We start from the raw sequence: 72,089 nt of genomic DNA on the forward strand, positions 1-72,089 counted from the left end.
CACCTGTAAATACTGAGGAACTTGATTTCTAAATTGTTACTGGAGTATACATTGGCATTGTCTTGGTTTGATTAACAGCTTGTAAAGGAGTTATTGAATTAGGTGTAGACTGCACCTGGACCATCACTGGTTTCTGAATATTCTGTGGTGCAACCGGGACAGTAATACTTGGTGCAGAACAAACAATAGGAACTGTATTATATATTATAGGCTGAGCTACAGTTTGAATCACAGGAGTCTGAGCTACTGTAATAGTAGGAACATTAGTTGAGACATGAACTTGCCTCTGTGTTACCACAATTGGAGGTGCATTTGAACGAGCACTAACACCTTGATTTGTCTCTTCTGCATATGGAGGAGTCAGTGATTTTTTAGCATCATTTGACTGCAACTCAGTTTCTTCAGGATTCTTTTTCATTGTCTTTAATCTGACGCTGTCCCTTTTTTCTTGTAAAATTGCAAGAAACATTCTAATACCTTGTAAGGTTTCTGTTCTTCATAACTTCTGCTCATTATCCCATTTGGCTTCCAACAACATTTTCTCAGCTTTTCGCATTAGTCTCTCAAATTTTAATTGTTCTTCTTGTCTGGCTACTAGCTCCCAAATGGCTAAGCCTTCAAATTGAGCAGGTCTCAAAGAGGACTTTAATTCATAAGGCACTGTTATCAAATTTTCTAAAATATTCATATTAAAACTTCCATAAGCAGGAAAAGCTAAGAACCCTTCCTTCTCCATTATTTTGCACTGTTGTTTTAACCAAATGCATGCTGGTGGACCTTTCTCTTCAATTACTATGCATGCAGGAGCACCTTCTGGCGGGGCAATATCTCCTATTCTAACTGGAATTAAAACATCTCCTCTCATAACACTCTTCAATGCTTTAAAAGAATAATTTTTACCTATAATAGGGCTTAAACTACAAATTCAATCCAAAACAGAAAGTATTTCGATCCCAAAATCCTTTTCGATTGCTACTCTCAACCAATAGTGTTCACGGTTGTCTGCCAATCTGTGCTCAGCTCCTTTCACCTACTTACCAATCCGAGCGCAAACCCAGTGATGACACACTCGCTCACACAGCGGCTGACAAAGCCTTGCGGCTCGTCCTTCAAAACTCAACCAACACAACTAAATGCAAAATATTGCCAGCACAAAAATTCAACCTGTCTGCTTAATACTGGTAGGACTCAATCACTTTCAAAGCTGTGCGGGTTACACTTCTGACTGTTGCTTTCTCTCATGTGCAGGTAAAATTTGACCTGCAAATTTCACTCTTGCGCAATACCAGATCCTCCTTGTGCACTCAGGAATCACCTAGTACCTTTCAAAATATCACTCACTTAACACGCATACTAGGAATCTATACAACTACACTTTGTGTTATCAACGGCATGCGCCCCAATAGATCAACACCAACTCTGAAGACAAGTAAACAACAACAAACAAGTGGCTCATACACTTGTTTAATACTCTGGAGTCTTAGGCCTCACAGGACACTTCATCAACAACCATGTTGGCAATTTCTGAGCACAAAGCGCAACACTCACTTTGAGTACAACAACGCCTGACACATTTTACTCATCTACCTTTCAACGAAATTTCTACCTATAATAAGGAAAACGCAACCCTATTTAAAAGTCAAACAACACTGGGAACATACCAACCTCATTTAAACAAGCATTGACAAAACCAATAACTAAATTTTATGCCTTATTCCTCTCCTATTGAAACAATCCCGGAATGATCCCTCTCCTATTGAGATTAAATTAGAAAGATCCCTCTCCTATTGAGACAAAACCATCTTCTGCTACCAGATTCTGTGGGCCTATGACCTCCTAAATTAGGCTTAGGTGACACATAAGTTGGCACTGACATCTACTACCCTTAGAGTTTCACTCAAATCGTTTGATTCAGACAGGACTAATAAGATCATCAAATCAAACAATAAGAACCAATAGCAATAAACAACAACAATATGCAATCAGTCCTCAATCTACACACACCATGACCTATGTGACCATGAATCACTAAACCAATTTAGTAAAGTTTCAACATTTATTGCCCTTATACTAACAATGCTAAAGTCATGTCGATAATACGCAAAACCAGATGATAGCGTTACAGAAACAGCACAGGCTGTCCAAAATGTCTGAAGAATCTTAGTCTGACAAGGGCAATCACTATTAGACACAAGAATTAGACAACAGAATTATTTGAGAAATAGCAACATATTTCATTAGTTGTGCAATTGAATCAATCATAATCAAGTAATAAACATTCAACTAAAATTTTGGGTTGGACATCCCTATCTTTACTTCTAATTCAAAAAACATGTGTGGGGCTGGGCTTTGGCACATGCAAAATTAAAAAAGGCAAAAATTAACTTGGAAAACATATGAACTACGGTGCTAATAAAAATGTGGTTGGATTTCTAAGGGAAAACTGCAAAGAAAACAAACGCACATTGATTATACTTCTCCTAAAAGAGATAGCAGTTAGCAGAATCTTCGTCAACAGAGCACAGGAACAGCAGGTCTTCAGTGATCAGCATTAGGAACATGAAAAGGGCAACAGTTCAGTAGAGTTGGGTCTACGGTAGCTGAACAGTTAGAATCATAAACATATAAGTCTGATAACTGAAATATAACTGAATTAGACAGAACTTAACTGCACTACATAAGTCTAATCTAAAACTGAACATAACTGAACTACATAATCTGAAATTTAGCTGAATTAATGTCCCAAAAATTACTATTGGACAAGACTATGAGGTGTGACAATGAGCAACCAATTGAATTGCATTCTTTCTCCCATTTCAACTTTATCTATATTTCCTCGAGATAGGTCCATGTTGATATTCTTCTCTGGACTGCAGTTTCCGCCAGATGTTAACATTGTTGAAAACAGCCGCAGAACATGACATTTTAACGAATATTATTTCCTACCAGAAACTAAGACCCATTGTTAAAACTTTCAATAGTTATCACAAGGAAGTACAGAATGAACAGAGTAAACAAGGCAGCAGGTTTCCACTGTGAGCTTTCAATGAGATAGTCAGTTAATAGATAAAGTTTGAGAAAGAATTCCAATGAAGTCAGCATAACATCTCAACACTATACTGTGGAAAATACAAAAGCTTAGGCCTTTTGACTAATGCTAATACATGAAGAATAAAACAAAAAATATCATGCACCTCAAAACGTACTTCGTAGATTATTTAATCAGTCAATAATATTTCAAGTCATTAGTTTTTTCGCAAATAATAATGATCTTTTGCCAGTACAAATGTTTGTTATTTATTATTTCACATAAAACTTGACGTGGTGGACACCACCATCTCAGTCACATTTCAAACGTGCACATTTTACATTTCTAGCACAGGTTTTTCTAATTAGGCCCATTAGTACGTCATTTATACGATCTGTTTACTCATATTTTATTAATAATGTTTGCTCTCTAACAGAAGTAATTTTGTTTACAGTTTTTTTTTATTTCTTTTAAGCTCTTTTGTTAGTTTTTTTGTATATAGCTCAACAAGCTGCTATCTGATTTATGGCTACTCTACATTGTATATCTTTTAGATGAAAGACCTTGGAAGGTATCCACTTTTTAGTAGTTCATTCTAAAAGTATATTGGTAAAGCACTTTTTCAATACAGACTGTCATTGCAACTGCCATAGTTCAACATTGTTTTTTCTAAAAAGTCACAATCTGTTCAAAATTTGAAATAATTGATGACTGCTCATCAGTATTGGCTGTTGAATATGCGGAGATCAGGTTTGAACAACGGAGATGATACTTTTATGATTGGTGTCTAAGAGAGACCGATATGGGTGCCTCAGGCTGCATTTGGTTGACATTTCTTGCCCAAATTTCAACATTTCTTTTCTTTACTATTACAGTTGGATAGTCACAGCAACAAGGCAATCATGTTCTGTTTTTACCAATTGATTCAGCGATGTCTAATGTTTTGTTATGTTCAGAAGATTTATTAAAGGAGAACATGCAAAGATATGAAAGTACGTAAAATAAATGTGCACATATCACTCACAAAACTATACTGAAGTACAGAGTAGTGCCATATTCTGGGAAACTAAAATTTTACACAACTTCAAAGTGTAAGAAAACAAGCAATTGTATCCAACCAGTAAATGAATCCCACATCTGATTTATTTTTGTGTTATTGATGATATTTTCTGTCTATTGACATTGATCTCCATATATTGTCAAGAAGCATCAGTTTTCCAACCCAGTTGAGTGGGTGAATTGAAGATGTGATGATTTGTCAATTTTTGACGACCGCCAGCCAGGTTTGGGATGGATTTTCTCCATGTTATTATATATTGTCCCACCCATGAATGCTATGATTGCAGAGAATCTTTGGTTGAAAGAGAAAGCCCTTCATTTGACTGCAGGGCTATTATGTTTTTGCGAAGGAGAAATTCTTGCATCTTAAGTGTTTTATTGACCAATTGCACATCAGAGTTTTTTTAATCCTGGTATTGTGTAATTTTTCATTACTTTGGTTTTTGCTATAGCATTGACTGTCTCAGGTTTTGGAAGAGCGTACTGGATCATTTTCCTGACCAACTTTGTGCTTTAAAGTATAAGGCCTTCATATGTGTCTAGAACTAGCATTATTTAGCGTTTAATATCTTATTCTGAGCTGCAAAATAACTCTGGAATCGCAGTTTATGGATTTGAGACAAACTGGAATTATACCAGAGTATGTTGGAATTTTGTCCTTTTTTAAAACTTGTACATATTTAATAGCAGGAGTTGAAGGATTATAAAATATGGTAGTTCTAGTATTATAAATAGTACTAATGATCAGTGAGGGCAGTGATGCCTCATGTCCTGAAAACTGACATGCCTTCATTCACAAACATACTTGTTTTGATCGCTGTAAAGAAGACCTTTACTATAGTCATGATGTACACCCCATTACAAACTCATTCCAGTACTCTTATTGTTTGGCCGGTGGAGGTTTTCCAAGACCACGTGGCCGCTCTTGTGACCTAGGTGTTGTGTGGAAATTGTAAATAGTAATTTAATTTGAGTGTTTATTCTCGCTATGTTTAGAAACAGCAATACATCAGAAAACTAGCAATACATATGAGCAGTTATACAGCCCAGTTTAATTAATTGCTTCTTGCCTTTTATGCTGCTCCCCACTAACCTCACACTCTTGTTTCGAGCCTACGCTCAGTGTTCCCAGTTAGAATGAATTTAGTTGAGAGGGATGGAGGGACACAGAAACTGAGTTATTATTTTGGCTCATACCTGCAAAACCACTGGAATTCTCCAGGTATGAGTTGCAACACACAGTTATTCGTGCCACCTGCCAAATTTTCTTTTGGTAGTCAGTGAGTCTTTTTTTCCTAGCACCTCTTTGAAATTGATGTTTTGTGTGTTCTACATGACAGGCAAAAAGAATTATGGCATAGGTTGCATCCAATGCATACCCTAACTTTGACAGTCGCCAAATTTCAGTGGATTGCATGTTTGAGCCAAAACAGTACATTTGGTTTAAAAAAAAAATGTTTTTGTGTGTCTTTATGACTCCCTTAATTTTGACTACCCCACCCATTGTGTAAGACCTTCGGTCTAAGGCCAGGCCATGTGCCTAACCCTCTGTGGGTGCCAACTGCTGCTATACATAGAAGATGTTCCACTGAGTGTGGCCAAGCTCAGGATCTCTTTGGTTGTTTACCGTGGATCCTGAAGCAGCATCATGCCCAGATACCACAAACCCATGCCTCTCCTTTTGTGATCTGCGATTCTGAAACCGTGACTGCCTAATTTGGAATTGGGAGAAGCGACTGAGGAGGAAGAACCAAAGCCAGTAGAGCCTGTCGCCAAAGTTGAAACACTGCCAACACAGGAGAAAACCTCTCAAACAAATGAAAAAAGAGGAAAAAGAAAATTCTTTCCAATGCATTACTCTGACTCACACTGTACCTCTATCAATCTATCCTCTATTTCAGTCTCCAACTCATCCCAAACTTTCCCAAACCTCATTCTACTATTGTGAACTCTAAAATAACCCTTCCTAGACTCTTCCTCCCTCTACCCCTCCTGGCTAAGCCCAAACCTCAGTTTACTACTTTGATCTCCCAAACAACCCTCCCCAATTCCCCCATGTGTATCTCCCCTTTGCCTCATTCCAAACCTCATTTTACTACTATGATCTCCCTAATCCTTTTCTACAGACTCCTCCCTCCTCCATCCCTCCTTTACTCATCCCAAACATCATCTTACTACTATGACCTCCCAATTAACACCTCTGAATTCTTCCCTCTTCTATCCCTCCATCATTCTATTCTATCCAACTAACAGACTCACATGTCCACCCCTCATATTATCTCATATTTCTCTATACTAATACTACACTTTTATTTCCCTTTACTAATCCACCCCATATCCGTTTAGGTTGCGGAGTAGTGTGCTACTCGCCTGAAAAGCACTACAACTCCTCATCAAGGGTAGTAAGTGCTATAGCACAACAATTACAATTACAGTAACTCGGATGGAGTTTGCACTGCTGTTGAGCACTGTTCACGCTGTGAGTCTCATGGCTGCCATGGAGCACAAAGGTGAGAGACAAAAACAAAATAGTTTGCCCAATTGTGCAATAATCCATGTAACAGAGCGGTAACAAAACCGCCCAAGGTGGGAGAAATGTAAAGCATTTACCAATGAATTTTTGAAAGGTAACCCCAGGAACGAGTGCAAGTGATAGGCATGAGATGGGTGTGATTAAAAGCCCACAGAATACTTACAACAGGTCAAAATGTGCTTGCACACTCGATCTAAAAATCTATTTGCTTACTCCCCATACTACTTATCAAACTAAGTCCCTCATTATGAACTTGGTGGCAAACACCACCGACCACTGTGCTGATGGCCAACAAAAGACCGCCAGTGGCGGCGGATGGCAAACCGCTGTATAATGATGTAAAAATGGAAATTGCCAAAAAATTGTTAACCTCCACCGACCGCCAGGGCCAACCATGTCGGAAACGCAGGACACACCACCCTGCCACCGCAAGGCAGTCAAACCCCCCGCCCACCAAATAATGATGCACAAATCAGGGTGGCACCCGACCATTGGCAGTACTGACCGCCGCGGTCAGCAATGGGAACCGCCAACAACAAATGCACACATTGGCCGATTTGAAAAGCACACACCTGACACACATCCACACCACTATAAAATACACACATCCACACCACACAATCCTCTCCCACGCCAATAGCACAACACAAATTGACACCCCAATACGCAAACCCTGTACAAACCATCACACAAGTCACACACACAAAATCACCACTAAAACACAAACACTGCACACCCACCATCACAAACCACACTCCCAACCACACAACAGCATGGTCACCAACTCACCTACAACACACCACCCACAACACACACCATGGCACCCCCGCTTCACCGACAGGGAGCTAAGGACCATGGTGGATGAAATACTCAGGGTCAAGCCACAGCTGTTCGGGGCACAGGTGCAGCAGACGCCCTTGGCCAGTAAGATGGAGCTATGGCAGAGAATAGTCAACAAGGTCAACGCAGTAGGAACCCATCCACACACAAGGGATGACATCAGGAAGAGATGGAACGACCTGCAAGGGAAGGTGCACTCCATGGCATCACAACACAACATCGCGGTACAGAAGACCAGTGGTGGTGCCCCACCTCCTCCGCTCGAATACACTGACTGGGAGGAGAAGGTCTTGGCTATCCTGCACCTGTAGGGCCTCACTGGACTCCCTGGAGGACTGGACTCGGGTAAGTCAACTACAATACCCTGACAATCACCACACCTGGAATGCATGTATTACCCCATCCCTCTCACTACCACCATGTCCCCATCCCCTACCCAGCCCACAACACCCAGACACTCCTATCCATGTTTCCAGCATGCCCACAACCCCCCATACAAATCACTATCCAGCCCCCTGTGCACAGTCAACAACCTATGCATGTAATGTCAGGAGCACTACAACACCTACAATGCATCACCACCCCCTCACTAAATGCATCAAAAAGAACCCAAAGGGACCCTGCATGCTACTACATGGGAATGTAACCACCACTTACTGCTGAACACTGCTGCAAGGGAGAAGAAAGTGCAGGACACCCACTTCTCTCTCTCACAGGTACCACAGCCCATGCCCCCCAGATGGAGATGTTAAGGAGTGCCAGTCCTCAACCTGAAGATGAAGGCACCACTCAGGAGAGTGCAGAGGGATGTCTGGACACAGAGGAAATCCCTGGCCCATCCCACAGTCCTGGACAGTCACCTTCCAGAAGCTTCACCCAGGACACCACTGACATACCTACCACTCAGCCACCATCATCATCTCTAGCCAAACGCCCCCACACCAGTGTTTCCAGGCCACGGACTGTTTGCCCACATGTACAGAGGCCCGAGTCTCCACCCACCACCAGGCAGAATGATGAAGGGCCCATTGCAAGTGGGACTGCCAGGCCTGTGGAGGGGACACAGGAACATGGGCTAGGGCCAGTTGGAGGGTATCAGTGGCCCAGGGGGATTACTGAAGGAAGAATGCTGCTGCCCGGGAGGTCATTACTGAGGTCCTGGGAGCAAACCAGCATTCCAAGGTCAGGATGGGCCAAATCCTGGCCACGTTGGAGCAGAATTAGAGGCTGCAGGGTGCACACCACCAGGAGCAATTGAAACAGCTCAATGCTACCATGGCCTCCATTGCAGGGGTGCTGCAGCACCAGACCAACATCCAGCCTGAGTCCTCCACCCATCTGCAGGCCCCTTACACTAGTCAGGACACTGCCCTGCCATCAACATCTGCAGCAGCTATTGAAATGGTGGCACTGCCAGAGGACTCATAGAACACCAGCACCCCTTCCCCTGCAGCCCAGGTACCCCCTCGCAAACGTGGCCTCAGACCCAGACATCCCAGTCAAACACCAGCCAACACCAAACCCATTTCACCTTCTTCCAATGGCCCCATGGACTTTTCCCCTATGCTACCAACAGCTGTGGAAATGTACTTGAGTATATTGTTCACCATGTGCCCACTCCCTTCTACTGTCCCATCATTCATGTATGTTTTATCTTCAAATATATACAATTGTACACACCAAAAATCTGTCCTCATTTAATGTCAGCAAGCTAATGTTAATGTGTATGTATAAGCCAGTTTCCATCATAATGTTGTTTTAATTGCAGGAGGGGGTCTAACAGATGTTTGAAGTATGTCACACTGTACATTCCATTGCTGTAACACTCATCTGTTTCTTCAGTCATAGAGTTGCAACATCACTGGTGTAAGGGACACCACAGCACTTAGTACATAAGTCACCGTGAAACAATGCAGGAAACCTATTTGCAGAATAGGAAATGTACTTCAGTGTCACTGGAAGTATAGCCTGGATTCTGGAGGTGATGTCTTCCCCCTCTTCGTCTTCATCACTCTCATCAATCCTCTGAGGTGGCAGGGGTGGTTGGACAGCATCCTTTTCTTCTAAAAGTGGGATAGCCTTCCTCACAGCTAAGTTGTGTAGCATGCAGAAGGCCACCACTATCTGACACACCTTGTCAGGGCCATAGCACAGGGAACCTCCAGAGAGATGAAGGCAACAAAATCTTGCCTTCATGAGTCCTATGGTCCGCTCTATCACCCTCCTAGTGCGACCATGTGCTTCATTATAATGGATTTCATCATCTGTCCCTGGATTTCTCACAGGTGTCAGGAGCCATTGCATGTTTGGGTAGCCAGAATCCCCTGGAAAAGTGGGTGAAAGAGGGTTAATACACACATTTACTACTTGCATGCAGCCTGCCTGTCATGTTTGTCATTAGTACAGTGTCATACACACTCACCTATGAGCCAAGCTCTGTCCCCCTGTAGCTGTCCCATCATGTGTGGCACACTGCTGTTCTCAGGACATAGGAATCATGGAGAGATCCTGGGAAACTTGCATTGACATGAGAAATGTACTGATCAGCAGAACACACCAATTGAACATTCATGGATTGAAAGTGTTTACGATTTCTGAACACCTGTTCATTTACTATTGAGGGTATGAGAGCTATGTGGGTACAATCAATGGCACCTATCATATGGGGGATATTTACAAAAGCATAGAATCCTGATTTGATGGTGGTGAGATCAGCCCTTTGGGGTAACTGGACATAACTTTGCAGGTGTTGCATGAATGCATTCAAACATTTGGGCGGATGTGGCTGAAAATTGGCTGAGAAACATCGGCTGCTATGCCCACTGTCACTTGGAATGAGCCTGTGGCAAAAAAATGTAGCACAGATAGTACCTGCACAGATGTAGGTATGCCATGGGGATTCCTATTCGCTGGCATCAGAACAGGGTCCATTTGTGCACAGAGTTCCAGGATTGTGAACCCTGGCCAGACAATGAAGGCGTGGTGGATGCAAAATGGCAGCCTCCTGCCCTACAGGTAGTGTAGTGTAGGAAGTGACCTCATTCCGCTGGCATTAGTCGTCATAGCGGTAGGCAGTGTTCACCGCCGTGCACCTGATCATTGGATAACATTGTTGTCAATGGGGAAGCAGGGCCAATCATGATCACCGCCGGCGGTGATGGTGCACACTGCTGCTGTATATACCACCATTTTGCCATGCCTTTGCCACTTGACTCCTGTACCTTGAGTAGGAAAGAACTCCACTGCGTGTGCTGCTGTGTCCTGACTCTGGTTCCTGAGATGGCATGTGCTACAGGGGATCGGGCCCTGGCCTTCATCACAAAGGAGCTGGGGAAGCTGGTGAATGGGGTCCTACCCCTGTATGCAAAGCTGTATGGGGGACCAGAGGAACAGATGAGTTACTATTTGTATTCCTTGAATGTGTATAAATGTGACGGATGCTTGTAGGTGTTTTTGTTGGCTATGTGAATGTTTACTCGTTGTGTATCTGGCAGTTTTGGGCTTGGCTATTGTCTATATGTATGTATTCATGGGATATGACAGGAAGTACTGGCATGGCGTTTGTGTATGGGGCACCTACACTGACATCTGTTTCTTTACTCTGTGTGTCCCATGCAGGTTAGCGCCCATCAGAAGAAAGGATTATAGCAAGCCATAGCCAAGGAAGTTTGAGCCCTGGGGGTCTACAACTGGCGGGGCACCCACAGCAGGAAGCAGTGGGAGGACCTGAGGTGCTGGGCCAGGAAGACTGGAGAGGCCCAGCTGGGGAGGACCTCCAAACGAGGGAGGGGTGCACATCGGACCCTAACCCCCCTAATGGCCCGCATTCTGGTGGTGGCCTATCCGGATTTGGATGGGCACTTGAAGGCAGCAATGCAGCCACAAGGTGGTGAGTACCAACACTGTTGTGATGCTACTATGATGAGTAAAGTTAGTTGCTATGGGGTGCATGCATTGTGGTGCCAGGCCCATAGACAGGTGTGTCCCTGCAGTCCTGCCCCCCTCTACGTCTGTGGGATAGTGTCCTTAGATAGATATGGCTGGGAATGTAGGCCTGTGAGGGGGTCCCCTGTTTGGGCTATTGGTTTAAAGTGGCCTCTATGATTTGCAGATGTGTTGTTCTGGCATTGTCTCTCATTGTTTCCCATTCCAACTGTAGCAGATTAGAGGGCCAGGATGGTAATGCTGTGTACTGTGGGATCATGCCTTCCAGTCAGGGGCACATTCATATTATTTATTGTGTCTGCTGAGGGTTGGTGCCTGAGATGAGTGGGAGTGTATGTTTTTCCAACATGAGTATTTTTCCTAGAATTTACATACTTCTTTCTTCTTCTGTTCCCCCGTGCTCTTGTGTCCCTGGCGATGGAGCTGAGGCACTGGTGAGTGGGGATGCTGCAGCCCCCCTGGTTCCAGGAGGCAGAATCCACCGATGCCAAGGGGACCAATGGGTTGGAGGGCGAGGGGAGTACCACGGGGAGGCGACTACCACTGAAGGTAGTGACTCTGACACCTCCTCCGATGGCAGCTCCCTGGTGGTGGTGGACCCTACTGGGCCCACCTATTCTTAGCCATCTTCCGCCACCCCCATATCATCAACACCCTCCCAGTATCTCCCCACCGAGGTGCCTGCTCACCCAGGAGAGTGGGCGTCTCATTCGCCCCAGACAACTCTTCCCCTGCCCCAGTCAGCCCTGCTGCCCTCAATGAGGAGGCTATTGACCTCCTGAAAACCATCTCTGTAGGGCAGACAACCATTGTGAATGCCATCCAGGGGCTGGCATCCCAGATGCAGCAATGCAATGCATTCCTGGAAGGCATTCATGGTGCCATGTCTGGCATACAGAGATCTTTACAGGCTCTGGCCTCCTCTTTGATGGCAGGCAGGGTCCCTGGTCTTTCCATCCCCCCTCCCACCACCTCTACCCCTTCCAGCACCCCACTCCCTTCATCTATCCCAAGCACACATCCAGCCAGCCATTCACCCAAATCAACACACATGAACCACCCAGAGAAACAAAAGCACCACACGTCCCACCACATGCAGGCACACACCCAACATACCAAAGCAGACACACCAACATCCACCTCCCCCACTGTGTCCACCCACCCTCCTTCCAAAACACACAAGTGCTCACACTCATCCACACCACATGCATCCACTACATATAAGCATACTACATAGGCACCTGCATCCACGTCCAACACACCTACACCTCGTACCACCACTCCCTCTACCTCCACTCCAAAACCTGTCTCAAAAACCCCTCCTGCTGACCCTAGAAAGCTTTTCCTCTCCCGTATTGACCTATTTGAACCCAATGACCCTGTCTTATCCCTAAACATTCCCTTGGCCTCACCAAGTCTACTCCTTCCTCTTCTAAGTCCTCCCCAGTCCACCCTTCCCATTCCAGTGCCCCTTTCCCGGGGAGGAAGAAAGCCCATGTTGCCCCTGGTCCCTCTGCCACCCCCGGTCCAGACCCACTCCTCCTCCTTCCAAGGGCAAGCCCAAACCCTCTCCACCTCCAAAACCTATGCCCAAGACCCCCCTTCCAAACCTGAGTCCCCACCCCCTGCCTCTGATGCCTTAGGTGCCTGGCTGGCTCATTAATGCCCCTTGATGTCTCAGTGGAGGATTCTTCCATCATAGGAGTGAAGTGTGGCCTATATTTGCCCTTCCTGGACTTCTATATGGACTGGCCTATGGCCTTGTTTGAACATTTATTTTTAGTCATGTTCAATTACATTTTAGTGCCCAGCAGACCTGTTGGTGCAATATTGACCTGTTGTGCAGTGTTTCACTGTGGGGGTGTAGGGTGCTCATGTGTGTGCATTGATGCAGGTATTTGTTGGCTTGTGTCTGGTAAGTACATATTGTTAGGGTATGTATGGCTTGGGGTGTTGGGAGGGGTTGGGTGTGTGTTGCGGTATGGGTGGGGTGGGTGTGTGATAGTGTAATTGTGCCCTTTCCTCCCATGTGTGCTAGGCTGCGGTACTTACCATTGTCGTCTTCATCGGCGGTCATGATCCTGGAGGAATAGGGCAAGGAAAAGCACTGGCATTATTTCCAACTCTTTCTCCATCTCAGCGTGGGCGTGTTCTGTGGGCCTCCAGTGAGTGTTTGCCTTTATAGGGGTCGGTTCCGCCAGGCTTTGCGTTGCGGTGGTTCCCGCCCCGGAACTGATGGCTGTGTGATGGTTCATAATATGGTGGCCGTGTAGGGCCTTTCCGCCGGCCTGAAGATGGCCTCCACCGTCATCGTTGGCGCTCCCAAAATGGCGGTGAGTCGATGGGCCGCTGGCTGTTTCTCATGTGCTTCATTATGTGGTAGTCTGGACTGTCAGCATGTTGGCGGTAGTTACTGCGACCGCCAGTGGTGCGGTCTTTACCACCAGGTTCAAAATTACTACCTAAGCCCTGTATTGCTCATATCTCAGGGAGGATTAACATAAACTGTGAACCGCATAAAGACATGTAAAGGGGGTGGGAGCCCATTCCCAATATGAGTGTTCAAATCACAGTGCATGGGTGTTCCTCGTTACCTCTAAAGGGATAGTGATCCTCATCAGGCAGCGCTCAGGTATAATCCTGTGGTAGAGATGGCAGGGGTGAGCCATGTAAACCGGCCTCACTTTCAATATGTGATCACTCACATGGCTGTACTGGACGACATGGGCTTATAAAGCTTAACAAGAGTCAAAAACGGACGCCATATTCGGTGGCGCAGGCAGGATCTACTATGCAGGAAATATAAATGGAACAGCAAGGGGACAATTCTTGTACATGATTCTAAAAGAAACAAGAAGGAATTATTAAAGAAGAAAAAACAAATAAATTAATCACTACATATGGGAGGAAGGATTAAAAACAATGAGGATCCTTCAACATATCACAGAATAAACTCTAACAGCAGACGAGAACCATGGTCAAACTAAACACTACTAAAAGAGAGGGAGACCATGTATGGTTATGATAATCACTTCTGAACAGACAGATTTTGTAAAACATAAGTCAAAGTCAGCTATCAAATACACTTAGGGTGTCATGGGGAGCTTGCTGATAACCTCCGCTAAGACAGCTATGACTGGCGACTAAAGTGCATCCAAACTAGAGGAGACCAAAACACAACTCTAAAAAATACCTCAAAACATAAAATACGAGACTTCACTTGTAGATGAGAAAACCTATATGATGAAGGAATTAAAAGTCTCTTCAATGTCTCTTAGGGGTCTGTCATAGTTGCTCAAAGACAGAACTGTAGAACCAGAGAAACCTCTCAATCTCAGAACATTCTTAAGATCACCTCACTCATGGGGACAAGTGCACAGAAACTCGAAAAGTAACTCAAAAAGTGAAAAAGTAAAACATATCAAAGGCAAGACCCATTTACACGAGGATCAAGGTAAATATCCAAAGTGTCTGTCATGGTATGAAGAAAAACGGCAAGAAAGAGGAACCACAGGAATGCAAGGATTCAGAACATTCCAAAGATCATGCCTGCATCTGCCAACATTGAAAAGAAGAGAGAGAGAGAAGGGAGGAAGGAAAGCCTCTCAACATTAGTGTGCAAATAGAGGAAGAAAATAAAGTGGGGCACGGGGAGCTTAGCTCGTGGAATTTTTCTATGGAATCATATTGTTAAGTCTTTGCTTGTGGGTCCCCAAAGTGAAAATCAAACATTATTCCCTCTACTTGCATAGTTCAAGTTGACCCTTACCTCTCACTGGTTTTATTCTTTCCAGGATAATCCAAGCAAGGTCTCTTTCCGTGTGACCCATTTGTGTCCAATGCGCAACTAAAAGTGCTCCAATTCTTTTGTAGTGGATCACTGACTTGTGTTCGCTGTACCCTTAATCTGAACTCACTGCTAATTTCTTCTACATAGTCTAGCTGACATGGACATTGAAGCAGGTATTTTACATTGTATGATCTACAGTTAGACATGTTAGATAGAGTGATTTTCCTTCACTCCCATTAGATGAAGTTGTCCACCACCGCTACTTCAGAGGCATGGCATGGTCTGTATTTATGATTACCTTTAATCAGATTAACCCGGTGCTTGCAAATTGTCTTCTTTAGCTTAGCTTGCATTCTGCCCCGTTGCAATTGGATATCTCGACTGGCTGCATGTTGCCTCCTTGGCTTAGGAGACCCTGCCTCAATCCTTACTGAATTTGCAACTTTTCCCTTCCCCTCCATCATGAGTAAAACAGAGCCAAAACAACCCAAGATATTGTTTAAGCCATGTAAAGATGTGACCCACAAGATGGTGGACAAGAGGGAGTTGCTGGGGACTGGCAGATAAATACCACCCTTCAGCATATTGTCTCTAAAATCGATAACTGGACAACTCGAATGGATAAACTGGAATCTCATCTTGTGAAGCAAGAAACGTGGACCACCAACATGGATCACTGTGTTTCCAGCTAAGAAGTGGATCAAACTACTTTAACCTTCAATTTTCATAAACTGTGCACAGAACTCCTCAGTGTCACAGTTAAGAATGAAGACCTTCAGGCCCATTCTCAGTGCAATAATCTGAAACTGGTAGTATCCAATGTGCCAACACTGGAAGGATGGAGCCTTTTGTTGAGAAATTGCTCTGTCACCTGTTTGATACTAACTCTTTTTCCAGGTGCTTCTTGGTGGAGTAGACTCGCCACTCTCTGGGCCTTCATACGGTGCCTGGTGCCCCCTTTGCCCTATTATTTCCAGGATTTTGAATTATCAGGAACACAACACTGTGCTGCATTTGGTACTAGAAAGGGCGGCCATCCTATATCAGGGTTCTAAGATGTCTGTGTTCCCTGATTTTACTTTGCAGGTGCAGAGGCTCGACATGCACTTCAGGAAGTGAAAGCACTTTTGTACAAACACAACGGCCCTTACGCTATGCTTCTTGCCTTTGCTACAAATTGAATGGCAATGTGACTGTCTTTACATTTCTGTCTTAGTCTCTATGTGTTGTCAGGGGCTTCCTTGAAGGGTGTTTTCAAAGTTGTCATAGTATGCAGTCTTCCATTCATTGCAGCGACACTAGCCTCTCAGATGCTATGAGTCTTGACACTTGTCAGTTTTGAACACCCTCATTCCTCTACTTTTCATCGCTGGAGGGCTGTCATTTACTGGCCACCAGGATGTGTGATTTTAGATGACTTGGACAGCCGTATGTTTGCTGCTGCCGTGCCTGGGTTGATGGCTAAATACAACCAGTGCGCTTTGGATCCTAGTGTCTTTGAAGCCCATGCCTCCTGGGCCTCGCTGTTAAGTGCTCACTGTTATATTATGATGATTAGCCCTCTCATTCTGTTATGTGGGTGGTTGACTGTATTGAACTAACCCACAGTGCACTGCACATTTCTGTGTGTGTCTCTATTCTGAGTTGTGGTTTCAATTGGATTTTTTGTTACTGGTATTGTTCTTGCTGAAAGGGGATTCACTGATGTGGGTGGTAGTCGGTGTAGGGGGTTATTCTATTTTCTAAGCTGTTTACTGTATTAGCTGCTGTAACCTCAATGACCATGAGATCATCCTGTATTTGACTGCCTTTAGTTAACCTGCAATGGTCAAACCACTGTGGGTCACTTGTCTTCCTTTTGCCTACACCTTTGACACCATATCTCAACATGCGCATATCTCCTCCATGATCTCTGACCTCAATTTATTTTCCTGGACTTAATGACCTGCAGAAAAAATGGAATATACTGTCCTACCTGACCCGTCATAATATTCACATTGCTCTACTGCAGGAGAGCCATCAACTGACATGCAGTTCGCTAATGATGTGCCTCTTACAGATTATTTGCCCCATATTCAGTTTATGCAAGAGGGGTAGCTATATTGATTAAGAAAGGCCTGATGGCCTGCCTATTGGATGAAGTTACCGACTCCCAGGGGAAGTTTGCTATCCTGCAGTTAATACAGGGCAAACATCTCACCATCATCAGTACCTATGGGCCAAACATAGATGATGCAGATTTCTTTCAGACTATCTGGAAACACTGCCTTATACTCTCACCTAGTAGTGTGCTCTGGGGGTGGTGATCTTAACCTTGTCTTAGAACTTGATGACCTTGTCTTAGATCTTGATGTTGATAAGTCTAATCCAGCTTCCCATATGCACTGTACCTCTGCTACTGCCTTGTCAGTTCTCATGACTACTAGCGATCTAATAGATTTGTGGAGGGCCTGACATCCCGGCAGTAAGGAGGGTAAACACATATCTAGTGTTCTTGAATCCTGGGCTAGGCTTGATGACTGATTGGGAACCTCTTATGTCTACAGGTAGACCACACGTGTGGAACACCTGCCATGGATTCTTTCTGATCATTTGTCTGTTCCACTCACTCTTTCCCTCGGAGATCCACTGTGACATTGTAATGATTTTTTATGACAAACTGTGTCTCAGTGGACACGGTGAGCAAAGTTTGGGAAACCTTTTTACGGTGTATATTCAGGGCATATGCAGGTCCTAGCAATTCTTGATTCAGAAAACATTCAAACATTGCTGGATTTAATGGACCAGCGGCTTAGGCAACTGGAGCGTGACAATGAAGTGGCATGCTGCCCACATTTGGTAGCTGAGCTCAGTTCTCTTTTAAACAAATATTATCAATTGTCCGACAGAGAAAGCAAGCAGATATATCACTACTCCAGGGCACATGCAGACTTAGCTCATCTCATCTGTTAAATTGACTTTGGTGTCCCCAGGCCGTTACTCCTTTGACCGGAGAAGACAGTTATTTGATCTATGACGCTGAGGATATGTTGGCAAAATTTGTGGATTATTACACACATTTGTATACTCCTCGGCATATGATGTAGAGGACTATACTACTTATGTTAACCGCTGAACCCTGGCTTGGCTTGAAGGACCCTGCATGCCTTCCTAGTGGAACAGCTGATCCTGGATGAGCTCACTACTGTAATTAGTGGGCTGCCCACCAATAAGTCCCCTGGGAGTGATGGTCTTCCCTGCAAATTTTAGAAGACGTATTCAGTGCTTCTTGGACCTTGTTTGTTACAAGTCTATGAAGAGGCATTGCAAGTTGACACCTTGCCCCCATCCTTACAGGAATCCATCCTGATCATACTCCTGAATCCTAATAAACTCCCAGGAATCCTTCTGCCTTCTCTTCCTTGTCAAAATTTACCAAAATGCTGGCTAACTGATTGATCTTGTTGCTCCCTGATTTTGTCTTGCCGGATCAGGCTGGCTTTATCTCAAACCACTCCATTTCTCACAATGTCTGGATGCTTTTTGCTCTATTGCGCCAAGTGATACCTTTCTTGAGGCCATTAAAGCTTTTGACTCTCTAGAGTGGTCTGTCTTGTTCAGGAGGTCTTTGTAGGCTCTGGACACCTGATCCTTTTTTGCGTTTCATCTGGTCTTGTGGTCCTCCCTCTTTGGTATATTACAGGAGAGGTTGGCTGGCCAACAAGTGATGCACTGAGGTATAGCTGAGATGAGTGATTTTTTTCCTCTAACAGGCAGTTTTGTGAATACCCCACTGCTTGACTCATTATACCGCTGTTTAGAGGAATCTATCCAGACTTTCCAGCGGCATCCTCAGAATATAATACCTTTACACTTCTTCTAATGGCGCCTTCCCCAAGACACCTGCTCTATCGTTGTTATGCTTCCACATAATCTGAACTGCAGCTGGGCTCTCAGCCTGCCAGACTTTGTTGGGAGTTGGACATGGGCAAATCTTTCACTGGCAAGGAGTGGGTGGGCATATGGGGTCTGACTCAGTCCCTTTCTCCCAACGGCAAACTACAAGTTATACACTTCTGTTAGATACATCAAATGTACTACTCCCCTTCCAAAGTCTATAAATATAAACTTTGTTCCCATGATGAATGTGTTAGCCCTGGGGTAGGGGCAGACATTCTGCATTTAGCCTGGCTGTGGCCTCCCGTTGTGGCCTACTGGTCTTCTGTCTTCTCCACTCTCTCCGACTGAATGGCACTTTTATACCTTCTGATGGAATTGCCTGAAAATAAAAAAAAGCTTATTGCCTTGGCATTGCTTATTGCTAAACACCAAGTGGCCTGCATGTGGGGATGCAGATAGGTACCTTCTCTTCGAGATTAGTTGGCAGATTTGGTCCGTTGTCAAGAGCAACTGGTTGTATACTACTCCCTTGTTGTCCCCTTCTAGTCGGCTGTTAGACCTGGCATCCTTAGGGTGGTCTTACCCCATACTTTCTGTCACACACCTCCTGTTTTTCACTGTATCTTTTTGTTAGCCTCATGACTCTGAGCACTTTATCACTGCTAACCAGTGCTAAAGTGCATGTCCTTCTCCCCTAAACATGGTATCATTGGTGTATCTACAATTGGCATATTTAATTTACTTGTCAGACCCTTGTAAAGGGGTATACCGTATAACTAGGTCCTGTGAATGAAATGCTGCTAGTGGGCCTTCAACACTGATTGTACCACCACTCAAGTAGCCTTGTAAGCTTGTTTCAGGTCTGCCACTGAAAGTCTGTGTGTGCAGTTTCACTGCCAATTCGGTTTGGCCTTCAAATACTCTTGCCAAGCCTTAAATTCCCCTTTTCTTACATATAAGTCACCCCTAAGGTAGGCCCTAGGTAGCCCATAGAGTAGGGTGCCATGTAATTAAGAGCAGGACATGCACTCTAAAGTCTTACGTGCTCTGGTGATAAAAAACTCCCAAAGATGTTTTTCATTTGTGAGGCCTGCTCTTCTGATAGGCCAGTATTGGGAATTCCTTAATATACTTTCAGGCTGTAATTCCTGATCAGAAAGGAGTAGCTGTATCATGTTTCATATCATTGATTTTCTGGCAAAGTCAGATTTATTATTACTATTTTAGAGATGCCACTTTTAGAAAGTGGGCATTTCTCATCCCTCACTGCTCTGTGTGCCTGACAGCCTGTCTCCATTACACGCCTGGGCTGGGCTGGGTGACAGCTACCATTGTGCATTCCCCCAGACACCCACAACACAGGACACTCAACTGCATCTCCATTCATCTTCATACTAATGGGTCTTCATGGGCAGGGAAGATGGGAAGGGTTCACAGTTACACTTCAAAAGGTAGTGGCTTGAGCCCCACACAAAGGGCTGATTACCCCCCACAGATAGTCTGGAGCCAGGTCTGGGCTGAAGGGGGGATGTGCACTTTAGATAGATCATTTGATGCCATTTCCCACATGGGCTGAAAGGGGGATGTGTGCACTTCAGAGAGATCATTTGATGCCACCCCCCTCATCAAAGGCACTTTTTGGTATAAGTACCGGGTCTCTATCCCCCTGAAAGTAGTACACCACAGGACATGAAAAGGGTAAAGACTGCAGTGCTGTAAGGATTGCCATTCCGCCAGGATTGACTGTTCCCATGAGCTGCTTCCCTGCTTTGCTGTGCTTCCCTGCTGATCTCTCCGCTGCCAAGGACCAAGGACTAAACCCAGAGTGACTCCAAGGGCTTGCCCCCAGTTCTCCTTGAGATTTCAGGGTCATCAAAGACCTTGTGTAGTCATCTCAGCCCATCGCAATGTTTGAAGCATGCCTGTTACCTGCTGCCATGTCGGAGAAGAGAGCACAGTGCTTCACTTCAGCCCCTGCACCGTTCAGAGCGTGCCTGTTACCTGCTGGCACATCGGAGGTGAGAGCATGGTGCTTCATCCCAGCCCCCCACACCGTTCGGTGAACGTAAACATTCCCTGTTTTGTGTTGCTCATGATTAATGGAGGAGCAACACCTCTGGACTTGTGAGTACTAAAGGAGTAGCCCTGACCCAGTCATCTGGTGGTGCACACTCCCATAACTGTGAGCATTCGAGGAGCAGTGCTGCGGGAATCCCTGATTGGTATGTGTGTGGCCCAGCCCTCCCTTCCGGATTACCTGAGACTCCGGTAACTGTCCACCTCACCTTTGAGCTGTACAGCAGCACAACTCGCCTTACATGAATGTGGGGCACATATGCAAAGCCTGCTGACAGTCCCAGTCGCTGCGATTATTCACCAAAGGTACTGCGGCGAAGGGACGCACTGAGTCCTGTGTCAAACTTTTAACATTGTATCACTTTCAAGGAATTACCATTAAGACTCTAAAAGGAACCCATTGAAATTAAACACTGCTTTGACATTTACCCCTTTAAAAATCATGTCTTGTGATCTACTGATTGGAGTTTTATTGTATTGGTTATAATGTATCACATAAATAATCCCTATTTTCCTAAACCTGTGTGAAGTAATTTTGTGGTGTCTTCATTGTATTACGTGTGTGTGTGTTGCACAAATACTTTATACATTGCCTCTTATAATAAGTCTGCCTTCCCTGCGCCTGCCCCTACCTACCAGAAGGTGAGCAAAGGTGAGCTCTAGTGTGTAACTAGCTTGCCCTGACTTGACTAGGGCATTCTGCCTGGCTTAGGTGCATACCCTAGCCAACCAGAAGCTCACATTTCTAACACTGGCCCAAAAGTATCTGAGGCCCCTTCAAACTTTTAACCCACACATCCATTTAACTTCATGAATGTGCAAATCTCTTTATTATGTTTCTTGTTCAGGTCTGTAGCCCTTTTTCCCTTATTTTCTTCATTCCACTTCTTATTATTGTTTTTTGTTTATGGTATTGTTCATATGAATTCCCTTTCCTGTCTTTTTGTGTGTGATGGACCAGCCATCCTTGTTTCAGTCAACTGTGTGATGCAGTTTATTCCCTTCCAAATCATTTATGATTCCATAGTGGGACTTTAACTTGCTCTTGATGTTCCTTGTATGTACTCCCTTTGAGCAGATGTACAGTGGCTAATTGTGTCTTCTGACCTTAAATACTGGCTTCCTTGTTGAGATCATTTCACCTCATCGCATGAGTATACTGAAGGCCTTTTTGCTGAAAGTCATCACTCCTTTCCATGTTGGGCAAACAATCACTCTCCCAGTGTTCTTTGCTCTGCTGCAATTTTTGAAAGAGAATGAGAGGCCCCATCCTGTGGACCCCAAAAGAGGTTTAAGATTTTACATTGATTGTACTAAGGATCACTTGAGAACGATCAGCTTTTTGTGGGGCAAAAAAAAGGAAAGACTGTGCAGAAAAGGACTCTCTTGAGGTGGTTAAAATAGTCTATGTATTGGCCAAAAGGCAACCTCTGAAAGGTCTGAGAGGTGATTCCACCAAGCCTAAGGCTGGCACCACTGTGTTGGCATGAGGAGTGTTTGTCCTTGACATCGTTCAGAATGTGGTATGTGTGCTGATGTATAGATTCACAGAGCACTACTGACTTAACAGCTAGGTCTGATGAGAAGCTCATTTCACCTGTTCGGTCCTGCAAGATTTTCTGGTCTAAGCCCACTTTGCAGACCTCTTCCACAGACCCTCCATCTTTGGGAGGTTATGGTCTGTGTCTGTTTTAAAGGTGGGAAATCATTGATTATGCTCTTTCTGGTGGATACTTTGTCTAGCCTCAGATTCCTCACTGGCCTCCCACCTCCCTGGATACTTTGTCTAGCCTCAGATTTGTCACTGGCCTCCCACCTCCCTGGTCCATGGAGTAGTCTCTTTTTGCCAACTTAAAAGCTTCCAAGTTAGAGATCTGCACACTGATACTGTAAATTGTTTTACGTTCTGCATCCAATGGCTTGGAAAGAGTGAAGCAAGAAACTGACATTGGCCACAGGGATGGCGCATATGTGTGGCTTTGTTCCATCCTTTCTGGGGCTGAACAAAGCCCTCATGGGGGGGGGGTCACAAAACACTGTAGGAAGCTGTCTCTGTACATAGTGGACCAAAAAAGAGGTGCACTGTGCAAAGAGTCTAGGCAAACCCCAAAGGAACTACAGACAAGTGACAACCCAAATGGTCTCTTTTGTGGCAGTGTTGGTGAGCAGTTAAGTTTACCAGAGGGTAGTGCTAAGGCATAGGCAGTAAGTGAGACACTCACTCAATAAAGAAATCTGACACCAATTTATGAAAATGACACATTCTTTTATATAAATTTAGATACCAAGATCACCGGAATCAGGTGAGAACTTTTCAAGTTATAGATTTTTAGAATTCACTAAGGTTGACAGTGCATTTTTCTAAAGTTACTTACAGGATTAATCTGCTGGACTTAAGGTGAGTACAGGGCAGGGTCCAAGGCAACGCCAACAGGTCACCTGAGGCGGCACTGGGCAGCCGGGTCCAGTAATGCAGTTTAGCATCGCGTGCCCAGTGTAAGTCAATGGGGATTGGTCCAGTCACAAAGATGCTGCAGGGGTGGGCTGAGAGTCCAGTCTGGGTGGACCACCAAGGGGGTTCAAGTCTTGTGATGGTTGGGGACATAAGGACACCAGTGGTCCTGTTCTCCTTGGTCTGGGGCATCTGGGTGCAGAGGTGTCTTGAACCATCGATTTCCGTCACCTGTGGTGGTTGTGGTAGAGGGGGTCCACAGAAAGAGGCTGGGGATCCAGTCTCACTGAGCCAGAAAGTGAGCTTTGGGCACTTCAAGGTAGACTTTGTCTCTGGAGGGCCTGAGAACCACGTTGACACCATTGGTCTACTTCAGCTTGGCCTAGGAGACTTGGGTGCACTGGTGCAGGCTGGCCTCAGGTTTTGGCAGCCCTGGGTCCTCACAGTTCATGTTTGGTTGTCTTCAGATGCAGCTCCTCTGCTCCAAGGGAGTTCTTCTTGGTTATTTGCAAAGTACTGGCAGCTCTGACAGCTTCTTGGAGACTGTCCAGCGGCAGGAGAGGTCAGTTGCTCCTTGAGGGCCAGGTGCAGCAGGCAAGCTGGCAGCGTTAGCGCAAACTTAGTTGTGGTCCTCGGTTTTTGGGTCAGTAGGCTTCTTTTTCCACTCCTTCTTTTGTGTCCAGTGAAGATCTGATTTTCTGGTATCAGGGCGTCCCCTAAATGCTACATTTAGGGTGTGTTAAAGGGATTGAGAATTAGTAGGCAATGGGCTCCTTACCTCTGGGATCCCTTCGCCCCCTAGATGACCACTTCCTAATTTCACCACACACAAGATGGTGGAATTCCTAAGGCTGTGTTCACTTCTGGCTGGTCACCCTAGGGTTGTGTCCAGCCTGCAAACGCAACACGCCTCCTGCATAGCTAATTTTCCCAACTGTCTAGGTGCCAGATGGGACCTGGGGAAGGAGGGGGCGGCATCTCTTTTCTAAGGGGAGCTGGATCTGCAAACCAAAGGTTGTGTGCCATGTTGTGTTTTCACTTTTTGTAGCACCTTGTCAAGCAGCGTGCAATGGCAGTCTGCATGACATTAGAGCTGGGTCCCTTGCAGAGGCACAAGTTATTTGGCGGCTCTTAGTACCTCTGACCTGGTACCAGGCATACCACTTAGTAGGAGCTTACAGAGGAGCTAAAGGTCTGGCCACTTGTGGATCAAGTGATCAGGGGTCTTGTTTTTGGGAAAAGAACACTGGCACTGGGGACTTGGTTAGCAGGAACCCAGTGCACTTCAGTCAAAGTTGCATCAAAAACCAGGCAGAAGGCGAGGGGGCTACTGCACCCAAAACCCAGCTTCCTACAGACACCACCTAGTTCTGTGCTGGAGTAATGCTGTTAAACATTTCAGGATCTAGTCTGGTGAATGGGGAATATTCTAAAGGTGAGAAATCTGTGGTTAGATAGAGTATTAATTAAAAAGAGCATTTTTCTTTCTGCTACCCAACCCATGCTAACCTCAACTACAAAAACCTTGTTGCAAACTTTTTTGTTCATTCCCAACTGAGTTCCTGTAAAAGGGTACAATATTAAACTTTACAACAAAGCAAGGGGCAATTGGACTTTCCTTTTTTGAAAGACCATGAAAGTGGGGTGATGAACTGAAACAGTCATGGAAGGGAATCCTTATGAACCTACCAAATTAAATATGTACATCTAATAAAAGCATCTGTACCAAAAACAAAGAGGCCTTTTGTGAACTATGCACCCTTTCTTGCGTGTCCTAGCCTGTGAGTTTGGAGAACTCTCCTGCTTGAAATACTTGAGAGTACAGAGGCTTGTGGATAAGGGTATAGACAGGCGAGGCTTGACTTCCGAGTGGTCATTATGGCTCCTGGACTCACCTTGCCCATCCTTTGGAACAGTTGCTCTACTCTGGGTATATAGGGCCGAAGGTATGGGATTGAGGGGAGTTCATTATTCACCACTTAATGGCCTTTGAGTTGTAAACATGGTTTTGTTAATTTTCTCAGTTGTTGTGACCAATTTTAAAATTAATAACCAAAGTCTATCAATATATTTCACATCTCAGAGCTGAATGCTTGTTGGCTAGAATTTATGTGACCGTGGACTGAGGGCAACTCATCTATGCTTCTACTGGCCCCTTAGAAGAAAAACCTGTGCTTGAGTGGTATTGCTGTTTGATTGAACCTATGGATAATTTTTAAATTGTTCTACTATGGGTATTGGTTGGAACACCTGTCTAGTGCACTAGCTCCTTGGGGAGATTCAGGGACATTGCAGTGAGCAGAAAACAATTACAAACACCAATATGTGAACGAACAAAAACAGGAAGTAGAGATAAATCAAAAGCCTACCTGCATATTGAATAGAAAGGCAAACGTTATGAAGCTAATAAGGGAAGAGGTATAAGTATTGGAGAAAGTGGAGTTTTAAGAAGTAGGGGCCAGATGTACGAAAGGATTCTACCCATTCTGTGTCTATGGGAAAAAGCTTTCGTACATATGGCCCAAGGTGAGCTAAGAGTTGCTTCACATCAGTCTAGGAATTGGCAGAAGAGATGGATCTTTAGCTGCTCACTGAAGATGATGATGGAAGGCTGGATTCTAATGGTGGGTGGAAAAGAGCTCCAAACTGAAGTCACAGCCATGGTAGAGGGGTGTTTCTGGGTGCAGGACATTTTGAAATTCCGATCCTCAATGCTCAAATGATGGTTAACTGACACAAATTTTCCATCGGAGTCCCTAGGATTTGTGGACGCTTCATAGATGTTTGGACATGATTGGTAGTGCCAAAATATGGTTCATTTTTATAAATGAAGTGGGCTGTTAGACACAATTACTTTAATACGTTACGGTGCTCTTCAGTCATATTTTATGTTTTTAAATAGTGCCACATTGTTTTTCTTCACTATAGGTACAAGGATTCCTTAGGTGAGTAATGCGCAGCTAGTTGGGAAGTGGTTATCTATGCTGTTCTCTAAGTTGGATTGGCAGAACTGCTGTATAGTGGAGGGGTTTGCAGTTGATCTGTTAGTTTATCTATATCATGTATACCTGGCCCATACCTGGAGAAACACATCCTGGTACTTCCCAGTATCAAAGTTCAAACAAAGACAAAAGAGAAAAGACACCAGGATAAGTTTATAAAGATCTATGGTCTGCTTTATTTTGCCATATGACCAAGTCAGTGATATATTTTTAAGCTCAAAATATTACCCTGCAGTAAGTACTGTGATTGACAGTCATCTTGCTGTAGCTTCATGGCACGAAAAGGGGTCTGCAGAAGCATTCAGGAGAAGGACCAAGCTAGATACTCAGTAACTTCTTCAGGATCTCAAGCCCACTCTATCTTTGTAAAAATAAGTCTTAGAGGAACCTTTTTTTTTAAACTGTGTTCTCTTTCCGACATAGAGAATATTGTGTTATCAATTGTTTCCCAATGCATTTTGAGACTATTGTTTTGCATCTGTTCTAGAAGTGATATGTGTTATCTGAATTTTAAAATCTTTGCCTCATGCTTTATACACTGACTCTACATGTGAGTCCTATGGAAGAAGTGATACACTTCAAACGGAAGTTCAAGATATGAGTTTACAGCTTCAGTATGTTTGTGTTAGACCTGGTATCCTTGGCATGGTTTCCCCCGAACATTTTGCCTTCAAACCTCCTGTTTTGGTGATTTCATTTTTGATGGCCATAAGACTCTGCACACTTTACCATTGCTAACCAGTGTTAAAGTGCTTGCGCTAATTCCCTAAAACCATTGCTAACCAGTGATAAAGTGCTGTGCTCATTCCCTAAAACCTAGTAGAATTGCTTAATACCCAATTGGCAAATTAAATGTATTTGTAAGTCCCTAGTAAAGTGGCACTACCTGTGCCCATGGCCGGTAATTCAATGCTACTAGTGGGCCTGCAACACTGACTGTGCTACCCAATTAAGTAGCCCTTTAAACATGTCTCAGGTGTGCCATTGTAGCCTGTTTGTGCAGTTCTAAACTGTCATCTTGAACTGGCAAGCTAAACCTCTTGCCAGGCCCAAACCTTCCTTTTTTTATAAATATGTCACCCCTAAGCAAGGCCCTGCACAGCCCAGAGGGCAAAGTGCAGTGAATTTAAAAAGTTGGACATGTATGTTTAAGATGTACATGTCTTGGCGGTGAAAAACTCTTAAATTCGTTTTTCACTACTGCAAGACCTACCTCACCCATAGAAAAACATTGGAGTTACCTTTTACATTTACTAAGCTGTACCATTCAAATGGAAATAGGTGATGAGATCCTGTTTGGTGTCTTTGGAACTGTAATGAAAAATCCTCTCTTATGCTGATGTTAGATTTGTGATTAAAATTTTGAAAATTTCACTTTTAGAAAGTTAGCATTTTCCTGCCTTAGATATTTAGTGCCTGCAGTCTGTCACTGGGTCAAATAACTGGGTGTAATTGGCAGTTGGGCTTTGTGTATTCCTCCTAGTCATGGACAGCCACACTCAATTGAGAGCTTAGGGGTGCCTAAATGGGCTATCACTGGCAGGCTGGGATGTGGAGCTGGGCACAGCCTTACCTACACTTGAATAGGCTATGTCCTGTCTCCACACAAAGGACTGCATACATCCTGTAGTTACTCTGGAGACAGGGTAGGGGAGGCAGGAAACCTATGCACTTCAAAAGAAAACCTGTAGAAGCTTTCCCCACGTCAAAGGAGGCTCCACATATAAATATTGGACCTCAGAAACTAACTATTCATTACACTTCTGGGCCTGTGGACACTCTGCCAGGAAGAAGGACTGCTGTGCTTCTGAAAAAACTGCCTTGCTGCTGAACGGCTGCCCTGCTGGACTACTGCCTTTCTGGATTGCTGCCTTGCTGATTTGCTGCCCTACTGCCCCAGTCAGAGAGGAGGACTTGCACCTGAACCCAGGACTCCCAGAGTGAATCCAAGGGCTAGTCTACTGGCCTCCTGTTCAGAGCCATAGTGACATAACAGGCTCCCAATCACCTGAACCAGCACCCAGATCTAGCTGGATTAAGCCCCTGGCCCCCAAAAAGGTGCCGCTCTGGTCCTGTACCCTTGATATGTCCGGAGGCACACCACTTGCAGAGAGCTCCACCACAAACCCCAGCCTGGCTGTCTGAAAAGAAAAAAGGATCTTTGCGCTATAGTGATGCCTGCCCACGATGCCCAGCCTCCAATGCTTCTCTGCTTCTCACTGCCCCCTCTACCTCGAGCGGGACCAGGGAGGTCAGTTTTCAGCAGAATTAACCTGGTCCCTGTATCTGACATAGAGTCCATCACGGTTGGCCTGTACCCGTGACTTTCTCCCAGTGTTGCACAGCCAGATAGCCGCGAGTGGCGCTTTGTGCTTTTTTATACTATTTTTCACTCAAATCTTTAAAATTGCATATCTATGATTCTAAAGATTAGATTTTTGTAATTTAGGTCTTGGCGTATTCATTAAAGTTTTCTCTATATTTCTGAATTGATGTGGGATTTTTCTTGTGTTACGTTTCTACTTTATTACTGTTTGTGTGCTGCATAAATACTTTACACATTCCCTCTCGGTTAAGCCTGATTGCCCTGCCCCAAGATGCTAGAGGGTTGAGCACAGGTTAATTTAGGGTTTGCTTGTGCCTCATCCTGACAAGGATTGTGGTTGCTGTTTGAGTATATTTCACCCCCCTACAACCAGTAACCGAATTTCCTACAGTTGTTACAGAGAAGGACCCCCCCCAAATGTGTCCCATATTTTTATTAAGGTTGCTTATTTGTGAAATGGTACCATCAAAGTTTAACTGAATTTATTTTCAAATTGAGGTGCAACTATCCATATTTGAGGAGTGTTGTTTGTGGAAATATTCATCATTGATTCTAAATTTGTGATTGACCAGATGTAGTTAAGTCAATTAGCCTGATTGTCAGATGAATAAAAGCAGTGAAAACGTCTGCCTCAGGAACTGTTTCCACTCAAGATCTCGGAAGAAAGTGCATAGAAACAGATCGGAAAAGAGAGATGCCTTTGGGTGTTGCCACCAGGGGGAAGAACTGGACCTCAATAGAGATACACACTTAAACACCTTGTTTTCAAGACAGAGTGATGTTTAAAACAATTGACTGAACCCAGGGAGTTCACAGATGAGTGGGCGACATTTACAGGTGCACTAGAGTGGGCCCAAGCACGATGGCAACTACAGAGAGAAAATCCTTGTGTTACAAGTAGAAATAGAAAAAACAAGGCTCAGGGGAAAAAATGGGAATGTGTTACACTGAAACATTTAACAAGTGGTCTCATTCGCAATTTGTAGAAGCAGGAGATCGAAATAAACCGAATCAATAAATTAAACTAGTCCAGCGACTAATGACAGTGATCTAAACTTCCAAACCACGTAACATTGTTTATGCCTGTTATTTTCCCAATAGGATTGTAACTACACAGAATGTATGACACTTAAGGCAAATACAGATGCACACCTGGTCATCCCCTTTAAACAGATCAAATTACTTCTTTACGCTTAAGGGTCGTCCTATGTTACAATGTTTGCCCAAACCCAGTCCAGGTATCTAGGTCATTTATAAGTGGTTGACATACTGTAAAATGTTGCACCAGGCATAAACAGTGATCGGATTGGACACCATCCTGCAAGTATCAAGATGTCCAAGTAAAAGACAGTAAAATATTTTGGTTTATCATTAAAATTCATAAACTCTTAATGCAGGTCATTTGATTGGCCACAAAAACGTATTCATCGTTTATGTATAAACCATGTGTCCGAGTTGTATTAGATTGGATACACCCCTTCCAGCAAGCTTCAAATGGGGCCAATAGGAAAGTGCAAACAAAGTCAATCAAATTGTATGTGCTACATCTTAGAAGGTTTCAAGATGTTCCGTGAGAAAGTTTCTTCTGACCTCCATAGGCACAGATGGACAGCTCAAGGATGAGATACAAATTTAGAAGAGATTAGGATTAGAGAAGCCTGGAGCGAGCCACCACCGGGTCTCTGTTTAGCCTAAACCAGACAATTAATTCTGACCTCTATGGCTCATGGCCAACAGCTACATTACTGGTGGGAGTCTGCCACTCGAGTGGCACACAATGGCAGAATACTGTGATTCGAGTGTTTCGTTTCTCATATTGAGAGAAAGAAATCGCATCTTCTGCCAACTCGTGTTTATTTAAAATATTGTCTGCTCTATTTCAAGGCAGTGCACCACAAATGGTTATGGTTTTCTTCTTTGCTTAGCATCACGGTAGCTTGCCCTATTACAGTCTAGAATCTGTACCTGGTAAAACTTGCAAGTTTGTTTATACTTTTGCTGCTGTTAATGTATAATGCATCACTTATGGTTTTAGTACCAGCACAGTATTTCAGATTTTTATAGTGAATACCTTTATAGCACTTTATTGAGTCAGGAATTTTGAGTGAGTGAGGGGTTGCGTCATAGGCAGCCTGGCCATTATATTCTGCTCCCATACCCAAACCAAAAAAAATCGTATGTGTTGTTAACATACACCTTTACAGTGTCACAGATTTCAGACAGGAGCTTACATCCAGTGATATGTTTCATGAATACACCGCCTGCGAGGGATCTAATGCATAATACTTTCACATTTTTACCCGCTGGCCTTGTTTTCTTACAGTCATCGATAATATGGAGTACCCTTCAACCAGAGTGATTTTATTTTCTAGAATGAGATATGTAAATGAGAAACCTACCTCTTTTGAAATTATACTTACTGCAAGAGTGGAGGCACATTTGCTGTTAAAGGGTGAGCATAGCGGCCCACTTCGTAAAACTAACTTTGGGCCCTTGTGAATTCACAACCCAAACAGTAATTTGCACACACGATTTTTAGGTATAGGCAAGTTTCAAAATTCCACAACTAAATTTGGCCGTCTGTAGCAGATTTTGCCATAGTTTTGTCCATTATTTAATGTATTATGCACAAGTGCATGTGGAATCAGCAAAAATATATTGTGTACTTTACGAGCATGGCCAGCAAAATAATTCTGGTGTGGACCTGTTAGGATGCAAAACAAAATCTATGGCCTTCATTTCAAGCTAGTTAGCTTGGTGGTATATTTGCCACATGTGTTAAATACTATTATCCTAGAAGGAAGTCTTTGCCACCTGTGGTAAGTATCTCCTATTCTGACTTTTAACCTTCCAAATGATGCATAATGTACGAATTCGGTATTTAACACCCCAAATTCCACATGTTTTGCATTTCCCAATAAATACATTTTCGGCAGGTTTGACCTACCAGAAATGTTCAGGGGAAAACTGCGAGGGTGTGTTAATGACACACAACTCACAATTCCGATTCCTGTTCAAACGTGTTTGCACAGGGATAGGAATTGGATACATGTTCGTTAATTGTATAGAATGAATGTAGTCAATAGGCAGCAGAACACTATTGAAAGCCAAGGGCAAAGACAGTCAGTGAGCGATTGGAGGGAAACCTGGTTTCTGTGAGTGAAGATGCACTAGTACTTCATCATGATGGAACACTCTTTAAAGAGACAGGTCTCCAGTTCTTTCATATTTTGGAACAGGCTTGGGGTAGACCTGAATGGTACATGGATAATATTGCTACAAATTCTGGCTGTGAAAATGGAGTAGTTCTGTTGCAGTGTTTTTTTATTTTTGCTTGCTTCTTCATTTCTATCTTAATGGCGTCCTGGTTGCAGATGTGCTGAGAGGCACTGTGCTGGTGAGCCTTTCAGCGAAGTTGGAGTGTCAGGCAGTCCTGATAGATTTGTAGATGATGCAGCTGTGGGCTAGCAAGAGGAGCCAGTAAAGTTCTATCAGACTTGGAATGATTTGGTCATATTTCTTCAGGCCCTTGATGAGACATGCTACAGTATGTAGGATGCCATGAAAGTTGGTGTTCAAATCCACTCAGTTTTGTGTTGTTAAGCCAGATTTGGACTAGTTGTTGCATCTCATTCTTGGTGAATTGATGGGATTCTGTCTTGGTGGGGTTAAGCTTCAGGTAGGTGCTGGAAGTCCATGTCTGGATGAAGTGCATGTATGGCTTGAGGGATTGACTGCCTGGAGCAGAGCAGACCTTCAGGACTATTGGTGAATTGTAAAGCTCTTGTCTGTGAGTAGCATCCCAAGGCAGCTCCATACAAATGTTCAAGGTGACAAGGGAGAAGATGGACCCATGGATGATTCCCAGATGAAAGGGATATTCTAGGCCCTGAAAGTTCCCATGCAAACAAACAGGTGATGGTTTGGTAAGTAAGAGAGCCAATGAAGGGTGTTGCAAGGAAATCCAATTTGAACTTGGATGAAGGTGTGGACTAGGGTGTGGTGAGTGATGGTGTGCAAAGAGGCTGAAAGGTGCAACAGCTTCATGCAGGGGTTACTGTTATCTGTGCTCAGGATGATAATGTCTATGATTTGTTAATGTTGCAGTCTCAGTGATCCACTGTCACCTGAGACTGCATTGGTAGTCATGCAGGTAATGGTACTGTCGCGTAGGCTCTCATTATTCTAATGAGATTACTGGATTTTGAGCAGCAAGATCGTCCACAGTGTGGGAGACTGAGTCTGACCCACGGTGGGTGACACCTGTCGCTCCAAATCTGGGCTTTGCTCCGGCTAACTAGCAGTGCCTCATCTCTCTCGAAAGGTAGAGATGATTGGGCAGCCGAGCGCATGACATATCATACTTCTCAGGGAAATCGTGGTCACTCAGGTCGCATCCGGTTCTCTCATTCACAATTCGGTCTCATATATAAATGACAACAGAAGCAGTATAAGTTTTAAAGACTGGTTTAATAAAACAACTGCATTTTAGATAGCAAAGCGTGAGCTGCAATAACCAGAACGACACAACATGACAATATTAAAATGGTGACGATGAGAGTGAAGCATAAGAATAGTGCTATCATATTGCCACTAAAGTCAATGGCCAATTTTCTATCTGAATCATAATTTGAGCACAGCATGTTAAGCTCTAATCCTGTCTTTCAGGTTCCTCCGGGAGGACATCAACCCTCATACCTGAGCAAAGGCCTGTAGTCTGCATTAGCATCTGCAGAAAAGCATTCAGCATACAGTTGTGGTTCCCTGGCTGGAATCTCCCTCTTAACGTGTAATGGGACTAGGAAGTGTTTTCATAATAACACAGCTAATGTTCTAAGAAACGTCCCTACGTAAGGATGTGTATTTTCTACGAATGTTGGAGACTAAACTTCTACCACGTTCACCGACAATGTACCAAACTGTAGCCTTGACTGAAGCACAAAGTGATCAAGAATGTGTTGTTTGAGAACACAGTGCTGGGCTAAGCAAAAAAGTTAGATAGAAGAAATTAAAACAAGAACGTAAAACTAGTCATTGTAAAAATAACAATGCAAAGCTGAATAAAATATATCTAGGTCAGAGTGCACAGTAGCCTAGTGTATTAAACTAATGTGCATGGAGCTATAACTAAAATGGCTACACAACACCCTCCCCTTGTCGGTTGAAAGTGGTTCGAGCCAAAACTAAAATTTCTCAACCTAAGATATATATAAAACCCTAGTCAATTTTGACAAGTTAAAAGGACATACAAGCACACAACTTGGCAATTTAAAACATGAGCATGTGGCATATAACCAAATTCAATGATAATGTCAATTTAGAAAAGTTCCAAATTAAGTACAAGTAAAATTGAGTGGATAGCTGAAGGTATCAAACCGAATATGGACGAGAAGGTGTGAACAAAACCAGAACCAACAGCTTTGAAAAAATTTGCTATTCCAGTCATGCTGGATGCATTAAATATTCGTCCCACGAGTTCACCAAAGTGTCTCGGAAAGTTCGTATTTAAGAGAGACTGTATTTCTGCTGATGACCTTCCACTTGAAGTGCGTAGGTCTCCCGTGCAGATGTAAGGGCCACATGCTTTTGAAACAATAAAGCCTTGAGTCTACTTAACTTGTCAAAATTGACATTTGAAGTAGCAATGCAAGGCCAGATATCAGCTACTTCCTTAAAATTGGTGGGGGGAAACAGTACGTTCCTGCAGCATGTAATGACCTTAGAGAGCGAAACAATGTAAACTATTCCGGCTCGCATGCCACAACAGTCTTCACTATTGAGAAGGACGTAGCTGCCATTTGAAAGCACCTGGAACGTAGGTCTAATCAAGGGGACTGGAACTCCCTTAAGATAACAAGCCAAGTTTGCAGCCGAGGCGTTACATGCCCCATGGAAGGACAGCTGTTTACAAATCATTGAATGGCTGATAGAAGTTTTGCATTCACCACCGCTAAGAAAGACCTCCTTCATGCCATTGAAGCATTTGTACGAGAAGGGAAGCTCCCACACCTCATGGATGTAACTATCTCCCAGCTTTTCATATCTGCATACCGGAATGTGTTTCAAACAGGAGGTGAATTGTAGTGTGGAAATAGACAGATTAATACCCCGTGTATTAACCACGCTGCCTATGGTATTTCGGCCACGGTAAAAGGAAATTTTCGAATTTCTCAATGTTAAGCATAACATAAGTCGCTTCTTTCTTAGCCATTAGTTGTTGTTGTCGCGTCAGATTGAAAGAAGAAAATATCTCTCTCGCATTGACGTGCTGCCATGGAACGCGACCCACCTTCAATGTTTAAAGCGTCCAACCCAACTGCATAATGGACCTGATCTGACTCTGTCCATGGTATAAAGAAGACATATCAGATTGTATAATGTCTATAGCAGAAGAGACAATGGTGGTCATTACAACCCTGGCGGACGGTGTTAAAGCTGCGGTAATACCGCAAACAGGCCGGCGGACAAAAAAATGGAATTACGACCCTGGCGGAAACCGCCAACAAAGACAGCCACTTTAACACATCGCCCGCCAGGGCGGTACAGACAAACAGCGCGGCGGTCACCGCCAACAGACAGGCGGAAGACAATGTACCGCCCACACTATCACAACACACCAATCCGCCACCTTTTCCGGGGCGGATTCACCGTGGATAAAAACACGGCGGAAACAGCTTTTGCAATGGGAAAACGCTCACCTCAACACATCCCACGAGGAACGAGGACTCCATGGACCCGGAACTACAAATCTTACCTGCCCTTGCATTCCTGCTCATCTACGACCAACAGCGACGTAGGCGCAGAACATACCGGTGAGTACTGCACCTACGACACGGAGGAGGGGGGAGGCAAAAGTTACGGGGACAGCCACCAAACACCCCCACCCTCGCATATTACAACATACACACCAATGCAGTCACAAAAATCACAGTAATAACCCACAACCCCCCCGGAAGAATGCAATGACAAAGTGAATAGCGCCCAAACTTTGTATTTAGCCAATATACAACTCATTAAAAAATATACGGATATATATCACGAAATCTGTCAAAAATAAATATACAAAACAAGAAGTAGTGCAGATATGTACACAACAATGTCCGTGCACCAACAGTCCAAAAATGCATGGGCGACGCCCACAATAAATACCTGACCAAAATCCGAGAGAACACTGCTGGGGCATCAGATAGAAACACTACAGGCACCTCAGGGGGAAGGGAAGGGGGGGCACCTCAGCCACATGAATGCGAAGCCAGATCCACGACGGGGCTCCATGCCCATTGATGTATCCTGGGGAGTGCAAAGCCACAGTCTCTCAAGTCTCTACAGTGGGTGGGTTGCCCACTGTGCCATCCTGGGGAGTGCAAAGCCACAGTCTCTCAAGTCACTACAGTGGGTGGTTTGCCCACTGTGCCATCCTGGGGAGTGCAAAGCCACAGTCTCTCAAGTGTCTACAGTGGGTGGGTTGCCCACTGTGCCATCCTGGGGAGTGCAAAGCCACAGTCTCTCAAGTCTCTACAGTGGGTGGATTGCCCACTGCCATATCCTGGGGAGTGCAAAGCCACAGTCTCTCAGGTAGATGCAGGTCTCCACTGGTTCTGGAGGGGGACTGGTGCCCAGACTGGATGAGTCTCCCCGTGAAAGTACCTGTCCTGTCACTGTCCCAGCTGCACATGGGAGAACGATGCCTGATGTGCCGGACTATTCATACCCACACGGTCTTTGCCCTGTTCAGCGGTCTTCACCATGGCGGTCTTGGCCTTGTTCAGCGGTGCTTTGCCATGGCTGCCTATGGACTGTTCAGCGGTGCTTTGCCATGGCGGTCTTTGCCCTGTTCAGCGGTCTTCACCATGGCGGTCTTGGCCTTGTTCAGCGGTGCTTTGCCATGGTTGCCTATGGACTGTTCAGCGGTGCTTTGCTATGGCGGTCTTGGCCCTGTTCAGCGGTCTTCACCATGGCGGTCTTGGCCTTGTTCAGCGGTGCTTTGCCATGGCTGCCTATGGACTGTTCAGCGGTAGCCTAAGATGGCGGTTCAGATACTGACATTGGTGTGTGGCATGATGTTCCATCATTGCCCAGCGGGGCTGTGAGATTCTGGACCCTCCTGGGCTGTGACTCCGGCGGTTGCGGTGGGGTCCTGACCAGTAACGATACTTGAGCCCTCCTGGGCTATGACTCTCGCGGTGGTCTCCTGAACAGTAACGATACTTGAGCCCTCCTGGGCTATGACTCTGGCGGTGGTCTCCTGACCAGTAACGATACTTGAGCCCTCCTGGGCTCTGACTCTGGCGGTGGTCTCCTGACCAGTAACAATACTTGAGCCCTCCGGGGCTATGACTCTGGCGGTGGTCTCCTGACCAGTAACGATACTTGAGCCCTCCTGGGCTATGACTCTGGCGGTGGTCTCCTGACCAGTAACGATACTTGAGCCCTCCGGGGCTATGACTCTGGCGGTGGTCTCCTGACCAGTAACGATACTTGAGCCCTCCTGGGCTATGACTCTGGCGGTGGTCTCCTGACCAGTAACGATACTTGAGCCCTCCTGGGCTCTGACTCTGGCGGTGGTCTCCTGACCAGTAACGATACTTGAGCCCTCCTGGGCTCTGACTCTGGTCTCCTGACCAGTAACGAGGGTGCTGGCGGTTGTGTCTGGACCGCCGGAAATGATTGCGTACTTCTCCGCCGTGACACTCACAACAGGTTGGGGAGACTTCCTCTGGACCTTCCCCACCTTCTTTTGAGTTACAGATGACTCACCAATCGCCTTGGATCCCATTTCACTGTTTGTACCACCAGGAGTCTTGACACGGTCCCGTCGTCCAATCTCCAATTTCAGAGCCTTCACAGGGGGTGGGCTGACATTGCCTTGGCTCCGGGTCCTACTGCCTGCCCTGGTGGACGGGGCACTCCAAAAACCTGGAACACGCACCACTAGTACTGGAGGCATTTTGGCTGAGGCGCTACGACGGGACTGATGAATTGGAGGGGGTCTGGGGGCAAAAAGGTCAATTTGACATAGGGACAGTTTCTGACGTACACTGGGATGGGTAGTTGGAGGGGCTCTGGGAGTGGAGGAAGAGGAGGTGGTTGTAGGAGGTGTCACTTTAGGTGTTTTGGGTGAAGGTGCAGGTACTGGAGGCTGTTGTGAGGTGGATGGATGTTGGGTGAGTGATTGCCGGCGTTTGTGTACTTTGGGAGGGGGCGTCACAGACACACTGGGAGAGGACACAGGGGACGTGTATATGGCAGTGGAGGTGGTGACTGCAGGTGAGCGGCTTGTGGTGCTGGGTGTCTTGGTGCGAGTCCTAGTGCCTGTAGATGTGGTGCATGCAGGTGTGTGTGTAGACGAGACTGGGAGGGAGAAGGGAGAAGAGGAGGAGGGGGACCCAGTGGAGACAGTGGATGTTGCTGTGTCTGTATGGGTCTGATGCTTGTGTGAGTGCTTGTGGTGAGTGTTTGCTTGAGCTACTTTTGGGTGTTGACTTGTGTGAATGCTGGTCTGTAGGTGTGCTTGGGATGGGCTGGGGTACAGGGGATTGGGTCTGGGTGGAGGAAGTTGGAGGGGGGAGGCTGGACACAGGGACAATGGCTGCCATCAGTGCTGAGGCCAGAGATTGCAGGGTTCGCTGAAGGAAAGCCTGACCAGAATGAATGCCTTCCAGTAATGCATTACCGTGTTTCAACTCTCGTTCTACACCCTGGATGGCATTCACAATGGTAGACTGCCCAACAGTGAGTGACCTGAGGAGGTCAATGGCCTCCTCACTGAGGGCAGCAGGGGTGACAGGGGCAGGGCCTGAGGTGCCTGGGGCGAAGGTGATGCCCACCCTCCTGGGTGAGCGGGCACGGGGCGAACGCTGAGGGGCTGCTGGGAGGGCAGTGCTGGTAGGGGAGGTGGCGGCTGTACCTGTAGAAGTGGGGCGCACAGATGGTGCCGCCACCACAGGGGAGCTCCCATCGGGGGACGAGTCCGTATCGCTGTTTGGTGATCCTGTGGCCGACGTGAAGCTCCCCTCGCCCTCCGTCCCACTGGTGAAATCAGAGTCTGTGGTGTCGCCCTCCATGGCCATGTGGGATGCAGCTCCCTCGTGCTACTGTGCCACTGTACCTCTGCCTGATGATGCTGATGTACAGAAGGACAGGGAGAGCAGAAAAAGGGTGGAGACAGAAGAAAGAGAGTTTTAGTGCATGGCATACCGCTACCGTTGGCGGACAAAACAAACGCAGCAGCCCCCTGCATTATGCCGTGCTCCTACCCTCTGCACATGCAATTCCTGGGAAATGGCCTACATGGCAATGGTAGACATATGCCCACATGGATGGCAAAGGGGCAACTATACATCAATTTGCCTTTTTTTTTAGCTGGGGTAGAGTGCCACATGGCCTACATAACGGAGGGGCCTTGCCTACCTAACTCGCCCTGGCCTAGGGACTCCCACAGCCCACCACCCCCACCCAGACAGCTCCACAGCACGCAAAGTCCATTGCATGAGGTTGAACTCACCCCCTTGTGTCTGCTGTGATGTCCTTAAGTGCCCATCCAACTCCGGGTAGGCCACCGCCAGGATCCGGAACATCAGGGGGGTCATGGTGCGACGGGCACCCCTCCCACGTTGGGAGGCCATCCCCAGCTGAGCCTCCGCCGTCTTCTTGCTGCAGCGGCGAATGTCCTCCCATCTCTTACGGCAGTGGGTGCCCCGTCTCTGGTGGGCACCAAGGGTCCGGACCTCCTCGGCGATGGCATGCCAAATGTCCCTCTTCTGGTGGGCGCTGACCTACATGACATGCACAAGGAAAGAGGAACAGGCATTACCTACTGCACCGTCGTTGTAATTGGCCCCCTCCCAACTCTATCCCTGTGGCCCATTCATCCCCATGCATGACTGTTCTATGTACTCTGCCCCCTTCCCTCATCCACCCAGCCCTTTCCACCCAGGCCTAGCCCATACAACGTGCTCCCTGTGTACTAACCTGTTGGTCTGGAGGACCGTAGAGTAGCGTGTACTGGGGGAGGACCCCATCCACAAGTTTCTCCAACTCCTGTGCAGTGAAGGCAGGGGCCCTTTCCCCAGACGCAGCAGCCATCGTCGCTTCCAGACTGAGGTCACAGCAGCACTAGCAGTGTAGGTCCTCTCCTGTCGAACGTCAGGTATCTAGTGATTGAACAGATAGAAAATGGTGGTGACGTCCGCGGCGGTGACGTCCGCGGTGGTGCGCATCATCACCACCAGCGCACCTGTTCATTGGCTCCTGGGACCCATAGGGCCCAATGTTAACCAATGCAGCATTGCGCCGCGCTCTACGACCGCCTACCGCGACGGTGTGCAACGCCAGCGCAGTTACCCCACAATTCCATTGTCCCATTTTAGAGGTCAGGCAGCCGCCATTTCAGGGTCCCACATGGCTTAATTTACTACTGCGTCACACATACCAAGGACTACACTCAAAACCTTTCCCGGATGGGTTAATTGTCTGGTGTAGTCTTGTGTATGACTGTGGGTACATACCTGGAGGAATACTGACAGTTTTTTCGCTGTTGTCCTTCTCAGGCACGTCAGTTGGGACATATTGGAAGATGGTGGAATCCGCCGGTGTACCGACCGCTAGTGGACCTGTTGACAATGGAAGAGCGACATGTCATCGTGACCTACCGGTTTGACTGTGCCACAATCTGGGAACTATGTACCCAGTTGGAGTCTGACCTGATGTCACCAATCCGCCATCCGACTGGAATACCCCCTGACGTGCAGGTGCTGTCAGTGCTCCATTTCTTAGCAAGTGGGTCTTTTCAGACAACAGTGGCCATGGCATCAGGGATGTCCCAGCCTATGTTTTCCATCGTCTTGTCCAGAGTGTTGGCTGCCCTGCTGAAACACGTAAGGAGATACATCATTTTCCCTGAGATGGCGGATTTGCCTACAGTAAAAGGTGACTTCTATGCCCTTGGACATATCCCCAACGTCATAGGTGCCATTGATGGGACCCATGTAGCTCTGGTCCCCCCCGCAGGAATGAACAGGTGTACAGGAACCGGAAGAGTTGTCATTCGATGAATGTCCAGATGGTCTGTTTGGCAGACCAGTACATCTCGCAGGTAAATGCAATGTTCCCTGGCTCAGTGCATGACGCCTACATCCTGCGGAATAGCAGCATCCCTGATATGATGGGTGAACTCCAGAGGCACCGTGTATGGCTATTGGGGGACTCTGGTTACCCCAACCTGTCCTGGCTACTGACCCCAGTGAGGAATCCCAGGACCAGGGCAGAGGAACGCTACAATGAGGCCCATGGGCGGACTAGGAAGGTAATCGAGCGGACCTTCGGCCTCCTGAAGGCCAGGTTCAGGTGCCTCCATATGACAGGTGGGTCCCTATTCTACTCACCGAAGAAGGTGTGCAACATCATCATCGCCTGCTCCATGCTCCATAACTTGGCATTGCGACGCCAGGTGCCTTTTCTGCAGGAGGATGATCCAGATGACGGTGTTGTTGCAGCGGGGGAGCCTGTGGACAGTGATGAGGATGAAGCTGATGAAGATGAAAACGACAACAGGGAGTCAGTCATACAGCAATATTTTCAATGAGACACAGGTGAGTACAATTTCATGTTTCACATTATATTACATCTCACACGTCTACCTCTATCCTGTACCTACATTTCACTCCCTATTTGTTAACTGAGTTGTCCCCTTCCATTTCAGTTTCACTAATGTGTTGACCTACGTGTCAACAGCTTGCACACTTGAAAGGCTTGTGATGTGTGACAAAGGTATGTTGACCTTCCAATGGCTAACCTTTTTTAATACTGTAATTGACAATACAAAGTTCACAATCATTGACTGACTCCAATATTATTGAGGTTTCAAGGGTGTTTATTGAAGTGCATAAAAATGTAGGGGGGTTGTGAAATGGGGAGAGGTCATGGTGGAATAATGTCCATGGCAGAGTCCAGTCTATTAGTCTCACAGGTACATTGCACATCTGGCCATTGGAAGTGGAGCTGGGGCAGTTCCAATCTGGACAGGGTAACAAAGTGGGACAGTGGGGGGACAATCAAGGTAGTCTTATTTCCTGGCGGGGGCTTGCCATCTTGCTGTGTCCTGTTCCTGGATCTCAGGGCCCGCTTGCGTGGTGGTTGTCCGTCTGCAGGGGGTGGGGTGCTGGTGTGGTGGTCCTGTGGCCGGGCCTCCTGTCCACTAGCGCCGGCGGAGGTGGTGGGCAGTTCGTCATCCTGGGTAGTGTCGGGGGCCCCTTGGAGTGCCATGGTGTCCCTCAAAGTCTTTTGAATGTCCGTCAGCACCCCTACAATGGTGCCCAGGGCGGAGCCGATGGTCCTGAGCTCCTCCCTGAACCCCAAATACTGCTCCTCCTGCAGGCGCAGGGTCTCCTGCAACTTGTCCAGGACCGTTGCCATAGTCTCCTGGGAGTGGTGGTATGCTCCCATGATGGAGGATAGGGCCTCGTGGAGAGTGGGTTCCCTTGGCCTGTCCTCCCTCTGTTGCACATCAGCCCTCCCAGTTCCCCTGTGTTCCTGTGCCTCCGCCCCCTGGACTGTGTGCCCACTACCACTGCCCCCAGGTCCCTGTTGTTGTTGGGGTGGTGGGTTGGCCTGGGTGCCCTGTAGTGGTGGACACACCGCTGATTGACCTGTCCTGGGTAGGGAGGTATGGGTCCGCTGGGTGGGTGCTGTGCTGGTGTTCCCAGAGGGTGGCAGTTCGGTGTTGGGCTATGGCTGGGCAAGGGGAACCGAGGCCCACGATGGTCCGGGCTGGTCATCAAGATCCAGTAGGGCAGAGCTGCTGTTGTCACTGTGGGCCTCTTCTGGGGGTGGAGTGGTGTTGTCTGGACCCTCTGGTGTGGTGACGGTCCTTCGGGTTCCTGCGGGGGTATGAGAACATGATTATTGCATGTGTGTGTTTCATGGTGTGCTATGGATGGGTGTGCGTGAACCCCAGTGCAGGCATTCCTGTGTGGGGGCTTGTGTGGTGATGGTTGGGGGGTGTTGGGGGTCTGTGCAGTGGGCATGCTTTAGTGATGGGTGTCCATGCTTAGTTGTGTCATGCAGGTCTTGGGGTTGGGATGGGTGGTTGGTGTTATGGGTAGATTAGTGAGGAGTTAGGGTGATAGGGGAGGGTGTGAGGGTTGGGGTGTGTGATAGCATGCAGGTAGGGTGGGGGATATGATAGTGAAGATTAGACTTACCAGTGTCCGTTCCTCCGACGACTCCTCCGAGGCCCTCAGGATGCAAGATGGACAAGACTTGCTCCTCCCATGTTGTTAGTTGTGGGGGAGGAGGTGGGGGTCCGCCGCCAGTCCGCTGTACCGCGAAATGGTGCCTGGATACCGTTGAACGCACCTTCCCCCGTAGGTCGTTCCACCTCTTCCTGATGTCCTCCCTATTTCTTGGGTGCTGTCCCACAGCGTTGACCCTGTCGACTATTCTTTGCCGTAGCTCCATCTTCCTGGCTATGGATGTGTACTGTACCTGTGCGCCAAATAGCTGTGGCTCGACCCTGATGATTTCCTCCACCATGACACTGAGCTCCTCCTCGGAGAAGCGGGGGTGTCTTTGGCGTGACATGGGGTGGTGTGTGTGATGTGTGGGGTGGTGTATGTGTTGATGAGTGTGGTGGGTGTAGTGGTATGTGGTGTTTTGTACGTGGATGTTGTGTGGGTGATGGTGTAGTGTGCCTCTGTGTGATGGTGTTATCTATTCTGTGCTGTCTCTCTCTGGCCTTCGTCTCTAATTTGTGATCGTAGGGGTTTGTGGGTGATGTGAGTGTGTGTTTTATATTGTATTGGATGTGTGGGAGTGGTGTTTGTATGTGTATCAGGTGTGTGTATTTTGAATTGTCCTATGTGGCGGTGTTTTGGAGAGGTGTGTGTATTTTGAGCGCGGCGGTGTGTACCGCCAATGGAATACCGCGGTTGAAAGACTGCCGCGTGGATTCGTGGGTCGTAATAGCATGGGCGTGTTTCTGTTGGCGTGGAGGTGGAGGATTTGTTTCCGCATATTTATCGCTGACCTTTGGTGTGGCGGACTTGTGTGGGTGTCTGAATTTCGGTGGATTCCGTGATGTGTGTCATAATAGCTGTGGCGGTCTCCCGCCGCGGTGTATTGGCGGTCTTCGGCACGGCAGTAAGCGCCTTTTACCGCCAATGTTGTAATGACCCTAAATGTTGTTAATTGTATATATCCGGTCGGACAGGGTGTTAATCCCATTATCCACGACAGCTAATGCCTTTTTTGGATTTTCCTGATCTATTTGACTTAACCGAGCAGCAGCATCTTGTTGGGAGAGTTTCCATATTTCATTGTATACTGCATATAAGAAACGCTTCCTACGTGGTGTTCTGGGGCCTGACAAGAAATCTTGCAAGTCAGTGGTGTTAGACAAGAGATTGAGGTGTTCTTTAACCGTGTTTAGTGAGGATGATTTTAGCCACTGTTGGCATAATTTTCCTACACATAGGGGGTTATTACGACTTTGGAGGAGGTGTTAATCCGTCCCAAAAGTGACGGTAAAGTGACGGATATACCACCAGCCGTATTACGAGTCCATTATATCCTATGGAACTCGTAATACGGCTGGTGGTATATCCGCCACATTTGGGACGGATTAACACCTCCTCCAAAGTTGTGATAACCCCCTATATGTTGTAAAGATATCTGCATGTTCTGGAGATATAGCGAGGGTCTGGCCTACTCGTCCTAAAACCCCCCGAGGAGTTAATAAAACGCTGATGACACCCATTGGTATCTATAAGCCACAGTAACCACTCACCTGGACGTGTCAGTGAAGCATTAAATGTACCATTCTGGACCCACTCATCGAGCTCATCTTTAGTGGCATTCGTGTATTTTTGCCATTTGTAAAATTTTGCAGGGGCAGGTATACTGGGCATGTTTAATTCTCTGATTGTTGCTAAACCTAAACAACTCGTTTGTTGCACAATTTCATTTAAGAAGATCATCTGAACCGGAATAAGACATGCTCTAAACAATGTTTCTTTTCCCTTAATTTACCAATTTTTTGTTCCCCAGACACTTTTCAGATCAATTGATTTGGACCAATATTCATAGCCTTCTATTGATAACCGGGAAACAAAGGATTCCGATATCTAAATTTTGTATTAGTCAATAACATGTGTATATCTTTAGTAGGTGGTACCTTAAAGTAATACGACTCAGCATTCTTTTGATTGTGCCCAGAAAAATATGCCAACTTTTCAGAATATGTTTTAGAACTCCCTTGCGGTGGAGTTGAACAATGTTCCCATTGCGTGGAATTAAATAGCATTTTGGGAATGCTTGCTCTATGTATGAAGTGGTGCCCATAATAATTATAGCAAAACATATCACCATCATTTTCTTTGAATTGGTAAACATCTTCGTTTTCAAAGACAGTATAATATTGCAATTCTGTCATCATAGAATCAACTGTTTTCACATCCCAATCATCAGATACAATGCCTGGTATTACTATATTATTCATTGATAATTTGAACACATACGGTATTTGAATAATTTCCGTGGGACCATATATATCAAACATAATTTTGTACCAAACAATCCCATCAGGACTTGAGCGGTGGAAATGTTCACAAAGGATAAATCTCTTCGAACTTTGTGTGACGAAAAATGTGGTTTCAAAACCTCCTCCCCCTGTTCAATTATTGATCTTTCAGGAAGAAAATGACCATGTATTAATAAGAAAAAGGTAATAACAAAACCAATCCAAATTAGAAAGGCTAGGACAGTCAGAGAAAGCCATATATAGTTCCATAGAAAAATAAAATACGTTTCTTTAAGCCAGTTTGTTAGCTTACGTGTACTTGACAAATCAGCTGTCGAAGAGGCAAATGAGTCTGAGAAATCATCATTGAAGTCGGCAAAATAACCAGAGGCAGTTTGTGCAAATGGCGTAGCCATTGTCAGTGGTGGAGTTGGTGTTTCCTGTGGTGGCACACTATAGACAGGACCATCCATTTGCCTTGTATTGGAGTTGACTTAGTCAAATGTTTCTAAGTTAGTTGACGTTAGTGGAACTAATGCAAGATCATCTTCCACCCTCCCCAAGCTCGGAGAGGTATCAGTGTTGGTATAAACAACTTGGAGTGGAACTTCTTCACAAGTAGTGAGAGGGATTCGGGAACTACTGGATGTTCCTCTTGGACGGCTGTGCAGGATCAGCCACATGGTGTAATTTGACATTGTCAATTGAGACAAAACGATTTTGTTTGGCACCTGCCAACGGTGGTAGAATAACAGTTCTGGTACCATGTATCCCTAGTACAGGGACTGGTGCTCGATAAGAAGGGCCAAATTCTTTTTTTACTGCAACTTTTTTACGTACAAGATCCCCAACTCTAGGAATTCAGCCAGTAGATGTTACTGGCACATCCTTAATTCCTATGGAGGCGGCACTTTTGGAAGAATTATCATCACAGAACTGTTGCAATTCCTGTAAGACAGTGACACGTTCCTTTATGTCAAAAGGTGTTTCTGCTGCCTCCAAGCCAGGACCATCAAGATCCGGAACATACATTCGAATTCTGAACAGGCACTCATATGAAGTACAACCGCCCAGGGACCTTCTAGGCAGGTTATTTAGTGCTCTCTGGACTCCATACAGGTGATTAAGCCAACTGTGACCCGTACCTAAGACTCTGGCTGTTAAGGATTGCTTTAAATCACGGTTTAATTGCTCCACGACACTATTTCCCTCTGGATGAAATGGAGACGAGTACTGGAGTTGGACCCCCAACAAAGCCATGGTGTCCCTGAATGCCCTTGAGGCAAAAGCAGGGCCCTGGTCCGAATGGAAGAACGCAACCGCATATGCACCAATAAAGACTTGCAAATCTTTAATAACTGTCTGAGCGTCAGCCGAGCGTTGTGGCCACACCCATACAAATCTGGAGCATGAATCAACAGCGACTAATATGTATTTGTATGTACTATCAGGTGATAGGGGACCGCAGTGGTCCAAGAACACACACTGTAATGGTTTGTTTGAAATTAGGAGGGGTGTCTGCGGCGGGCGCTTGGCAGTGGAAACTTTGATTTGTTGACAGATGTCACAACAAAGGACATACTGCTTGGTCTCTTTGTAGAGACCTTGCCACCAATAATGGGCCTGTAAGATTGAAATTATAGCCGCCACACCAGCATGTGCAAATGCCGCCCCCTCATGCGCTGCTTTCATCAATTTTGGTCTTACATCTTTGTTAGGGATGTCTTGTACGCCTACGCCTGGTATCTTAACTTCAGCGTTCAGCATACTTCCCATACGATAATGGTATTTGTTAGGAAATCCTTTAGGATGGGGCGTACCATCAGCCGTAGCTTTCACTGCAGCCCAAATGTCTGTGTCTGGTTTAGAACTCGAGCGAGTCACTGCAGCTACAGTGGCTACTGCCACTGCTGACTTTGCGGCTTCATCAGCCAATGTATTTCCAGCAACATGTATTCCAATGCGCTGTTGTCCAAGTGCATGTACAACATGGACATTCGGTAGCGTCTCTTTCAGGTCAGCTACTTTCCCCCACACTAGTCTGTGTTTAATGCTGTTGCCTTTGGAGTCTCTGAACCCATTCTGGCGCCAATAATGCAGGTATTCATTAAAGGACTGGACACAAAAATATGAATCACAAACAATCAGCGTAGGCTGTGCCGGATCCGTGTGTTCCAGTGCCATCAGCAGAGCTTTTAGCTAAGCCAATTGTGCTATACAATCCCCTAGGGTCTGTGTAAAGGTAAGTAGAGGACAAAAGGTATCCCCTTCCATATAGCCACTTACGACTGCGCAAGCAGCAGAATATTGATGTTTAGTTCCAATTGCAGGTTGTGCAGAGCCATCGGGGTACATGACTCTATGATACTGATCAATAGGCACTGGATATTCTACTTCATATTGTAGGAATTCCTGAGTTTGTAACTTTGGGTCGAAAATGTAGTCTACATCAGTGGCTGTTAGAGACTTAGCCCTTTGTATCCAACGTGAATGTAGTGCTTTTGCATTCGGAACACAAGCTTTTGTAACAGCCTCTAGGGCTGGGATCGGAGAAATGACAATAATGCGTTTTCCTTGGGCAAGAGGTCTTTCTTTAATGACAGCCATCTGTACTGCAGTGAGAATTTTCTCTGTGGGAGCAAAGCGTTGTTCAGCTGCTGAATACAAATGTGACTTGTATACAATCGGGACTGTCTCACCTTCATTAAATGTCACATGGCCCCAGCTATTACCCTGATGACCAAATGTGTTTTGTTGTGCTGGAAGCATGTCTGTCTGCAATTCTCTAAGAATGCGTATATGTTCAGTTGTCCAGAATTTACTTGAGAAATCGGGACGTATTAAGTCATGTAAAGGTTTTATGCGCGTAGCATAATCTGGAAAGTAGGTTCTGCCAAAATTTAAGAAAGCCAATAATGATTGGAGTTTTTTAATCGTATTCGGTGGTTGTAACTGTGCACACTTTTCTAAGAATTGTGGCGCTAGGCTCTTCCCTTCACTTGACAGCTCATATCCTAGAAACAGGACGCTGAGGAAGGCTATTTTTGATTTTTTTAAGTTAAATTTGTAGCCATATTCGGCAACCCCTACAACAATGCAGGCTACCCGTCTTAAATGTTGTAGTAATTCATCATCCGTGAAATATATATCATCTACATAGGACAATGCTTCAGGGTCAAACTTGTGTAAAATGGCAGTGACACGAGCCGCGAACAGTCCTGGGCTGTTCTTATACCCCTGAGGTAAACAACAGAATTTTTCCTGAAAGCCTAGTGCGCTAAAGCTTGTTAAGTCTCTGCTGTCAGGCGCTATATTCTGGCAGAAAAACCCACTGGAAATGTCTAGTGTTGTTTTGTATTTTTTACGCACTATATTGCTCAGTAGTGCAGTGCTATGTGAATTTTGTATAGCATAGGTGCATGTATGACTATTTAGATGTCTGTAGTCTAAGACTATTCTGTATGAATGGTCTGGTTTAGCTATGGGGAAAAAAGGGCTATTCATTGGCGAGACACAGGGTTCAATCACACCCTGGTACTCTAATTGTGTGAGTATTTCTCTCACTGGTGCTTTTGCTTCATGTTTAATACGATACTGCGGTTACGGCTGAGGTTCACTTTTAATGGGAATAACATGGTAGGGGGAATCCTTATCCCATCCTACGTGATTTCTGTATAATGCAGGTGCTTGTGCTAGAGCCCATTCAATGGAATAGGATTCAGCTAGTTCCTCTGGAACAAGGGGCGAGAAGGAAGGCTTAATGACATCTTCTCCATATGGGCAGGTACAGACCAAGTCAGGCAGCCAATCTTGTTCGGCCAACAAGAAATCATTCACTTTTACTATGCGATCCCAAAAGATTGCGTCTATTGTGCGTTCAATGTCTCCTTCTAATTGTAGCGTTACTTTGTACACCCTATCAGGCTTGGAGACACGCATGTCTGCTGTTTCTACTTGTATAAAGTCATCAGTTGCTTTTACCTCCAGATGCTCAAAAGATTCCGGCGAACTATGGTGACCTCTGCCGTGCTGTCTAGCAATGCTAGAGCCCGATTCTTGTTCTTCAAGAGGACCCTCCTCCTGTGTGGCATGTCGGACTGCAACTGCTGCCACTTTTTTCTTTTTAAATTGTTGTTTTTGTTGGGCAGGTTTCTCTTGCTTTTTAACAGAAACCTCCGAAGAGCGTTGTGATTCCTGTCTCGGTTTCACATACTCTGTTCTTCGCTCTGATTGCCCATCTCTCTCATTTCTCTTTTCCGATGAGTCCTGAAAGGAACGAGATTGGCGTGTATCAGTATATTGATATCTATCAGGCGTTTTGATATTATCTCTATTTCTGAGATTATACCTATTCTGTGGGGTCTCCGTACGCAGAGATTCTCCCCTTTCTTTTTTAGGCGTTTGTTGCTTTTTTTCCAAGCGTTTCTTATTACCCTCAGGTTGTTGTTTGGGGTTATCTTTATTTGATTTACCCTGGAATTGAGGTTTTTGTGGTCTGGCCCCTAGGCTATCTCGACCGATACTTGAATACGTTTCTGCTATTATTTTAGGCAGCTCTCGTTCTTGATCTTGTTGCGGAACGTCACGAAGCCGCATACGCACTGCAAGTTCGACTGATACCCCTTTAAGGTTACTTAAAATGATTGAGGACACTGTGGCAAAATTGCCCATCAATTGCATCCCCAAATCTAGGGCCGGGGCAGCCCCATATTCATCTTGAATTTGTTTCAGCACTTCTGGTAAAATGGCAAGTGTCGGTGTACCGTGTACAGTTGTGTAGAGCGTGGCAAATACCGTACCCCAGGTATTACAGTTTTCTACTGTAGGGACCATCCCAAAGGGCAAGCACATTGTTAATATTCTATGTTTATCCTGATGTCCCATATGAGGAAATACTGCCTCCAGCGTATTAATTTTTTGTGCTAACCAAAACTGAGTTTCTTCTCGTTTGGCGGGTACTTTACCCATAATCGAATGTACAGTCGCAGGATTTATACCTGGCATTACTGCATGTGGATGTGCTGGAGCAGCACTCGCTGGATTTGTATTTAATGTTTGCATCACAAATTGTACTAATCGTCTATATATTGCTGTTAACTCAATGTATAAGCGACAAACCTCAGGTACTGCTAAATTTCCAACCGCAGGATGTGGTGTATAGGTGGCCAATAAAGGCCAGGCAGGACCGTCATTACTTAGTGGACCTAACATTACTTGTAATATTGTATGGGGTAGGGTGCCATCAAGCCAATTATTATGTTCTTGATAAGATAGAGGTATCTCTAAATATGCGTACGCTCTATATTGTCCAGGCGCGTTCGCAGGTGTATATTGGTGAAATGTATTTGTGTTCCCATCAACTGCTGGAAATGTGACCCAAGAGTAAAAAAGTTCTGTTCTGTAAGCTGCATGGGCGTCCACCACGTATGTGACTGGACCTCCCTAGGCCGTTAGGGCATTTGCTAATAAGTGTGCTGTGAGAGGTTGTCTCATGTTAACAGCTATTTGTACATGTTGGGGATTCGCCATGTCAGCAACTCTATGACTTTAGAGAAGACACACCAAAATAGGGTTTCCATTTTAAAGTTCAAGCTTGAACAACTGCCAGTTGTAATAGGATTACCTGGACAACTGTGGTGGAAATCCTCAGTACCACGGACGTCTCTGCATACGGCATTGAGGTGTCATTATATATAATGAGGCAAAGATACTACGGAGGACCCGACTATTCCATCCTGACCAAACGTTGGCGGTCCCATGTCGCGTTGGCTCTCATTATTCTAATGAGACTACTGGATTTTGAGCAGCAAGATCGTCCACAGTGTGGGAGACTGAGTCTGACCCACGGTGGGTGACATCTGTCACTCCAAATCCGGGTTTTGCTCCAGCTAACCAGCAGTGCCTCATCTCTCCCGAAAGGTACAGATGATTGCGCAGCCGATCGCATGACATATCATACTTCTCAGGGAAGTCGTGGTCACTCAGGTCACATCCGGTTCTCTCATTCACAATTCTGTCTCATATATAAATGACAATGGAAGCAGTATATGTTTTAAAGACTGGTTTAATAAAACGACTGCATTTTAGATAGCAAAGCGTGAGCTGCAATAACCAGAACAAAACCACATGACAATATTAAAATGGTGACGATGAGAGTGAAGCATAAGAATAATGCTATCATATTGCCACTAAAGTCGATGGACTATTTTCTATCTGAATCATAATTTGAGCACAGCATGTTAAGCTCTAATCCTGCCTTTCAGGTTCCCCCGGGAGGACATCAACCCTCATACCTGAGCAAAGGCCTGTAGTCTGCGTTAGCATTTGCAGCAAAGCATTCAGCATACAGTTGTTGTTCCCTGGCTGGGATCTCTCTCTTAACGTGTGACTAGGAAGTGTTTTTATAATAACACAGCTAATGTTCTAAGAAAACGTCCCTACGTAAGGATGTGTATTTTCTACGACTGTTGGAGACTAAAATTCTACCACGTTCACCGACAATGTACCAAACTGTAGCCTTGACTGAAGCACAAAGTGATCAAGAATGTGTTGTTTGAGAACACAGTGCTGGGCTAAGCAAAACAGTTAGATAGAAGAAATTAAAACAAGACCGTAAAACTGGTTATTGTACAAATAACAATGCAAAGCTGAATAAAATATATCTAGATCAGAGTGCACAGTGGCCTAGTGTATTACACTAACATGCATGGAGCTATAACTAAAATGGCTACACAACAGTACTGTTTAAGCGATTCTGGAGTTGTGCAAAGACTTCTTCTTCAATTATCTGACTGATGAATGATAGGTGGGTGATGGGCAAATAGTTGGTACGGTTATTGATATCTAGTGTCACTTCTTTCAGGAGTGGAAGGATCCTGAGGCCTTCTGGACAAAGATCTTTACAAATGGATGCATTGATAATAGTGAGCAGGCATGAGAAAGCTTCCTTGGAGAAAGCTGTGATGAAGGTCAAAGGTAGGACATCGTCTTCATAGGAAGTGGCTTTGACAGAATTGAAGATGTCAGCCAGGTCTACGAGAGACAGTGGTCTCAGGGGTAACCAATGTGGGATGCAGTACCGAGAATTATGTGTTAGGGTCAAAGCAGGATGGCTGTTGTTGATGTGCTGTTATATTTTTTCACTGAAGACATTGATGACATTATATTTGTCTGTAAAGTTGGGACTGGAGGGTCCGGCAAGGTCTTGATGAAGTGCTTGATTGACTTAAAGTGCATTTTGCTTCTATTGCTACCTCATGCCTGGCTAGAGAGCTGTTCAACATGGTGAGCAGGCAATCCAAGATATGGGCACAAAATCACAGAAAAAGACGTTTGAATATCATCTCCATGGTTGGACAGAGGACTGGGGTGTGGGGGACAGGACTCTCCTACTGGTGATGGATGAGATGTACTATGATGAGATGCATTTTCTCTTCTGGTTGGTACAGCTACTCTTGATCCAGTGTCCTTTTCTATCATGAGGTTTTCAGTGAATGCTACAGTGGGATTACTTTACTCAGTGTAGTTAAGTCAACTATGTTTGTGTTGACCTGATGATAATGTGTGCAATAATATGTGTTCCATTGTACAACAATTAAGTGCAGAAAGCACTACATAATTACTGTTACAATTACAATATCAGAAAAAATGTGTAACAAAATGGGTTATTAGTCGGTGAAGATGTGAGTCCTGTCCAAGCAGCAAGTTCCTAAATCATTTAAGTCCAAACACATAGGCCCTCATTACAACCCTGGCGGCAAATCCTGCTTACCGCCGTACAGAAGCCACCAACATACCATCGCAGCTGCGGAATTCCGCTACAGGTATTACGACTCGCAGCTCAGAATCCGCCACAATACAGACACCCACACAAGATCGTCACACCAAAGGTCAGTGATAAACTGGCGAGACCAAAACCCACACCGTCACGCCAACAGGAATACGCCGACACTATCACGACCCACGAATCAACGCGGCGGTCTTTTAACCGCGGTAATCCATTGGCGGTACACACCGCCGCTCTCAAAATACACACACATTTACAAAACACAACCACATTGGACAATTCGAAATACACACACCTGATACACATACAAACACCACACCCAATCCAATATAAAGCACACACCCACATCACCCACAAACCCTTACAACCAGAAATTTGAAAGAAGGCCAGAGAGAGAGATTACCGAACACAACACCAGCATCCACAGACACACAACACCATCACTTATACAACATCCACGCACCTCAGACAACACACACAAACACATCCCCTCACACATCACAACACACACCACCTCACACATCACCCACAGCACATCATGGCACCACAACGACACCCCAGGTTCTCTGAGGAGGAGCTCAGGGTCGTGGTGGAGGAAATCGTCTAGGTCGAGACACAGCTATTCAGATCAGAGGTGCAGCAGACATCCATTGCTAGGAAGATGGAGCTATGGCGGAGAATCGTCGACATGGTCAACGCAGTGGGACAGCATCCAAGAACATGGGATGACATCAGGAAGAGGTGGAACGACCTATGAGGGAAGATACGTTCCGTGGTCTCAAGACACCAGATTGCAGTACAGAGGACTGGCAGCGGACCCCCACCTCCTCCCCCACAACTAACAACATGGGAGGAGCAAGTCTTGGCTATACTGCATCCTGAGGGCCTTGCAGGAGTAGCAGGAGGAATGGACTCTGGTAAGTCAACTCTTAACTATTACATGCCCCACCCTACCTGCATGCTATCACATACCCCCACCCTCAACCTCACCCCCCATCACTCCAACACCACACAAATGTCCCACTATCACATCCCACCCATCCCAACACCAAGCCCTGCATGCAACACCAAAGCATGGACACCCATCACCAAAGCATGTCCACTACAGATACCCACACAGATCCCCAAACCAAATATCACACAAGGTCCTAGACAAGAATGTAAGCACTGGGGTACAAAGTCACCCACCCATTGCACATGATGGCGCACACAGATGCAATAATCATGCCTTTACACCCCTGAAGGACCCCTACCCAAAATCACCGGACAGGAGATTCCAGACATGGCCACCCCCCCCCACAGAAGAGGCCCACAGTGATGACAGCAGCTCTGTCCAACTGGATCAAGATGACCAGCCCGGCCCATCTGGGACCTCAGGACAGTCGGTTCCCCTGACACTATCACATGCCACCACAGAGCCTCCCCCCTCAGAAAACACCAGCACAGCACCCACCCAGTGGCCCATCCCTCTGTCCCCCAGACACGTCAAGCAGCATTGTGTCCACCACTACAGGGAACCCAGGCAAACCCATCACCCCAAGAACATCAGGGACCTGGGGGCAGTGGCAGTGGGCACACGGTTCAGGGGACAGAGGCACAGGAAAACAGGGGAACTGGGAGGACTGCTGTGCAACAGCGGGAGGACAGGCCCAGAGAACTCACTCTCCACAAGGCCCTCTCCAACATCATGGGAGCGTACCATCATTCCCAGGAGACAATGGCAACAGTACTGGCCATCTTTCAGGAGACCCAGCGGCTGCAGGAGGAACAATATCTGGGGATCAGGGAGGAACTCAAGTCCATCAACACCACCCTGGTCACCATTGTAGGCGTGCTGAAGGACCTTGTCAACACCAGGAGAGACACTGGCACAACAAGGGGCCCCTGACACTAGCCTAAGTGATGAACAGCCCTCCACCTCTGCCGGCGCTAGTGGATAGGAGGCACCGCCACAGGACCATGACACCAGCACCCCACCCCCTGCAGATGGAGAACCACCCCGCAAACGGTCCCTGCGATCCAGGGACAAGACAGAGAACAATGCCAAGACCCCCGCCAGGAAATGAGGCCCCCCTGAATGTCATCCTTCTGTCCCACTTTGACACCCTGTCCATACTTAAACTGCCCTAGCTCCACTTCCTATGCCCCTTTGGACAATGCCGTAGACATTCCTCCACCATCACCCCTGACCATTTTACAACCCCCTCCACTTATTTGCACAGAAATAAACACCCTTGAATCACAAAACAATCTGGAGTCAGTCTGTGTTTTCACACAAGTGTATTTGCAATAACTATGGAATATAGCAATGTCAATTTTATTGTCAACATACCGATGTAACACAGCTCTAGTCCATGAGGTAATATAGCAGAGGTCACACAGTGGGACCCACATCTGTTAAATGGATGGCAAAGTGACAAGTCTGGGTCCATACACTGAGTGAAAATTAAAGACTTATGATAGGTCAAACAATTGTATGAGATGTGGGAAGCAGTGACATCTTCATACCTGTGTCTCGCTGGAAGTATTGCTGGATAACGTTGTTTCTGTTGTCGATATCCTCTTCTTCTGCCTCCTCTTCACTGTCCACAGGCTCCACAGCTGCCACAAGACCTCCAGCTAGACCATCCTCCTGCAGAAAAGGCACCTGTCGTCGGAAAGCCAGGTTGTGCAGCATACAGCAGGCCACGATGATCTGGCAAACCTTCTTTGGTGAGTAGTACAGAGAACCACCTGTCATATGGAGGCACCGGAACCTGGCCTTCAGGAGGCCGAAGGTTCTTTCTATAATCCTCCTAGTTCACCCATGTGCATCATTGTAGTGTTCCTCTGCCCTTGTCCTGAGATTCCTTACTGGGGTCAGTAGCCATGACAGGTTGGGGTACCCAGAGTCACCTGCAAATGTTGAGGGACAACTGTTAGACATACACTAACCCGTAGGGACAACCCCAGACCCAGACAACTATTCACAGGGTATAGGGTCCTTGTCCTCACCTATTAGCCACACATGGTGCGTCTGGAGTTGCCCCATCACATAAGGGATGCTGCTATTCCTCAGAATATAAGCGTCATGCACTGAGCCAGGAAACTTGGCATTCACATGGGAGATGTACTGGTCTGCCAAACACACCATCTGCACATTCATCGAATGGTAGCTCTTCCGGTTTCTGTACACCTGTTCACTCCTGCGTGGGGTTCCAAGGCCACATGTGTCCCATCAATGGCACCTATGATGTTGGGGATATGTCCCAGGGCATAGAAGTCCCCTTTCACTGTAGGCAAATCCTCCACCTGAGGGAAAACGATGTAGCTGCGCATGTGTTTCAGCAGGGCAGACAACACTCTGGACAACACGTTTGAGAACATTGGCTGGAACATCCATGATGCAATGGCCACTGTAGTCTGAAAAGACCCACTTGCCAGGAAATGGAGTACTGACAGGACCTGCACTAGAGGGGGGGATTCCTGTGGGATGGAGGACAGCTGACATCAGGTCTGGCTCCAACTGGGCACACAGTTCATGGATTGTTGCCCGATCAAGTCTATAGGTGACTATTACGTGTCTCTCTCCCATTGTCGACAGGTCCATCAGCGGTCTGCCTATCGGAGGATACCGACATCTCATCACCTGCCCCAGCGGACGTCACCTATGGACGAGAACAGCAAGCAGAGAGTCAGCCAACACTGAGGTATTACAAAATGTCATTTCCACACATTTGTCAATCCACAATGTGCCTGTTACTGTGTGTATGCAAGGCCTAGATAGGTGTGACACAGTTATAATTAATGCCATGTGGCCCCCTGAAATGGCGGCTGCCTGACCTGTAGGGTGGGACAAGGGGATATGAGGTAACTGCGCTGGCGTACTACACCGTCGCGGTAGGTGGTCGAAGACCGTGGCGCAATCGGCATTGGTTAACATTTGACCCTATGGGTCCCAGGAGCCAATGACGATGTGTACGTCGGTGGTAACGGTACGCACTGCCGCGGACGTGACCGCCATTTTCTATCTGTACACTCACTTGATACCTGACCTTCAACAGGAGAGGACCTACACTGCAAGTGCTGCTGTGACCTCAGTCTGGAAGCGACAATGGCTCATGTGCCTGGGGAAAGGGCCCCTGCCTTCACTTCGGAGGAGTTGAGGAGTTAGTTGATGGGGTCCTCCCCCAGTACACGCTACTCTACGGTCCTCTAGGCAAACAGGTGAGTACACTGTGAGCATGCTGCATGGGCAATGCCTGTTTGGAGTGGTGTGGATTGAAGATACATGGGGGGCGACTGAGCCCTGCATGAGTGGACGGTGAGTGTATGGGCGTCAGGGCAAGGGTGGGAACGTGGCCCAATGACTGTGGCAGTCCGGACGGTTAAAGTTTTTCATTTTCCCCTATACTATTCCTGTACGTCAGTGCCCACCAGAAGAAGGATATTTGGCGTGCCATCGCCAAGGACGTCCGGACCCTGGGGGTCCACCACAGACGGAGCACCCACTGCCAGAAAAGATGGGAGGACATTCGCCGCTGGAGCAAGAAGACAGCGGAGGCCCAGCTGGGGATGGCCTCCCAACGTGGGAGGGGTGCCCGTAGCACCATGACCCCCCTGATGTTCCGGATCCTGGCGGTGGCGTATCCGGAGTTGGATGGGCGCTTGAGGGCATCACAGCAGCCACAAGGGGGTGAGTACACTCTCATTCAGCTGACTCTGCGCGCTTGACGAGGTGTGTGGAGGGGGGAGGTGGGCTGTGGGTTCCCCTAGGCCAGGGCGAGCTTTGTAGGCAAGGTCCCTTTGTGAGGCAGGCTATGTGGTACCCCACCCCTACCAGTGGTAAGAGCCATCTACACCTAGTCAGGCTCCTGTGACTTCCATGTGTGCAGCAATCGGGCATAGGCCTTGTGCCCCATGGCCCTGTGAATACTCTAGGAACTATAAGTGCATGGCGTAGTGCAGAGGGCTGCTGTGTCTGTAGTGTCCACCAACAGTAGTGGTATTGCATGCACTGAACATGTCTTTCTTCTGTCATTCCCCCCCTTTTTGTGGTCTCCCTGTTCTTGTATGCAATAGCATAATCAGGGAGAGGAGCAGTGGCACCGGAGCAGGAGGGAGCTGCATCCCACTTGGCCCTGGAGGGCGAGACAATGCAGTCTGAAGCCACCAGTGGGACAGAGGGCGAGGGGATCTCCACGGCAGGGACAGGAGGTGACAGCAGCGACAGCGACTCCTCCTCTGATGGGAGCTCCCTTGCGGTGGCGGGCCCCTCTGTGCCCCCGCATCAACAGATACAGCCGCCACCCCCACTACCAGCACCGCCCTCCCAGCAGCCCCTCAGCGTGTGTCCCGTGGCAGTTCACCTAGGAGGGTGGGCATCCCTTCGCCCCAGGCACCTCAGGCCCTGCCCAAGTCAACCCTGCAGCCCTCAGTGAGGAGGCTATTGACCTCCTGAGATCCCTCACTGTTGGGAAATCTACCATTGTGAATGCCATCCAGGGTGTCGAGAGGCATTTGCAACAAACAAATACATACCTGGAGGGCATTCATTCTGGCCAGGCAGCCCAACAGAGAGCATTTCAGGCTCTGGCCTCAGCACTGATGGCAGCCATTGTCCCTGTGTCCAGCCTCCCCCCTCCAACTTCCTCTACCCAGACCCAATCCCCTGTACCTCAGCCTATCCCAAGCACACCATCAGACCAGCATGCACACACCTCAACACACAAGGGTGGCTCAGGCAAACATAAGCACCACACATCCCACAGGCACTCACACAAGCATCATACCCATGCACACATACCAACATCCACTGCCTCCACTGTGTCCCCCTTCTCCACATCCTCCTCCTTCCTCCCAGTCTCGTCTCCACTCACACCTGCATGCACTACATCTTCAGCCACTACCTCCATCACCAGCACGCCCATCACCACACACCGCTCACGCGCACTCACCACCCCCACTACCATTCACACATCTCCTGTGTCCTCTCCCAGTGTGTCTGTGAGCCCTCCTCCCAAACTACACAAACACAGGCACACACCCACCCAACAGCCATCCACCTCACAACAGCCTCCAGCCCATGCACTTTCACCCAAATTCATCAGACGTATACCTCCTACAACCACTACCTCTTCCTCCACTCCCAAACCCCCTCCATCTACCCGTCCCAGTGTGTCTAAAAAACTTTTCCTGGCTAATATTGACCTCTTCCCTACACCTCTCCCCCGTCCGTCCCCTAGGGCCAGGCTTTCCAGGTCCCAACCCAGCACCTCAGCCACCACATCACCAGGAACAGTAGTGCCAGCAACTGCAGGCTATTGGAGTGCGCCAACCAACAGGGCTGCCAGTGTGCCACGGAGCGAGGGCAAGGACATTCCGCCACCTGCAAAAGTTAAAAACTTGCCCACGTCCCGGAGGGAGAATCAGAAAACACCTGCCACCAAGGGCTCAGGGAAAACGAAAGGGGATGGTGGCAAGACAGCTGCGCCACCATCCAAGGTGGGGAAGGGCCAGAAAATAAAGGGCAAGTCAGGAGAGGGCATGTTGGCACCGACAATTGGACCAGTGTCACACCTTCTGTCCACACCGACACCAACCTGTACAGCGGACAAGACCGCCACCTGCACCGCCACCTGCACCGCCACCTGCACCACCACCAGCACCGCTGTCATTGAGGCCACCACCAGCACTGCAGTCAATGAGCCCGCCACCAGCACCGATGCCACAGAGGCCGCCGCCGCCAGCACCGCTGCCACAGAGGCCGCCGCCACCACCGCCGCCACAGAGGCCGCCGCCAGAAGAGAGACTGTGGCTTTGCACTCCCCAGGATACAGCAGTGGGCATGGAGCCCCCTCGTGGAGCAGTGGCGTCTGCATTCATCAGGCTGAGGTCCCCCCCTCTCTCCCCCTGAGGCGCCTGTTTCATTTAGATCTGATGCCCCTGCAGTTTTCTCTCCGTTTGAAGTCTGGTGTCATGTGTGGGCCTCGCCCATGCATTTTGGGACTCTGATCCACGGACGGTGTTTGAGTAATATCCGGACTTGTGTAGTTGGTGTACATATTTGTATATACTGATTTTTGAAAATGCACTATTTGATTTTTATTGATTACATTTGTTCAAATCAATTCCTTTTGTCCTTGCGTTATTGAAGGGGGGGGGTGAGGGGTGCATATGTAATGTTGCTGCATGTATTTGTGTGTATGTTGTAGTGGGTGAGGGTGGGGGTGTTGCGTGTTGAATGTGTGTGTCACTCTCTTTTACCTCCCCCCTCCTCTGTGTTGTAGGAGCAGTACTCACCGTGATTGTCACAGCCGTCTTTGGCGCTTCTGATAGAGGAGCAGGAAGACCATCGCAGGGAGTATCTGGAGTTCTGGCTCCATGGCGTCCTGGTTCCTCGTGGGGTGTGGAGAGGTAAGTGTTTTCCCTTCCAAATCCTGTTTCCGACATGGTTTTGTTTGCATTGGTTGTGCCACGAAAAGGTGGCGGATTGCCAGTTTGTGACAGGGTGGGCAGTACATTATCTTCCACCTGTCTGTTGGCGGTGACCGCCGGGGTGTTTGTTTGTACCGCCGTGGCAGCCAGAGTGTTAAAGTGGCTGTCTATGTTGGCGGTTTCCTCCATGGTCGTGATTCAATTTCTTTTCCCGCCGGCCTGTTGGCGGTCTTACCACCGCTTTAACACCGACCGCCAGGGTTGTAATGAGGGCCTATATGTCATACTTTTTAAATGCCATGCCCCCTGCCCTATGAGCATTTAGTGCTTATCTTACGGGTGGCATAAATATTAACAAGCATTTGCAATGCAACGGGTCTTGCGTTTGCTAGAGTTAGAGCTAGTAGCGTTGTAAATTCCTAACTGGACTTTTCTTGCCACATAAATTGCAAATGAAAAGTAAAACAGTTTACATAAGCAAGCAGGAACTAGATAGGAAGTCCGCTTCATATTCCTCTCTATTTCATTTAAAGTTTTGAGGTAAAATGGTAAATGCATCTATACTGAACCATACGTGGGTAAACACGCCACCCATGTTGAGAAAGAAGGTAAGGATTTAGTTACAGACCAGTCTACAGCGTAAAAAAGACATTGCATGAATGACTGTCCTTGGTTAACAGTAAAGCTGTTGAAAAGGCAATAATGTCCCAAGCCCATTTGTCCATAAAATATAGGATTTATTTTTGCGTTCAAGTTCCTTGATTATTGGACTCTTTGGGACTATAAAGTGTTTCAAAGCAAACTAAGCTAACGCTTTTTGTGTAAACCATATAAGTAAGTTCAATGTCATGTACAAAACTGAAGTCCAGATGCCACACTCAAAGGTTTAATGGAGAATGTCAAAAAATTATAAGTTTTTAGTTTACCAAAAAGTAATAAGCAGCTAACCAGTTAAAAAGAACAGAAGCCATATAATAACTAGCCAGAGCCCTGTAGCATTCCTAGGTTCTGAGCATCAGCACACCCCTCACTCAACTGAGTGCAATTTTGTGTCCAAATGCACTTGGTCATTAATGAGCTAAAGAGCTTACCTAGTGACAAAATAGTTTTTTGGGAAGGGTGCCGTAGGGCATGAGTCCTTAGTCGGGCTTTATGGTTTGTAGTCAATAAAGTTAACACTGGATGCACAGACTTTTGTGAAAGCACATAGAAAGATTCCTGGAGTATGCATACGGGCCACCATGTCCAAAATCGTTCAGAAGCTTCTTGCTTTGAACTGGTAAACAACAGCTCCTGGAAGTAAGCAGATACACGCTGGCAAGTCCACATGTGTGTGCAGAACGTTCTGGACCAGTGACAACGTATTCACAACATGGATGACTTGCCGAGTGAATGAAAACTGAAAGAAAATTCACGCCCAAAATGTGTCATAGTGATTTTCAATAATACACGAAAATGTTGCTTTTTTTTTTTCTCAAGAGAGGGAGGGTGACTCCAATTTCTCAAAGACTTGATATCTATGCATACTGCAAGTACCAGCACTGAACAACAAGAAAAAAAACAGAAAACTCCTCCAGCACAGGGAAACGTGTAAGTAAGGAGACAGCCAATCTTTATATCCGTCAGGCAGCCCTGGTGTGCCCTGTGTAACTGCTGTAGTAATTCCTATAGTAATTCCTGTGAATTGGCCAGCCAGCACTGTGTTTAGGATCTTAGCTCATAGTACAATTCTACAAGTGGTAATACAAGTCTCAGAATGCACTGTGCTGATGCACAACACGTCGGAACGTAGTCATGCATAACATGGGATCCATTAATACCTACGTTACAGCAGGAATAAAAGCACATTGGGTTTTTACCGTTGCAAGCTGAGTGTACAGCAGTCGGGGTAACAGTAAGTCAGCCTTGTGAACTGCCGGCCTCTCTCCCTCTTGTTGTCCATCTTTGCCACTAGTGCTGCCTGCGTGTGCTCGGTGTGTGTCACGTGACATTGGGAGAGAGTGACCAGACCAACACGCGTTCTTTATGTGTGTAAAAGGCCGCTTTATTGGAACAGGTGCCCTTAAGCCTACCCCGCCTGGCCTTTGCCTAACAAAACTAAAGCCTCACTAGACATCAATCACCTGTCCCCGCCCCTCCCCCTCCACTACCCCGGACCCTCCCCCCTTTCTTCTCGTCCTGTCTCCTCCTTCCTCTTGTCTCCTTTCTTTCCCTGTCCCATCCGCTTCTTGAACCTGTCCTCTAATGATCAGTCCCCTGCCTGTCCCTGTCTACTTAATACTCCTTCCCGTCCTAATACCTGACATGCCCTGCCAAATCCGTCCTCCACCCGAGTTTTAACTAGCTGCCCTGCAGCTGTCCCCGCCGCAGCTCGCACCTGTCCAAAGCGACAAACTCAAAGAAGAAGAGGCACCCGCTTGAACAAGACAACCTGATAAAATGGGAGGGTGGGCGGGAAATTAACCAAGGGAGCCCAGACTAACGTCCCAGCCACCAGGTCACCTTTACAAAATGGTGGCTGGTGACCCAAAATGTCCGCATAAATAAGCCCCCCGCCCCTCCCCTAACTGGCATCCCGGACGCCCAACCGCGTCGCGGGTCGTGCCACCTCCCCCAAAAACCCCGGGGGGAAACTCCTCGTGTCTCGTCCTTCCCCCCGAGGCCCCATTGGGAGAGAGTGACCAGACCAACACGCATTCTTTATGTGTGTAAAAGGCCGCTTTATTGGAACAGGTGCCCTTAAGCCTACCCCGCCTAGCCTTTGCCTTACAAAACTAAAGCCTCACTAGACATCAATCACCTGTCCCCGCCCCTCCCCCTCCCCTACCCCGGACCCTCCCCCCTTTCTTCTCGTCCTGTCTCCTCCTTCCTCTTGTCTCCTTTCTTTCCCTGTCCCATCCGCTTCTTGAACCTGTCCTCTAATGATCAGTCCCCTGCCTGTCCCTGTCTACTTAATACTCCTTCCCGTCCTAATACCTGACATGCCCTGCCAAATCCGTCCTCCACCCGAGTTTTAACTAGCTGCCCTGCAGCTGTCCCCGCCACGAGAAAAGGCCCCCGACTTTTCTGCCCCCCCCCAGGGCTCCTTGAACAACTTCGTCAACTGCTCTTTTATCTGCAAAAGGTACAACTCCATCCCTATAAACGATAAGTGCACCCCATCATCCCTAAAGAACTCGGCATCTTCAAATTTCAAATCCAAGTGCTCTAAAAATGTTATTCCTCGCCTGACGCAAAAACCCTTCATCTCTTTATTCAGCTTCTGCCTGGCTCTCTCAATCGCTCCGGGCTTCCTCACCCCTCTCCAAACCCGACGCGGAACAAACGCTGTCAAAACTATGTGGGAACCTTTCCACTGTTCCAATACCACCTGTAAATCTGCCTTCATCCTTTTCAATAAGTTGAGTCCTGTTGTTCGCACCAAATCATTCTCCCCAAGATGAATAAACAACACATCCGGACAATGTGCCCTGCCCTTTACCATTTGCAGCCTTGGTAACAGCTCCTCCCATAACATGCCCCCTTTCCCTATCCATCTAATCCTGAATCTCGCCGACTCTAGCCCCAAGTTGTCTCCCATAGATGTTCTCCGCGCCTGCCATTGTGCCCACTTTATAAATGAATGTCCAATGACCCATATCTCCAGGTACTCCGCGTCCGGCCCCAGTACCACACCTGCAAAAGAAAAAACAAGCATGAAAGCATTCACCGCACATGTTAAAACTCTAAACATCCCATCCCCGCACATAGCGCCTAAAACAATCCGATTTCCACCTTCCCAGAGCCATCAACTCCTCTCTATTCCATCCCTTGTTCCCTGCCTCTGTGGCCACCCCAATTCTAAAGGAGTGCGTGCCGAAATCCCTTGGCTCCAGGCCGATCCTAACCAGTCCCTTTCTCAAAACTGCCAACAGTTGGGCTGCAGAAACCCACCTGCCATCCGCATGACAGAAAACCGGACCCTCTAAAGATGTAGCCCTCTCTCTCAGACAGACCCCCAACCCGACCGGACAAACAAATCTAATCGGATAGGGCCTCAGGTATACCGTAGCCCCTGCACCTTTTTGATCCGTCTTCGAATACCGGACACGCAACGCCAGGCTTTCTTGCCTTCGCTGGACGTCATTCCATCTGATCCCCTCCTTCCCTCGTAACCCCAGCAACTCAGACACCCGAAAGGCCCCAAAAAACAACCACGCCATCAATGTCCTAAAAATCAACGTCTCATAAGCATCATAACATATGTCCCCCAAAGCCGGTAGCAATAACTTCAAGATTGCTATAGATATCGGTTGCCTGACACGTCCCGTCGCCCCCAACGACTTCTCCCAACCTTGTAGGATCCTTAAACCCAGTTCCCCCGCCGATGGGGGGTAACCCCATAATAGCTTTCCCATAAACCCGAGCGCCGACAACTTACCGGAAATCGTCACCCTGCTCTGCCCTTTACCAATCAACTCCATAATATATTGGACCACGTCCTCAACAATGTCCTCCTGCCTTGCCCGACGATGAGCCCCCGATTGTAAGAACTCACTCCAAGCTTTTGCATACGCTCGCCGTGTAGACGGAGCCAAGGAGTTCAAAACCAGCTGTAACATCCGCGATCGCCTACTGTCCAAAGCACTTCCGGCATGCGTATTCTTCTCAATGCGACACCCGTGGTTAATCCATGGAAACGCTGCCACTGCGAACGAGACAAAGCATCCGCTATGTCATTATTCGCCCCCGGCACATGACGCGCTCTAAAATGTATGTCGTGTCGCAAGCACTGAAGGACGAATACACGCAACAACTGTAAAACCCCCGCTTCGCGCGCCGACTGCCGGTTCACCATCTGCACCACCGCCATGTTGTCAACCCGGAAAAGCACCCGCGAATGACGAAGTTCCGCACCCCATAGCCAAACCGCCACTATCAGCGGAAAAAGCTCCAAAAACGCAATGCTGCGACCCCCATGCTTCCATTCACTCGGCCATTCCTCCGCACACCATCGACCATCCCAATACACACCAGAACCATAAGCTCCCGACGCATCTGAGAACAGCTGTACGTCCCAGTCGCAACTCCTCCACACCTTCAACGGTATGCCGTTAAAAATCTCCAAAAACTTTGCCCACATCCGCAAATCCTCACGCACCCCCACCTTCAACCGCACATGGTGATGTGGAAGCGCGTGCCCCGATAGTGCCAACGACAGTCGTCTGCAAAATGTTCGACCCGCGCGCACCACCCTACACGCAAAGTTTAAGTGTCCCAACAACACTTGCACCTCTTTAACTGTCACCTTATTCTTTGCCACCATTCCCCGAATCCGCTCCACCATGTCTGCTTTTTTATCAGCCGGCAATCTGGCCATGCCTTCCACCGTGTCCAGCTCTATTCCCAAAAACGACAGTGCCGTAGTTGGCCCCACTGTCTTTTCGGGAGCCAGGGGCACTCCCAGGTCTCCCATTATTCTCACAAAGCCGCTCAGCACCGCCGCGCAAAGCGTGCTGTCCGCCGGCGCAGCAAAGAAAAAATCATCCAAATAATGTGTCACCCATTGGTGGCCCGTAATCCTCCGAAAAATCCATTGTAGAGCCGTACTAAATTGCTCAAACAGCACGCACGAGCTGGAGCAACCCATGGGCAAAGCCTTGTCCACATACCAATTTCCCCGAAATTGGATGCTCAACAACCCAAAGTCATCGGGGTGAACCGGGAGCAATCTAAATGCCGACTTCACGTCCGTCTTTGCCATCAGTGCACCCGAGCCCAACTGTTCAATCATCTCAACCGCCACATCCACAGACGCATATGACACTCTGGTGAACTCCTCCGGAATAAAATCATTCACCGGTGTGCCTTCGGGCCATGATAAATGATGGATAAGCCGGAATTGCCCTTTTTCTTTTTTGGGCACAACCCCAATAGGGGACACAATGAGATTATCCAATGGCCAGACCGAGAAGGGGCCCGCCATGCGACCCTCTCGCATCTCCTTGTCCAGCTTGTCTTGCACCAGCCCCTCTTTACCTTGAACCGATTTCAAATTTTCCGCCCATCGTCGCTCCCGGGGACCGCAATAACCCAGCCGAAAACCGACCCGAAAACCCTTCACCAAAAACCACGCCACCCTCGGGTTATCATAACCCATCAAATATTTCTCCAAGCAATCCACCTTAACTGCCGTACGAGCCCTTACTCGCCACCCCTTGTCGCTGTCGCTGTCCATCTCGCGCCCCGTAGCCATTGCTCTGGCCTCTGCTCGGTGCCCCTCCCGAGGCTGTAGCATTTTGCTGGCCTCCACATAGTGTGACTGGATGTCTCCCAGCGCACTTGGAGCATTTGTGCCGGAACTTGCAGTACTCTCTGGTACAAAGTCCCTTATTATAATCCCAGCAAGCTCCCGTTCGACCGGACCCGACGCTGGTGGACCTGTTTGGGCTGGAGCCTCCTGACCCCACCCCTTGGGTGGGGCGGTCCCGAAAGGGCCGATAAATTATAGGCAGGCCACTTGCCGTAAAGACAGTCTTGCCAAACTTCGCTGGACCCATGGTGTGTTGCCACAGATCCGAGTCAATTTCCCCCCACTGCACTTCTGCATCTGCCGACAAACGCGCACAAAATTCTTCATCGTATTGCCGCCAGGCATAACCACCATAGTTGAGTTGTGCCTTACGTATAATATCCATATATTTAAACAACGCCACCGACCGCTCTGGAAACCGCTCGCAGTAAACACTGGCGAAAATCAAAAAGGCGGCTGTCCAATTCTCAATAGTTATCGGCACTTTCGGCCTCTTTGAAAGCTCCCACTCTTCCTCCTTAGAGCCTTCCTTTGCCCTGACCTCCCTGTGCAGTAATTTAAGAATATCAATATATTCCCCTTTCCAAATCTTTTCTTTTGTGGCCGGCGTTAAATGCGCCCCGAGCGGTTTCGCCGTACCCATATATGGCAGTCTGACCCGTTTCGATACCGGTTCCTTCTCTTTCTCTTCCTTTGCCTTCCCCTCTTTATCCTCATCAGCCCTCTTTCCTTCATCACCTGAAACCACTTTACCATCCCGCGCGCCGTCCGTAGACACCCCCGTGTCCTGAACATATATCCCTCTCACCAATCGTACTGACTCCTCTCTCGCTTCCGACGCCACAGACACCATTGAAACCGCCGAAATCTTACCTGGAGACAAAAGCGGGGGCCGCTCCTGAACCTTCTGCTGTTCTCCCAATCTCTCCCGTGACGCCTTCGACCGTCTATTCACCTGCGCCACCTGCAACGACTTACGGACAGGGTTAGCCACTCCCCGCCCCTGCCGTTCCCACCATTCGCTCTCACTCCCACTAGTACGCAGCTCCCCTTCTTCCAGAGTCACCTCGGACATCCTGTCCTCCTCATCCAACCCCTTCCGCAATCCCCTGACACCGCTCCCACTACAATGCGTACAACCCGCAGACTCTCCTTCATACAGCCATTTTTTTACCGGGCCCAGACGTTGCTCCTCCCAAGCTGCGGCGTCAGGGGGCGTAACGCCCACACTACCACACAGCCTCGCAGAAGCGTCTGCAGCCCTCCTCCGCCCATTACGCCGTCCTGTTGACGCCATCCGGCTAGCCGCCCTGGGGCTAGCCTTCTCTTCGTCCCAGGGTACTAGAGCCGCCCCTTGCTCTCCTGGGTCCTCCTCCTCAAAATCCAATGGGCCGTGTTCAAAAAGGTCTGGTGTGCCAGGTAAACCCACCCCTTCCATCACCTGCCTCTTACCCAAATCTGCGCCTGTTACTCCTTCCTCCTCACTGCTACCTTCCTCCTCCCTTGCCATGCCCCCACCAAGGGGCCCGATGAACCGCCCAGGGGCCCCCGGCCTCTCTACCGTTGAAGGGCCCTCCCCGGCTGATTCCGAATCGTCCTCCCCACTCAGGGCCCCCTCTTCATCTTCGCTGCTCCAGACCAACATAGTGGGCCATTTTTTTGAAATAGGGACCAAAGGGTCCCTTTGCTCCCCCAAGGCACCTGCAACCCCTATGCCCCCCTCCCCCCTGCCCACTAAAGAGAGCACGCGGGCTCTCCCTGCCGCTTTCTCTCCTCCGCTCAACCTGCTGGTATCTGCCCCCCCCTGCCTGCTCCACAATGGCCACGCTGCACCTTGCCCGGGTCTGCCCTTATATTGGGCGTGGCACCGGGCCGGGCCCCATACTGCCTCATCGCTGGGCCGCGCCGCGCCGTGTTGCCGCTCGCGTGGGCCCGCTGACCCAGGCACGCCTCCAGGGAAGCCCTCGGGGCTTCCCTTGCTCTACCGCCCACACCACCACGCCCCCGGCCCGCCCTGCCAGCCCCGGGCCCCGCCTCCCTCACAGCCCGGCCCCTGCCTGCACTCACCTTACCGCTGGCAGCCGCGCGCGGCGGGGAGCACGCCGCGACCGCCGCGGCCACGCCGGCCGAGGCCCGGCGAACCGGACGGCCCTGGGCCAATGCCTCCGGCGCCACTAAATCCAGGCGGCCTGCTTCCCGAAGGAGTGCCAACGCCTGCTGCACCTTTAAATCCATCGACCTCACGGTAAGTTCACTGACTCCGCACTAACGGCCTGACAAGCCACCGCCCTGACTAACGCTCCTACAACTGCTTCGCCCCTAACGCGAACCTGACTCAGCTACTCTAACTCCCAGCTCACACCGGGTGCCAATAGCTACTAACAATTTTTGGATGAATATGCCTGCACCAACCAAATTGAAAAAAACGCTAATCCAACGATTAACAAAATTAACCAAGGGAGCCCAGACTAACGTCCCAGCCACCAGGTCACCTTTACAAAATGGTGGCTGGTGACCCAAAATGTCTGCATAAATAAGCCCCCCGCCCCTCCCCTAACTGGCATCCCGGACGCCCAACCGCATCGTGGGTCGTGCCACCTCCCCCAAAAACCCCAGGGGGAAACTCCTCGTGTCTCGTCCTTCCCCCCGAGGCCCCTCTGTGAACTCGGCCATCCAGGAAACACTGATGCCTACACACCATTTGGACACCCAGAGTTAACTACAGTTCAAACAAGCATTTGGAACTCAATGGGTCTTGCGTTTGCTTGAGTTAAAGCTATTAATGTTGTGAACTTCTAACCGGACTTTTCTTGCCACATAAACTGAAAAGTAAAACAGTTTCACATAAGCGAGCCGATGGCCACCATTAGCTCAAAGCAAACACACAAAAGAAAACAGAAGTTTGCTTGCAGTGAAACATATTGGCAAACGTGCAATTATCCATATACCGGCAAAAGTGCAATTATCAATGTAACCGGCAAAAGTGTAATTATCCATGTAACCTGCAAAAGTGCAAATATCCATGTAACAGGATCTATGTCATGCAAAGCACTCTACTACTGCCCAGCGAGAGCGCACTACCTACTAAATAAAGAGAAAAAATTGTGGAGAAACTCTATGGAAAACATGGAGCCTCATATGTTTTCAGTAGTTGGCCAGTGCGCATGAGGCAGGCTAAACACCGGAAAAGGCATGACGTGTGCATGCCTTTCACTAATGAAATCAAGCTAATTTATAAAAGGCAGGCCCACGGACCATCCAAACTGATGGGCTTGATATGGGCGTGGTTAAAAGCCCACAGAGTGATTACACCAGGGACGGAGCACTATGCGCTCAACCCTAAAAAGGGTACTTTATTAGCAGGAGAAAAAAAGGCAAAATTTGTAATAATGCTACACTCAAAGTTGTGGAAATAGGACTGATGTATGGGACACCCAAGAGACCATGAAGCCTAGCTTTGCCACAGCAAATATAAACTAGAGGATGCATGGCAATGCATATGTGCAACGGTGGCTGCTGCAAATATCAAGGGGAGGGCGGGCAGGGTGTGGATGGGGATGGGCAAAATTGAAGAATTTTTTTTTTTTTTTTAAACTAGCGCGATTGCGCTGTGTAAAACCCAGCGAGAATGCGCTGTGTTGGAAATAAAAATAATAAGTAGTCCAGAAACCATGCTGAAAACATGAAGCTTTGTATGTTTTCATTAGTTGGCCGGTGCGCTCGAGGAGGGCTAAACACCAGAAAAAACATGATGTATGCATGCCTTTCACAAATGAAATCAAGCAAATTTTAAAAGGCAAGCCCACGAACCAATGAAAGTGACATGGGTGTGCTTAAAAGCCCACAGAGAGATTAAAACAGAGGCCAGAGCGCTTGCGTGCTCAGCCCTAAAAAGGAGGATTTAGGCCTGGTAAAAGTTTTCTTTTTGGGCATGGGTGAAGCTTTAATGACATCAGAGTAATCAGTGTAATTGCAGTAATGATGTATAGTGTGGGCGGTGATACATGTATGCCGGGGGGGCACTGGGACAAGGCAAGGAGTAGGAAACTTACCTGCATCTGAAATTTATCAAGGATCCCTAGCCACTGCCTCCACAGGACCTTGTGTGAGGAACTCAAGGTCACCCGATAACTGCCCTCCTGGGCTGCATGTAAAGAACTTTGCGAGAAAGTTGCTGTTGCTTCAGCAACAACGAAGGGAGTCCACTGAGAGACTCTGGTCATTCAGATCCTACTGGAGTGGGCATAACTGATTTACGGTCTAGATGGCCCCAGGGAACTTGCCTGACATATAGAGCTTCAGCGCTGGAACACTTTTGACTTTAATAAAGAGTGAGAGTGGGACTCCTGAGGCCCAGACTACCTGCGGGGCTTAATATGAATGTTGCCTATAGTCAATGGGTAATAATCACTACTGCTAGCTGGACGGGATTGGTACTCAGAAACACGCCTGTGAAACACTAGAGCCCTGACCTCACAGAATTGTGTGTATTGTTTGTGAATCCCATATTTTACCTTGTATTGGTGTATAAATATTTTTTCATAAAAGCAGGTTATTGACTGGACCATCATTTATTGCTACTAGTGAACATACTTTGACTTGTCAGCCTGTGTTTGCTCCATGTTTTCCCATTTCCCTGAGAAGCCTTGGACCTCTCAACCAGAGCTACCATTGAGAGTCAAGTGCTGAAGGGGTGCTTGACCCAGTTGCATAGGATCCATCGCAGGTCGGGCACTGTGACATCAAGAGCAAAAAGCCCTCAACCCTGACCATCTGAAAGTGGTTCTAACAGGTTGCAAATCAATAATACATTCAAATGCAAATCGGTATTTGTAAGTGGTGCCGTAGGCATGCCACTTTTGAATACCAATTTGCTCTTTTGTCACAAACCAAATAGAGATTGGTCACTAGTCACTGAGTTGCAATTTGCAGTTTGCACATTCAGAAGAGCTCTTTTGCAGTGGTACATGGTCCTATTCTCCAAACTGTACCTTTTGCAACCCAAAAATTCTACATACATTTGGCCCATGACCACCTACCTGATTCTGTCAAGCCCACTTGGGCATTATGAAGGTAATCTACTGAACATAATGAACATTGCATTGATTTTCATAAGTTTGCAATATTGATTTATTGACTACTTTAGGAG

The sequence above is a fragment of the Pleurodeles waltl genome, chromosome 1_1, assembly GCF_031143425.1.
Source record: "Pleurodeles waltl isolate 20211129_DDA chromosome 1_1, aPleWal1.hap1.20221129, whole genome shotgun sequence".
Lineage (NCBI taxonomy): Eukaryota > Metazoa > Chordata > Amphibia > Caudata > Salamandridae > Pleurodeles > Pleurodeles waltl.